Source organism: Limanda limanda, chromosome 14 (genome assembly GCF_963576545.1).
Source record: "Limanda limanda chromosome 14, fLimLim1.1, whole genome shotgun sequence".
Lineage (NCBI taxonomy): Eukaryota > Metazoa > Chordata > Actinopteri > Pleuronectiformes > Pleuronectidae > Limanda > Limanda limanda.
In genome coordinates, this window is record NC_083649.1 from 22,014,985 (window position 1) to 22,086,715 (window position 71,731).

Consider the following 71,731-nt stretch of genomic DNA (forward strand, 5'->3'; position numbering starts at 1 on the left):
GCCCAGTCCACGACCGTGCGGTGCCTCCTTCTCCTTCTCAGCACTTCTGAACCCCACCTCCGTGCGCCTTTGCCGGCCTGCTCCGACGAACCTGACAGCTCTGGCTTTGCTCTCCTCCTTTTTCGGAACCCTCCGGTGCGGTTGTGTGCCAAAATTAAATCAGAGTAACGAGGCTATTTTAAAAATGTAAGGAGTAGAAAGTACAGATATTTGCGTGAAAATGTAAGGAGTAGAAGTAAAAAGTTGTCTGAAAAATAAATACTCCAGTAAAGTATAGATACCCAAAATTTATACTTAAGTAAGGTAACGAAGTATTTGTACTTCGTTACTTGACACCTCTGAACATACGTCACATACTACGTTATCCTGATTGGTTGTAAGTCTATCCAATTGAGCGAAGAGGCTTTTTTTTTCCTGGTTCGGTTGAAACACGCCCCATAATCACAGCCCAATGAAGCAGTATCACACTCATATTCTGACTAGAATTATGAGTATGACAACGTCAGGCTAGATAGCTCTATGAAGTCCATCATCAGATGTTCAAAAGGTCGTACAGGCGGTGGGTGTGCTGCCTGGCTGGTTACAGCCACTGGCCTGCAAACATTGTGTGTGCCGCAGATTACGCATGCCTGACAGTATTTTTGAGCAAAGGTAGAGAAACCTTTTGTAAAGCAATGTCCTGTGATCATAGGTAACATTCCCATTTTAGATGTATGATCTTTACCGTGATTTAACTTAGCATAATGGGGAAAGAAATTTTTTGGCAAACAGGGTTTGTTGTCAGGGCCACACCACACACCAGTTAGGAACATAGTACCAGAGGTCTTCCATAGGGAGATCTCAGGAGAAGTAACAGTTGACAGTACTACAGAGAGAGAGGAGGACATATCAAAAGTGATACATACTGTATTTGTATGAAAAAGAGGAATTGACATGTCAGATGTGAGTGTGACAGCCTGTTGTTTGAAAGAGGAAGTTTCTATTTTGCCAAAGGGCGTCAAAATCACGAGTTACACCGAATGCATATCTGGAGTCAGTGTAGACTGTGAGTGTTTTACCAGTAGCCAATTGCATACTTCCGTGCTGTCTGGGCTGAGAGGTGATGAGGAAGAGAACTCAAGACGGGAACATCGTTATCTGAACAAACAGAAAAACCAACACAGTAAGTACCAGAGACAAGGTCACGTCTAGAGGACCCATCTACATACAGAGTCAAGTCAGAGTTAGAAAGAGGTTCGTCAGAAAGGTAAGGTCGTGGTGAACACTGGACTTGAAGTTCAGCAACACAGTTGTGCTCTTCCCTGTTGTCAAAAAAAAACTAAAAAACATTGAATAAGTCGACAACCGAACAATGTTGGACACATTCAGAGAATCATCGGGAAAAGGAAAAAGCAGAGATTCATAAACGAGACAACAGAAAATCATATTCAAACCTTATGGGATGTTTGTCAAATTTACCTGTGCACAGGAGAGGTTTTGTGAAATTTTGCTTTAGTGTTGCTGTTGAGCTTTGAGAGAAAATATAGCGACTCATTTCAGGAGATGTGGGTAAATTGGACATCCTAACCACAGAATAAGCTGCACCAGAGTCGACCATGAAATTAAGTTTGTGATTGTTAACACACAGTTCGAGTTGAGGCATTTTCTTAAAAGCATCACTATTGTACTTAACATAAGAACAACAAAGTTGTGTGTGGTCTGGAGTGTGTGTGCGTGCTGTTAGTATTGACGCTTCTTCATTGCAGGAGCGTGTATGTATGTGTGTGTGATCTATGATCCTCGGCGGGTATTCGGATCGTCTCCTCCCCGTCTGCCCCCTCCTCACTTTCTGTATTTCAGTCAGCAGTGAAAGTTCTTGTCTCCCTGTCCTCTCGCCGTTGGGGGCAGTTCTTTGCCCAGTGTTCTTTTTGTCTGCAGATGAAACACTCATCTCTGGCAAGCGGGGGTCGTCGAGAGAAGCCTCTCCCGCGGCCACGTCTGTGACCGCGCCCCTCTCTTCCTGTTTCAGTGAAGTTGTTGGCTCGTAGTGAGGAAGCAGGCAATTCAGGAATGTCTGTTTCAGATGTGTTTCATAACCACCCGGTTGGTCAATCAGTTGCGGTGCAGCTGTGCTGGTCAAACAAGACAGTCTGACGAGTCAGATAGTCAGCGACTGACTCTTCGTTTGTTGGTAGAGTCTGGTCTTGTCACTGCATCATATTGAGGAGGGTTTTGTCGTTGAGGAGGAGTAAAGCAGGTGTTGAGGAGAGGACCGCCACAACCTGTAAATGGAGGATACATAGATCCATGTGATTTCTTTTCACCTTTCTCAGTTCCTTCAATCTTCTTCTCAATTTCTTCTTTAATTTTTTTACATTTTTTTTTCTATTTAAACGTTTGTTTTCTGTCCCTACGTTCTAATTCTTTTTCCCACATTTCAAGATATTTCTTATTATCTTCTGTCCTTCCACATTGTGACCTTTTTATGGGTTATTCTCTTAGGAGTTTAATTTTGTCTACACTGAATGACCCATTATGAGGAAAAACAAAGTCTCTTGACCATATTGGAAGAAATGTCACACTTTCCCGTCCCCACTCTTGCAATCATAGGTTCCACATTTTGAACCCTCTGGGTCCGGAAGTCCCTGACTTCCCTTGTTACCCATCCTATCAATAAAGTGTATGAAATCGTGCACATCTACAATTTCCCTTGAACACTCAATTTAAGACGCGGACGTCTCCACGAATCCTTTTCCGTTTTCTCCGGCAAAACGGGAACAATGCCTTCAACTAGGATGATTGCCATGAGGATGGGTCAGATAAACATCACTAACAACAATAATCAGGAGACAATGACTAATATACCCATTTCAAATAAAACCATGAACGTGTTATTTCCTATGTCTGTTTTATTTTCTATTTGAGAAATCCTCTAAGCAGCCATGGAAAATCGGTATTTCAACATCTCAGCAGATATAAGACGACCAAAGAGAGGTCTTTGGATCCTGTGAAGTTGGTCGTGGAAATTTATCATGCGATTTAAAATAATGAGGTCTGTCAATGTCAGACATGAGCCTGCTTTGCCTTGCAAAGGTCCTCAAATCTTGGGGCAATGTTTGACAAACATATCCTCAGGTCATCCTCGATCTGTGCGTGGTTGAGATATTTAGTTTTGAACGCAATCAGTCTTGAAAAGCCTGCCTCGAACAAATAAGTCGACGCGAAAAGGAGGATCATTTTTAAGGCTATGTCGCAAAGCTGAGGGTATTCCGGCATCAATGCTACCCAGAATGAAGAAAGAGGGGAGGTGGTTAACAGATGCTTTAGTCTACTGTCACTCTTCATCTCAATAAGCTGCTCTTGCAAGTCTATTGACAGCTCGTCTGCTGAGCAGAGAAATGGATCCCGAACCCAGGCGAATGAACGGTAGTCCTCTTTGAAATAGGACCCAAACTAATTCTTCAGCGCTAAAAGGTGATCAGCAGCTGATTGGAGGAGAGAGGAGAAATCAGTGCCACGTGCATCGGCAATGATGTCTGCAAGGCTGGGAAACATGTCGCAGTTTCGTGAACTGATGCGACCATGCCAGAGAGCATTTTTTTGCGTGAAGGCATTCACTCTATCAGCGAGGAGCAGAACTTTAGATTTGCGGCCTTGCAAAGACCGGTTAAGGCCATTCAGCCGGTCAAAAATATCCACCAAATAGGAGAGAGAGGCAAGCCACATGGCATCATCAAGGGGCTTTGCCAGATCTGTTTGACTTTCAGTCAAAAACAACTTTACCTCCTCTCGCAGCTCATACAGCCGTTGTAACACCCGCCCCCTGGAGAGCCAGCGAACTTCAGTGTGCAGCAACAGCTGTTCGTGCCCTGACCCCATCTCCTGGCAGAGGACCCCAAACAAACGGGAGTTTGGAAGTGGACAAGCTTTATTATGGTTAATTATTGACCCTTAACTGACCCTTTCATCTAAAGCGACTCACAATAAGTGCATCAACCACGAGGCAACAAACCCGGAACAACAAGAATTAAGAAAGTGCAATTTCTTTAAGAAATCCAAACTACAAAGTTCTATAAGTAACTGACATATAAGTGCTACTAAACTGTTAGTTTAAACTTTTATTCTAAGTGTATTCTGAAGAGGTGTGTCTTCAGTCTGGAGGAAGATGTGATGTTGTTGAGTGACAGCTGTCCCTCGCAGTGAGGTAGCAGCTGATTGGCCGATGCAGAGCGGAGCGGACGGGCTGGGGTGTAAGGTTTGACTATGTCCTGGATGTTGACTGTACCTGATCCGGTCACAGCACGGTACCAAGTCCTAGTGTTTTGAAACGGATGCAACTACTGGTCCAGGTACTGATATTGTGCAGCATGAATCTACAGGAATGTGTTGTTGCAGCAATGTTGGCAGTGAGGGAGAGATGACTGTTGAGTGTCACACCCAGGCTCACTGAACTAGTGAGCGACGTTAGAATAAACTAATTGTTGCGGTGGACATCTCTGCAGCGGTCTATCCGTTTGCAGTCACCAGATTGGTTAACTAATTATCACGGGAGGAAAAATCAGAGCACCTTCTTCTTTCTTGGTCTGGGAACACGAGACCGTTTATTAAGCGCATGCGCAACAGGTTACAAGTGCACGCAGGCACAACATGCTCCGTGACATCATTACCTGTGCTATATAACATGGCATTGCTCACTCAACACTCCCACTCAAAGACATGTGTATAGCTCTCTCTATAGTGGTAAATAAAAACCAAAAATACATAACTCCAAAATAAAACATTTTGTATACTGACAGTGTTCTAAAAACTTCAAAACTTTTTCATCTGCCAGTTCACATTTACATTCCAAACAAATACCCCTTGAAACTTTCAAACTTAGCCTTTGTCACTGGCTTGGTAAAGACATCAGCAACCATGTTTGCAGTAGGACAGTATTCTATAGATATCTTCCCTTCTGCGTGTGCAGACCGTACAAAGTGATACTATATATCTATGTGTTTGCTTCTCTGTCTGCATACTGGGTTCTTAGATAAAGCTATCGCCCCCTGGTTGTCCTCATATATCTTTACTGGTACATGCTGGCTACTATCTATTCCTCTAAGTAGTTGTACAAGGTACATGCTCTCTTGAGTAGTAGCTGCTAGTGCCATATACTCAGCTTCACAGGTGGATAATGCCACTGTTGGCTGCTTCCTACTCTTCCACGATATAACTGGACCATTCTCAGTTAAGCTGAAACAGTATCCACTTGTGCTCCTCCTATCATCCCTGTCGGCTGCCCAATCAGCATCACTATATCCCTCCAGCTGTAGTGGGCTTTCCTCACATTTCTGGTAGTGTAGTTCTTGGTCTATAGTACCCTTTAAATACCTCAGTAGGTGTTTTGCTGTAGCCCAATGCTGTTGCTTTGGTTCTGCTAGGTATTGAGATAGTTTGCTAACAACCCAGCTCAGGTCAGGTCTGGTACATGTCATAATGTATATCAAGCTACCTATTATCTCTCTATATCCTGTTGAATCAATAACCTCACCCTCACTGTCAAAGTTTAACTTTTGCTCACATGGGGTGGATCTGGGTTTGCATTCAGACATTCCAAATTTGGTTAATATCTTCTCTATGTGTCTCTTTTGAGTCATTTTGATCTCTCCCTCACTCTGTCTGAAATCGATACCCAGGAAGTGTTTAAGTGGACCCATATCTTTCATCTTAAACCTTCTCTTCAACATTTCTTTTACATCACTGAGTAAGGTGTTGTTACTCGCTGCTATGATTAAGTCATCTACCCATACTAACAGAATCACTTTCTCATTCTCAGATTTTCTGCTGTAGACACAATGATCAGCATCATTTTGCACAAAACCATTCCCTGTAAGATGATCATGGAGTAACTTGTTCCAGTTACGTCCGGACTGTTTTAAACCATACAATGACTTGTTGAGTTTACACACTAAGTGTTCCCCTGTGTTTGACTTGATTTCAAAACCTTCCGGTTGCTCCATAAATACCTCACAGTCCATTGGAGCATGGAGGTAAGCAGTTTTCACATCCATTTGATGTAGGGTGAGATCCTCCTGTACAGCCACCTGCATTAATGCTCGCACAGAGGTCATGTTGGCTGTCGGTGAAAAAGTCTCTTTATAGTCGATCCCTTCCACTTGACCATACCCCTTTGCGACATATCTGGCTTTACAAGTCTCAGATCCATCTGGGCTCTCTTTCACTGCATATACCCAGCGACCTCCCACTGCTTGTTTGCCTCTTGGCAGTAGGGTCAGAGTGAAAGTGTCATTCTCTGTCAAAGAGTTCATCTCCTCTTTCATCGCGTCAGCCCACATTTTTTACTTCTTAGAGTCCATTGCCTCTTTAAGTGTTTTAGGTACATCATAAGCCACTCTGTAGAAATAATCTACATTTTCACATTCGTCATTTTTACAATCAGCTTTACACTGGTACCCCTTTAAGTAGTCTGGAGCCTTTCTCTGTCTCGTAGGATATCTCCTTTCTCCCTCTTCTTTCTGAGTACTATCTGTCTGGGTCGGACCTGCCTCATCAGTCTCCTCAACATTGGACTCTTTACTTTCCTTAGGCTGTCCCTGACCCTGGTTGACTATCTGCTGTGGTGTATCTTCATGACTCTCAGTGTCATTCCCCATGTCACAATCTGTCTGAGTCTGGCTCTCTGCGCTACCTTTGGTGATGAATTTCACCAGCCTATGTTTTAGGACTTTTCCTGTCTCAGGATAGTACACGTTATATGCTGGACTATATTTGTCATAGCCTACAAGGATCGCCTTTTCGCATCTAGAGTCCAGCTTTTTCTTATCCTGCTTATATACGTAGCATTCAGAGCCAAATATTTTCATGTTGGATAGGTTAGGTGTTTTTCCTGTGAAAACACAGTAAGGTGTCTGCTCTAGCCGCTTACTGAAGCACCTGTTGCGGATTTGAGCTGCTGTCTGTACAGCATATGTCCACAATTTCTTTGGGAGGTTACTCTCCAATAGCATGCATCGAGACATCTCAAATAATGTTCTCCAACCTCTTTCGGCAGTTCCATTCTGATGGGGTGAGTAGGGTGCACTCTTCTCATGCCTTATCCCTTTACTCCTAAGTAAACACTGGAACTCCTGCCCGGTAAACTCTGTGCCGTTATCAGATCTTATGCACTTTATTTTTCCATATGGAGCTACATCTGCTATGAATTTTTCTGTAGCTTTTGTCGTGTCACTCTTTGCTTTAATAAAATATGGAAAAATCATCCCACTGTAATCATCAGTAAATGCTATCGCATATCTGTATCCGTCTTTATCTGCTGGATCTATAGGACCGCATAGGTCTGTGTGTACTAGCTCTAATACGGTTGTAGCTTTAGCGTCTGCCTGTCTGTTTCTGCTTTGTGTAAACTTTCCCTGTGTGCATATTTCACAGTTTTGATTGGACTTGTCATGTTTCCCTTTAATAGACATCCCTTCAACCACCTTTTCTAATTTTGCAACATCCTCAAAATTGCAATGACCTAGTATCCTATGCCACGTTTGAATGTCATGACAACCATACACTTCATCAACATTTTCATTCTCCACTGTGCTAAGGTAATACAACTTACCATACACATCCATTTTAAACTTAGTACCTTCCCTGTGGACCAGCCAGTCATTACCGTCCTTGAAGCGGACCTCAGCTCCGTTGGCTGTTGCTGCTTTGACTGAAAAGATGTTTTGTGGAAACGAGGGGATGTAGAGTGCTTGCTTTAGCCTCGTTTTCACTTGTCGTCCCTCGCTGTCCAGCAAGTAAACTTCGGCGTCTCCCCTCATCCTCGCCATCCCGCTCACCTTGGATCCGTCAGCAAGCTCGATCATGTGGTCCTCGGGTCTGAAGCTCTTGTCAACTGTTATGAACTTCGTGGCGTCGTTGATCATGTGTGTTGTCGCTCCGCAGTCGACCATGAGACCCTTCTTGTTTCCTCTTTGTGTGGGACAGTCACTCATCCTGAAGAAACAGAAAGATGTGGGCTCTGCCTCCGTCTCTCCATCAGCTTTCTTCACATGGTCACGGCCTCGTCCCCGGCCGCGTCCCCTTCCTCGCTGTGGCGCGTCCCATCTTCGTTCCTCTCTTCTCACCTGGTATTCGTCAGGACATATCCTGGCCATGTGTCCCTTTTTGCCGCACGTGTAACACTCGACATCAGCCAGGTCCATTTTCTTTCCTCTTCCTCGTCCTCGTGACCTCGTTGCTCCGCTCATCCTCATCACGTTGTCTTCTTCAACATTCACGTCACTCTTCCCATATTTTTCAGTACTCTTGTAACTCCGCAGTTTTGTTTTAAACTCGCCGAACGTTACAGTGTCATTTGTCTGGGTGATGTGCACGACGAATGGCTTGTATGATTCAGGTAGCCCCTTTACCACCATAGCTATCTGAAGCCCGTCACTTATTTGCTCGTCTGCTCTTCTCAATGACGTGAATATTGTCTCTGCTCGAATAATATAGTCCGTGACAGTTTCATTGCTGGCCTTCTGGAGCGAGGAAAGTTCACAATATAAACTCACCACACGGGGTTTATCCTTTCCCGCATAGTGCTAGCGGAGAATATTCAGTGCTTTTCTCCCGTCACGTCTCGCGTCCCTCATCACCAGCGATAAGCTCTTGTTGTCCAGACATTGCACCAGCTCTGCATATGCCTCACCGTTCTTCGTCTCATCTTCGGCGAGAGCATCGTCGTCATCCTCATCTATCCGCGGGTCCTCCAGGATAACTTCTCTGAGGTGACGCAACTCCATGTGCGCGAGGAACCTCGTCTCCCAGAGTTCATAACTTTTCTCATCACCGTCGAATAAAAGTCTGAACCACCTCTGGCCTGTTTGACTGGGCCCATAACCTGTTGCGGTGGACATCTCTGCAGCGGTCTATCCGTTTGCAGTCACCAGATTGGTTAACTAATTATCACGGGAGGAAAAATCAGAGCACCTTCTTCTTTCTTGGTCTGGGAACACGAGACCGTTTATTAAGCGCATGCGCAACAGGTTACAAGTGCACGCAGGCACAACATGCTCCGTGACATCATTACCTGTGCTATATAACATGGCATTGCTCACTCAACACTAATATGTGGTGGGTTGTTTACATATGAGACTATATATTGTGAACTCACCTGTGAGTTTGACTCACAGGTGAGTTCACACAGGTGAGGTGAGACAGGTGAGTTCACTCATTGGTTGACTGTGTTTTTGTTTTATTTTCAGCAGAAATCTGTTCATCATGGAAGTTTCCTGGAAGCTGGTGAAAGGAGATGTCAGGCCGCAGCTGATGCATCAAGGAGACCAGAAGGTGAAACAATATACAAACACCAACAGAGCAACATGAGCAACTCACTACGTTTACATGATGGCATAAACCCGATTTCGGCTGAAGCCCGGTTTCTCTATCCATGGGGGGTTAACTGCTCTATCTCAGGGTACATGGCACTGAGAAATCCGACTCTTGTCCGAAAGCATTTCATACCCCGCTACGATAGGTGGCGCTGTTTTCATTACAGCTAGTGGTGACTACCAACAAAAAACAACAACAGCCTTCAACTCAGCATGCGAGAAAGATGACGAACGGAGAGCAAGGTGAAGCTACGTCCCTCTACATGATGTTGTGCATGTTTACTCTAGGAGTACTGCGAATGCAAACGGCGCATTTGATTAGAATGGTCCGGGTCACGGCCAGGGAGGGGGGGCAGGATCTCAAGCATGCGCAAAGACGTCATCTCCAGTTGTTGTCTAGCTTCCAGAGTTACATGCGCGCGTTGTCCGATATACAGCCAAATCCGATCTACTTATCTGGGGGTGGTTATCCGACTTCAGTCGGACACAAGAAATCTAGATTTGTGGAGTTACATGACATGGATCTTCGAATGAAACCCGACAACGCCAGAAATCGAGTTTCAATCGGACACATGTAACCGCAGTGACTGTCTCCACCAGGGCCAGCCCTGGCAATGTTGGAGCCCAAAGCGAGATTTCAGATTGGCTCCCCCCAACATACACACATAAACTGTCATGCACCAGCAGGGTGATTCTTACCTCTATATTGTTCTTTCTTGTCCTTTTCTACTTCGAGGCGCTTTCTGAATTGTGCACCTGATAATTACATTTTTTTTAAAATGTATCTTTGACTCTTACACAGCAGCGTGTAAGTCAGGGGCACACCTGAGGTGGAGGTGCCAATTCTCGTGGGAGCAGCCGCCTGGCTGTTCACACAGGAAGCGCATTTCTCTGCGCTGGTTCAGGGGTAAATGATGATGGTTTTCACAGGTGCCTGCCCCAAGCAAGCCTGTAGCCGCCAACCCCCGGGGTGCGTCCCCCGTGTGACGTTAATGTATTGTTTTACATCTCATGTGTCACGTCATGATAAATCAGTCTCTTGTGCCACCCTCTCTGCATTTTGCGCCCTAGGCAACCGCCTATGTTGCCTGTACCAGGTGCCGCCCCTGGTCTCCTCCAAGTCTGAAGATGTCTCCCACAGCCTCCCAGTATATCTCCCTCACCCTGCGTCACCCATTCCAACAGCACATCCATGAATGTCCCTCTCTCTGTTTCATGGAGGTGTTTGCATCCTATTGGACAGTTCAGTCTAAAGTGTGTGTTCATGAATCACATTGTGTCCTCACGTCTGGTGAAATACACAAAGAGTTGGTGTCTCTCTCTGGAGCCTCTGAGTTAGAGTGACCGTGAAGAAACTACAATGTCCTGTTGGTCCTTTATCTATAACCTGACCTGGGTTCTGCTTACGGAGAGAAGGAGGATCTTTGGAGCTAGACAGGCTCTATTCTCCTGTACAGATAGAATATACACTACACATAATAAAATTCCTCAACACTGATGATGAAGGTGAGTGAACAGATTATTTCTCCTCAATTCTAATGTTTCAAAGGTGGCTCTGAATAGACAAGTTTTAATCTGAGCCACTTGGCTTTGGGGACAAACTATGTGGATCTTTATCTTGATAAGCTCCACCTCTGTTGACTGTGACCACGCCCCCATGACTCAAGAGGTCAAAGTATTGAAACATCTGTTCTGTTCCAGCTGTTTCAAGTCGTCCTCCTCCTCCTCTTGGCTCCAGCGTTGATCAGCTGCCATGTCGCCCAATATCCGACTGACTGCAGCTACACCAATGAAGTCGGAGATCACCACCAGAGCGGCCCCTACTCAATCTACCCTGCAGGAGAGAACCTCAAAGTCGAAGTACGTTCACTTGCGTTTCATTATTGGACAGAAACATGTTAACCCCTCATACATAGAATCATTAAAGCAACATGTCACCGATACTGATCAACAGCACCCCCTGCAGCCACATGAGGGGATTGATGCTGTCTCGAATTCTTCATATTTCAAAGTTTCCCGCTGAATATTGGAGATAAACTCTGGTTTTGAATGATTTCAGAGTCTTTTTAGCTGATCTCAGTTCAGCTTCACTCTTCAACTGGAGCTGATTGTGACAGTTGAAGCTGTGAATCTCAGTTAGTTCTTCTCACAGGAGATGGAACCCACTCACCAGAGTTACAGAGAACAGACGTTCAGGGAGTGGAGGAGGAAACTTTCTCACGTTCACACTCACACATCAGACTCACTTTCATCAAGCTGCTGGTTTCTGGAGGAAACTTTTAAAAGAAGTAGATTTGATTCTTGCCATGATCACTACTATCAGATGAATATCTGGGCTTCTATTGGTCAGTGTCACCTAATGTGTTGAAAGTGAAAAAGACCTGAATGAAACATTTGAGTTGATCACATGTATTGATGTGTTGCAGGTGTACTGTCAGATGAGTCCAGACCAACGAGCCTGGACAGTGAGTATTTTTATTGACTTTCAATAAGCGTCAAATCAGTGAGACTCATATTCCACTGTTTACCTGCTCAGGTGATTCAGACCAGGATGGATGGAACCGTCAACTTCTACCGGCCCTGGATTCAGTACAAGGTCGGCTTTGGTTCGGTGAAGGGAGAACACTGGCTCGGTGAGAAGTGGAACCACAGGAACAGCTGAGAACCTTACTGTTAATACACAACCCTTTTCAACTGTGTGTGTTTGTCTGTGTGTGTGGTAACAGGTCTGGACAACCTCCACTATCTTACCTCAGGACCCACGAAGTTTGAGTTACAGGTGGACATGGAGGACTTTGAGGGAAATAAAGCGTCCGCTCATTACGGGTTGTTCTCCGTCGACTCTGAGTGTAACGGATACAACTTGACTGTGTCTGGATTCACAGATAAAGGAGCAGGTAAGTGTGTGTGTGTGTGTGTGTGTGAAACATTTTGCATGAATCTTCTTTCATTCTTGAAAATAAAAATGTTTTTCAGTTCTTGTTCTTTTGTTGAGTCAAAAGAAAACTATTTAAAATCTTTTCCATGGACACTCCTCCTGAGAGACGGCATTGAACCGACAGAGACAGATAGAGACAGACAGAGGCAGACAGAGACATGTTTCCTTCAGACAAATCCCTCGTTTATTACAGATATTTTCAGTCTATAACACTGTGTGTTCTCTGTGTCCTCTCTGTGTCTCTGTAGGAGACTCCATGAGCTACCACAATGGCATGATGTTCTCCACCTTTGACAAAGACCAGGACATGTGGCCTGAGAACTGTGCCGCACACTTCATGGGAGGTTTCTGGTACGACAAATGTCACCTAGCAAACCCTAATGGGGTTTATCGCTGGGGGAAGGAGAAGACTCCCTTTGCTGTTGGAGTTTCATGGCACACTTGGAAAACCACCTATGACTACTCTGTGAAGTCCATCGTCATGAAGGTCCGTCCTGTGTATTGAGTAACTTTCCAGGAGCAGCAGCAGACCAGATGTTGATCTGTCTCAACATCTGTCGCTTTCATCAGTTAAAGTCAAATAATCACACGTTTGAACCCTGATGTCAATCATCGCCTGCTGCATTTCCTCAATAAACGAGTTGCAAAATATCTGATGTGACCTGATGTCTTTGTCTCATGTATCTTTTCATTTATTTCATGTGTTGTCATATGTCTCATGTCGCTCCTCCATTTGTTGCTCTTGCACTTTCTTCCGTCTGCTAACTCCACTGAGTGGGTCTCTGGCTGGAACGAGTTGTCGAAGCTCTGGAACTTGTTGATGTAATTCACGATGTGGGAAGTCGACCCCGCATCCACCATGATGTCTATCATTTTCACATTACCTGTTGGTCTATCACTCTGAACATATTTGGCCATGAAGAGGTGGTCTTGGTCGCCACCTTGCTCCTCTGCAACTTTTCTGACACCATCTTGTCCCCCCTTTTTCTTTCAAAGTGATTCTGCATGCAAATTGTTCTTACAGTAATTGCACCACACTTTTCTGTAACACTTTCTCGCATTGTGTCCCTTTATTCCACACTTGAAGAAAGTAATGTTGGCATCTTCTTTTCTGTTACTATGTGGCTTGCTGTGGCCTCCGCCCTGTCTTGTATAAGTTTTCATCACATTATCTGTAGTTGGTTCTGTCATTTTCATTTTCTCTGATTCCTCATAGACTCGTAGTCTTCTTTTGAAGTCTGCAAACATAACGCTATCTTCATTTTGCGTCACATGGACGGCTAGCGGCTTGAACGAGTCTGGTAGCCTGCTTAGCGTCATGGCCGCGATCAGTCCATCACTCATGGTCTCTCCTGCCTCTCTTAATGCTGTAATGATGTTCTCTGCTCTTATTAAATAGTCAGTAACAGTCTCGCTGTCTGCCATACGAAGCTTGGCTAATGATGTGTACATATTTATAATCAGTGGTTTGCGATTCCCTGAATAAGTTCTTTAAGTATACGCAGGGCTTTCCTGCCATCATCAGTAGCCTTGTGTCTGATTGGCGATAGGCTTTTATCGTCTATTAGCCTTACCAGCTCGGCGTAGCAGTCGGCATTCTTCCGTCTCTCTTCATCGCTCACTTAGTCTGGTTCTCGTACGATAGTCTCCTTTAACTTCAGAATGTGTAAGCAGCCTAGGAACCGCGTTTCCCAAAGGTCAAATTTCTCCTCAGACCCATCAAATAAAAGCTGGGGTGCTGGAACTCCTGTTGCTCGGTTAGCCATCTTATCATCCCGTCAATTTCTTCTAGCTTCTTCTTCTGCTAGCTATCGCGTTAAATGTCTCATTAAACTTATTCACGCTCGCTTATCTTCAACCCTGGGCCCATAACTTGTTAAGTTATCTGACTTGCGTAGGTATAACTTGGCATTAAAGTATAAGTGGAGCGTCTGTTTTATAAGTATTTAGTCCTTACATGTGCATTGGCTATATCCATCCATCTCTGAACAGCATACAAGTGAACTGACGACATACAAGTCACACACACAGGTATGAGAAACTGTAACGGCTCTAATATAACAGCCAATGCTATTACCGTAATACATTGATAAGAGCGTTATCCATAAGGATAGTTTAACAGTAGTTTTTATCTTTTTCAAGTTTAGATGACACTCAACTCAATTTGAAGTTGATCTGATGAAAGCCCTGGTACAAGTACCTCAAAGTACAAATGTGGAATATGGCAAAATGGCCACTACATGCAAAATGGCGGGCTTCCTGTTACGTTTTTCATAATGCCCCTTGAGACTTTTTTGGTTGTCTGGTCACGATACACCGATTGATATGATTTTTGTGAAGATCTGTCAATGTGAACGCGTTCCAGGGGGCGCAGGGGCACTGTTCAGCCATTTTGCCATGCCCATTTAAAATTACTCCAGAATACGTAAATTTTAACCACTTTCTAATTTTCTGCAAAGTTTGGTAAGAATTTGAGCATGTTACAGCCCTCAAAAAGCCAATTAATTTGCCTGAATAAAAAAAATTATCCTTAAAATGTCAATAGGGCCTCCCACGGTTCGGTGCTCGGGCCCTAATAATGACAGCTTCTCACTTCTGAAGACGAAAAGACACAGGATTTTATCCAAGTACTGAAAATAACCTTTGTATAGAGGTATTCACCTTTTCATTTTTGGTCTGTTAGCTAGCAGCGTTACACAAAAATTGCTGGACGTTTTTTTCACTAAACCATGTGGAAGGATGCGATACGGGTCAGGAGACAACCATTTACATTTTGGTGCAGATATGGATCTGGGGGTGGATGCAGGATTCTTTTCTTTCTTCAACATTGTGTGAAAATTGTTTTTTTCAGCATTTTCCTTTATTTATCACAATACGGATTTTTTTACGGATCTTGATGACAAAATCTGGCAGGTTTGAAGGACTGATATTTGAATGTTTCAATTTTGGTGCAAATCCATATAAAAATTTGGATCTAGAGAGTGTTTTTTATTTTTTATTAAGGGGATGCTTCATAAGGGCCGTCTAATATTAATAATATATAATAATAATAATATTATTATTACTAGTAGTAGTAGTAATAGTGGAATTTTTAGCCTTTAGATAGACTATGTATTAACAGTTAATTCAATATTGTTGTTAAACCTTTCGAATCAAAGCATTTATTCGTATCAAAGTTGTGTGACTGTTCAAATACTAATGGATCAGAGTAGACAACATGATCTGAGCCCCGTGTGATTGTGTGCCTGTAGTGTGTGTGCGTTTGTAGTGTGTGTTCGCGTGTAGTGTGGGCTGGACTGGAGCATTGTGCTGTCGGTGCTTCACACAGTGCAGACTGGGTCAGTCCCCTCGCTGACACACTGACATATATAAACTGTAGATAAAGACCAGATCTAAGTGGACATGCGGAAACTACACGAGACAGGACGTGAAAGACATAAAAGCTAAAGACATCTCCATAAACCTACCTACCGGCAGATGTGTGGACAGGCGCCCTCCCTCTTGTGGTTGGCGCAGGACTCTCCTGTGCAGCCCGGTGGTACGAAACCGAGTCCGAGGTCTCAAGGCCTTGACGGTGAACGTTCTTCTCAGAGGACGTTGTCATAATACGCGAGGTGCGATTATTGTTGTTGAATTGTTGTATTACGTTGACGTCCATGTTCTTAAACGACAGAGACAGCAGCAGGCGAGAGCGTCAGTTTGATTGTTTTGTTAGCCTAGCCTAGCCTTAGCTGTGACCAGTGGGTACAAGCATAGGGTACAAGTGTGTTAGCTGAGTTGCTCCCGGCTAGCGAGCAGCTAGAGCTAATAAGTGGTTTAGTTTGAATGAGCGGATCTCTTACAATATTACTCGCACTTTAAAATATATATATGTTAATATTGCAAAGTCTCAAACAAGGCTATTTTTGACGTGGGGACAACGAATTTCACACTAGGTAAAGTTGACGGTATTAAATAGGTAAAGTATTAGCGCTGACAGAAGCTAACGCCTCTGTTGGCGATACCATATCAAACTGCTATCATTAGCTTGTGAGCCGTGTTACTTGATATTGACTTAATAATATAGTTGGAAATATCTACGATAAACACGTATAACCGAATCAATGACAGTCACAGTAAGGGCCAAGGAAAGTCGTAGTAACTTGAGAAATGAAGTGCATGTGTGCTACTACATGTAGCTTGTGCTAGCTGAGGTCTCCTCGCCGGGCACGGAACGGTTCAGAAAAGTTTCTGTACTGAGTTTCTGTCACGTCCCTTCCCTCAAGACCCAAAGACGGTGCAGCTTATGTGCTTCAGTTTAAAATCTTGTGTTTTGCTGGTTCCCTCCAGGTGCAGCTGCAGAGAGATGGCAGACAGTGCAGGGCTGCAGTCTGTCAGCGCCTTTGCGTTTGAAGCCATGCAGAAGGTGGATGTCGTGCGCCTGGCTGCCCTCAGCGATCCCGAGCTCCGGCTGCTGCTGCCCTGCCTCGTCAGGATGGCTCTGTGTGCTCCGGCCGATCAGAGCCAGACCTGGGCTCAGGACAAGAAGCTCATCCTTCGCCTGCTCTCAGGAGTTGAGGCTGTCAATTCCATTGTTGCTCTTTTGTCTGTTGACTTTCACGCCTTGGAGCAGGATGCACGGAAGGAGCAGCAGCTCAGGTATAATAGACACACACATTGTAACATGATTGATTCCATAGTCTGATGTTGGGAACCGGGGATTAATTTATGTCTCTTCTGCCAGGCACAAGGCTGGCGGCTCTAACGCAGAGAGCATCCTGGTGTCACAGCTCCAGCATGGCCTGACCCTGGAGTTTGAACACAGTGATCCCCTGAGGAGGCTGCGTCTGACCCTCAGTGAACTGTTGGCCATCATGAATAAGGTACAGTCAGAGGTCCATAGGAAATTCAGGAAACCATTTGACATTGATAATATCTTTTAACTTGGCTTCGTATTTTAAGTAAATAACAAAAATTAGAAACTCAATGACAAGAAACGACTAACAGTTTGTTAGCAGTATGTTTAAAAGGTGGTATTGAGTATGCCACCCTGGATTAGCCAGATAAGTATCATCATTTATAGGTGAAACTATCTTTGATCAGGGGGTTGATGACACCCCCAACGCGGGACAAATGCAAAAATAGAAAAAACTCCATTTGAAAATGCGGTCTCACACACATAGAAGACACAAACAAAGATTGCAAGAGAGTTTGTGGTGATAAGAGTGAACACATCTGTGCAGAGAACCTCCTGTTGCATTGTGCAAACTGGTCATGTCTGAAAACCTTTATATGCAAACCTTTACCTCCTATTCTCATCCAATCTCAGTGAGCACGGATGCACATGAATCATTTGCTTCACTTATAGCTCATATTTAAACTTTGACCAATGATATTTGCTTCACATTCGTGTTTGTGTGACCAGTCCCTTAATCTAAGCTGTCGTCATTTGTGTAATGTATAGATGTAAAAGAGACATCTGATTGATTCTTAGTATAGAGAGACAGTGATCTGAATAAGTCATAAATGAGTAAGTTCAAATTAATGAATAATTCAAATACCTTACATAAATGGTTTCCCCCTGAAAGATTGTTCATCAAAGCCTAAATTGGCATTAGAAATGAGTCTCATATTTATGCTATCTGTTCTCTTGCTTACTTTTAACTTCACTGAACAGGGTGAGTTGAATACTTGATCCACAAAATCCATTTTCCCTTTTTGTTTTCCAGGTGACGGACTCAAATGGAGAATTTTTCCTAAAGTCTTCTGAACTCTTTGAAAGCCTGGTTTACTTGGAAGAGGTCGCAGATGTCCTCTGTATCTTACAAGCAGGTGCTCAACTTCTTTCATTATTTGAATCATATTTTTTCCAGATAGTTAAGGTTTTACATCTCAAGAAATTGATAAGACGGGTCAGAATTTTTTTTTAATTTTTGAATGCTTTTTCTCAGATGTTCACATTTGGTAGTTTGAGCCATGTGACTTAAACTTTTGTTTAGCATGTTCCCTGCCTTACTTTTTCTCATGCTCAGTTGCATTGAATAATTAATCTTGACATGTGATCAGTCATCAGCAGCGTGATATTATTAAACTTATTGGTGAGAGTCATATTAAAAGAATAGTTCACCCAAAAATGAGTTTCAGGAGTAAAGGAAAGCGATAGGAAAGCAGGGTATCACAGTGATGTTGAGATGAAAATGCAAAATTAGCAGTACATTAAATAATTATCTAATAGTTAATACTGTGCTTATTTCCTCTGTTTATTAGAGCTGCCGTCCTTGCTACCAATTGTGGATGTAGCAGAAGCTTTGCTGCACGTACGCAATGGTGATTGGTTTCTGTGTCTGTTGGTTGCCAATGTCCCTGACAGCTTCAATGAAGGTAATTCACCTGTGTCACAACACTGCACATAATCTCTTCTGATAATATGAGAGTAAGTTGCTTGTGAATTGCCTGTACTTGCTTCATATAGTTTAGAGTGGGCTTGCTGTGGCAGAAATAGACCTTTTATTAAGAAATAACTCCACAAGGTCTCCTTGATAGTTTCATTATAATAATGGGCAGATTGTAATTGAGTTGCCATTGCCTGGTTTTATTCAGAGTTGAGCTATATCCTTCCCATAATTCTAGCCATGCTACAGGCTTGAGTGTGTGTGTGTATTTGTCTTTGATTGATGATGAACATTATTGTCCTGCTCTGGCTCATAGAGAGCGCAGTGTGTCCTTTGAGAGACTCATTAAATGCTGGCTCTCTCCAATGGCTGTTTGTCACACAGAGGGTCAGAGCGAAGTTGATGGCTTTTTTGTGTGTGCTTCATGGCCCTCAATGTCAAGGAATAATGTTGCCTCTGTTACTGGACAAGAACTAGCCCAAATGAATCGAAAACGAAATGATCTGAGGGTCAAGTGTGGAAAAGGACTCTGTCTAGAAGCATCAAGGTCTGTCGCATGCTGACTAGACCTAACTCCATTGGCTCTTTGAAATAATGCAGAAGTGATTGAGATGGCAGCTAATGTTATGTCAGTGCATGTCATAGTCTCAACCATAAATTGTTTGCCTTTTAAACCATCAGCTATGGGGAAGCACAATGAAAATGAGATAAAGCCATGGAAATTATGTCCTCTGGTGGCTGTTAAATCGTATTTACTGGCAAATAAATTAGTTGTGATTCTATGTATTAATGACAGAACATGCCTTATTCCCCCCGGTTCTACAAGACGAACATTAGTAGGCTTTGTTGAAGTAGTAAATAAAAAAGTTCACTCAATTTAACGTACATACAATTTGGTATGATCAATCAATTTTCATCTCCTGCAGAGAACAACAAAACAAATTGAAAAAATAAACTGTTTCCAAAAAAGTTATATTTTGGAGATTATTTTGAATGGTGCTTCTTAACTTAAAAGTGCATGTGTGTATGTGCAGTTTGCAGAGGATTGATCAAGAATGGAGAACGTCAGGATGAGGAGAGTCTTGGAGGTCGACGCAGGACTGAAGCACTGCGGCAGTTATGTCAGATGAACCCCTCACAAGCCCTCAACATCAGAGCCATGGTGGTCAGTTACATTATTATCATAAGATGAGAAGAAAATGATTCCTTTTCAATTTCTGGAATTTGCAATTTGGAAACTGCACTTTGGAATCAATAAGCAGAGCTCTATAATGACGCAACAGCACAAAACACTCCATTAGGGGTCTTTTCATGTTATAATGAGAAGTATGAAAAATATTTTTGGTTTATTATACTGTACAACTGCATGTTGTGCTGAAATCAGAGCTTATTAGAGAATAATCTGCAGTAGTTGTTGACAGCTGTTATTTCTTATGGATCAGCTGTTACTTTGAAGTTGACTTTACTATTAGAAATGGTGTTTTGAACCAAAGGTTTGTTGAAATAACTAAAACAACATATATAACTTCACTTAAAATTATGAATACACGCACGCCAACATTTATGAATTTACAGAGTGAATCATTTGTAAAGATGCTGTTAATTTTGTTTTTTAACTTGTACATACTCAAATTAATGACATTGCCACTATGCTGTACTGTATGTCTGTTACTTCTATGTGTCCTCAGATGGAGGAGTGCCACCTGCCTGGCCTGGGTGTGGCCCTGACTCTTGACTATAAACCAGACACACCAGATGAAGCTGTAAGTCCTCTGGTCTCTTATGTGAGCGGACTGCTGCTGGGTACCAACAGCAAAGTCCGTACCTGGTTCAGCATGTTTATTCGCAATGGACAACAGGTGAGGGGTCAGAACATGCTTTCCTGTAATTAAAAGTAGTCATCTCATGAATTGAATTGCCAAAAATATAAGCTAATGATTGAAATGTAAACAAAGATATGAAGGTATTCGGTTATCTTCTCATCTGCTGGCTTTTATGGATTAACAAATAATTTGTCACCATGAGCCGATCACGGAGAAGGGTATCATTCATTTATGTTTCCCTTATAAAAACGTTTTACATTTTCTTTCATAGACAATAAAACTCTGAACTGTGTGTAAAAGCCTCTGCAGAATTAGGGAAATGTATTGTACCTAGTTTTATTTAATTATTTTGTGCACTGTAATTGGCATCAAAGTGTTTTAGTAGATTAGTCTGTAAATTGATGCACAGAAAATGAAACAACCTTGTTAATCAATAAACTGTTTAAATACAAAAAGCTAAACATTTGCTGTTCTCAGCAGTGGAATGTAAACATCTAGATTGAAGCACAGCAGTTAATTTAAGTCTTACTTTTTCTTACTCTCTGTATTGACAGCGAAAGAGAGAAAGCAGCTCGGTGCTGTGGCAGATGCGCAGACAGCTGCTGCTGGAGCTGGTCGCCATCCTGCCCCGGTCCCGCAGCACCCACATGCCCAATGACGGGGACATGGAAGGGGAGGGCAGCTCAGGGTACTCTGGCCTGAGAGAGGAGCATGTGGTGAAGGCCAGTGCTCTGCTCCGACTCTACTGTGCCCTCATGGGTATCGCAGGCCTCAGGTAGTTGGAAGTTTGCAGTTTTCCTCCAGATATTTTAATACTTTCGCTATAAGGATCTTAAAGTTTGATAGCATGGGTGTTTAATTGTTCTTGCATAACTCAATGATTTTAGTACAAAACAAAATATGCTCCACAGTCAATTAATTTGTTTAAAGTTTTGGTTACCTGAAAAAGCTCATGTCTTAAAGAAAATAGTAAACTTACTGTGGCCCTTCTCAGACCGACAGATGAAGAGGCAGAGCAGCTACTACAGCTCATGACCAGTCGGCCTCCAGCAACTCCTGCTGGCGTTCGCTTTGTTTCCCTGTCCTTCTGCAAGCTGCTCGCCTTCCCGACTCTGGTCAGGTACACAGAGTCTTGTCTTTTCATATGTTGGAATCACAAATCCGTTTCAGCTAACAGTTGGTTTTGCATTTAGATTTTCTGCCAATGCATGTTGCCTGACTAAAGTATTTTAGCACTAAATAAGGTCCTTTTGTTATATGGAGTGTGAACCCTGTCTTCTATGTGTGTGCGTTCGTCCAGCACTCCAGAGCAGGAGCAGCTGATGGTCATGTGGCTCAGCTGGATGATCAAAGAGGAGGAATACTTTGAGAGGTAAGAACTATTTGTGATCTTGAGGCATTATTTTATAGTTACACTGTGGTTCTTAGTTTTTATCTATGTTTGAAGAGGCTTTATGTTATTGTGACTCATTGAGAGTTTTAACATTTTCAGTTGTCAGATTTATGTGTTTTAAAAAAATTCTTTTATCTTTGTCCTCAGCAAATATCTGATTATCATAGGATTCTGATAAAGAACAACATCTTCTCTATTGTTGCACTTTAATCTCAGTGCTCCCCCTCCCTAATCAGTAGTCTGTAGTCAGTGGAATTAATAATGAGCTAAATATGGTATTTAAATATGGTAAATCCAATATCAGTATTCAGATTCAGTTTGTCGCTTGTCTGTTCTCACTTCGGATGTATTTGATGTCTCTTGTGTAAATGTTTGGTGTCCATGGGAACAGCCAGTGATAAACTGTAACTGCAGCAGTGCATGTGCTTGTGTGTTCATGGGTCTAGTCCATAAAAAATAATTCATCAGTCTTAAATGGCTTTAGGGCAGACTAAACTGATACAGGCTGATTGTAAAACATGTGTACGTGAGCATATGTGTAGGTTGATACTAGTGGCATAATAAGTTGATTAAAATTCTGTCCTATAAGTTGCTGGATTAATGACAAGTCTTTTCTCTCTCGCCTCGCTTGTGTGTGTGTGTCTGTCTTCCTTCTTACAGTGCTGCAGGCGTATCTGCTTCTTTTGGAGAGATGCTATTACTGGTTGCCATGTATTTCCATAGCAACCAGCTCAGCTCCATTATTGAATTGGTGTGCTCTACTTTGGGGATGAAGGTAAGTTGGGAGGTGGGAGGGAGGCACTGATCAATACATCAGTCTGGCTGACCAGCTCCTGGCTGCACTCTTCCAATGCAGCAGTGGCACATATGAGGACTATATCACTGAAACACTCGCAAACCACACATATCTACCAAGACACTCTATACCCTGTGGCCAATTTTCTGTTTTATTACTTATTAGGTGCACAATTGTTTCCCGTCTGTGTGTTAAGTAGTTTCCCTGTCTCAGTGTATTTTCCGCTAAGATGTGAAATGTAATTGGATTTAGAGCCTGTTTGTTTCCACCCTTAGGGCAATCATCTCAATTCAGTGTTGTGATGTTGTGCCTGCCATGTAGAATTTCTCTTATGAAATATGAAAGGAGGGAATTACAAAATACCAGCACTGTTGCCTGCAGGTTGTTTTCACTCAGATTGAACCTTTTCTTTCTTTTTCTTTTGTGCAAACTGTCCACAGATTGCCATCAAGCCAAGCTCTCTGAGCAAGATGAAGACGATCTTCACACAGGAAATCTTTACAGAACAGGTACACATATAAATATATATACATTTATACATTTCCGCCTGCTGTTATGACCTAGTTCTTTCTACATGGTATATCATGTTTACTTTCACGCCTTTTTTGAATGAATGGCAGCCTAATTTAATAATGTTTAAACCTCTATTAGGAGATTGAACGGGTTGCTTGAGAAATTTCATTCAAACTAAATTGTGTGCATTTTCATTATGATGTGATGTAAGGCGTTAATGAATCTGAAGTTGTTCTTTGCCGAATGTTCCACCGTTGCTGTAATGAAAACATTAACATTGTTTCTGGTGTGCAGGTCGTCACAGCCCATGCGGTTCGGGTTGCTGTGACCAATAACTTGAGTGCAAACATCACAGGATTCCTTCCAATTCACTGCATCTACCAGCTGCTTCGGAGCCGAGCCTTCACCAAGCACAAAGTGTCCATCAAGGTATGATGTTAACACTGGATGGCTCATAAATATGCCTGCATGATTAAGTTCAACAAATGTTCCCAAAATTATTTAATCTAATGGTTTATCTTTCAGGATTGGATTTATCGGCAGCTCTGTGAGACCAACACCCCCATCCACACTCAACTGATCCCTCTAATTGATGCCTATATCAACTCCATCCTCACTCCAGCATCCAAGGCCAACCCAGAGGCCACCAACCAGCCTATCACTGAGCAGGAGATCCTCAGTGTCTTCCAGAGCGCTGCTGGGGTGAGTGACAATTAGAGAACATTTATTTGATCAATTAAAGTGTGCAATAGCGCCTCCTTCAGTTTTATTTAATGTTTCCTCTCTGAGGATGCACTTTAATTATAGCTGTCCCTGAAAATACAGTCTTTTTTCCTCTGTCTGAAGTACAAAACCTATAAAGCTAATAATTTTTGCGGGTTAAAAAGATATGTTTTTTGTAATTATTTACATCAAGCATCCCAGGTTTTTATTTTGCTGACAAACCATTGGAAATGATCCATCCCCGCATTCATTGATGATTAAGAGCCCTATTTTGCTGCCTGTCTTCTGGACATTTTTCCAAAAATCAAGCTCGGATTTCTTCTCCATGTTCAAAACAAATGTTTGACTTTGAAAACGTGACCGCTGTACTGCCCCAGTCTGTAGAAGTTATTTTTGTTTCTGTCTGTCTCTGATGGTTAGCAAGGGGAGGGTGGTCGAGGGGGACGACAGCGCTATTCCATCACAACCCAACTGCTTATCCTCTACTACATCCTGTCATATGAGGAGAATCTGTTGGCTAGCACCAAACAACTAGGTATGTACATGACTTCCCTCTGTGCTGTTTGCTCACTTCCTTTCTATTTCTTCTTTTTCGTTTTGCCAATCTAAAGTGTGCATATTGTCATCCCCTTCTCTGAAGACAGCATTGTATGTGAGATGAGGGGAATTTGTCAGGTAGAGAGAGGAGAAAAGCAGCCTTTATCCTCTGTTAAGTTGTAGGAAACACTCTCACTCTGAATGTGCAGTCATTCATCCTTCTCTCTCTCGACACTGACTGTTGGTTGCTTCATACAGAATAAATGGTGGGCTGAAAAAGAGCCAAGTACATTTGGAGCTAAGCTAACTAGGACAGCTGTAGGTTAGATTGAGCATTAGCAGTTAGCATAGTCAGTGTTTATTCTCTCCCAGGACAAGCTCTCCTCTTGCCCTTCATTAGGCCAGATTTATGTGCGAGTTTATGCCCATCTCTTTAATTGCCGTGTTTACCCAAGTGCTCCCGCAGCCTTCAAAGAAGGAGTAATGATGCCCATCAGCAGTGGTAATGAACCCACGTCAATGAAAAATCACCTCAGCTCCTCTAACACATCGGCACAGTGGCTCTGGTGTCCTTACACAGCCAAATAAAACACTTATGCTCTGTCTTGTCCTCTCTTGCTTTATGTTCTCACCCTATCTATTTACTGTCCTACGCTTTCTTTGCTTCACTCACCCTTTTTCTCCTTTTTAAAGCCCTGATGCAGAGGAAACCAAAGTCGTACTCAGCAGCCTTGATGGATCATATCCCTATTAAGTACTTGGTTACCCAGGCCCAGGGACTGCAGCAGGAGCTTGGAGGTGAGATTTCGACTTATTGTTTTGCTGGGTATAATTTTTTTTTACTGTAGGCTACTCTTATTTTTAATATTTTTACTTAAGTAGAAGTATAATTACTTGAGTTAAAATGTATGTAGAGAAAATTGCAAAGTGAGTCACATTTTTAACTCAAGTTAATGAAATGATAGATGGAAAAGTAATACTTAAAATACACAACTACTGTTACAGGCTTGGGCACACAAGTTACCAACCAGGATTAGAGATATTACTATGCATAGCTACCCCAGAAAATCTACTTCCCTCAACTACAATGCTGAACATAATCCCAACCATAATTTTTTCTAGGCATCGATAAAGATATCAGTAAGCAGTTGTCCCATGTTGGAAATGAGAGACTATTCTATTGGGGGAAAAGAAAAAAAAAACACACTCGAGCAAAAAAAACAACATAACTCTTGTGGGCAATAAACGTTCAAGCAGCCTTGGTTTTCTCTTTCTCTTTTCCCAGGCCTGCACTCTGCCCTGCTGCGGCTGCTGGCCACCAACTTCCCCCACCTGTGTCTAGTGGAGGACTGGGTGTGTGAGGAGGAGGTGACTGGTACCCTTCCTCTGCTGAGGAGAATGATGCTCCCCAGCAACACCTGCAGATATACTCAGAGCCAGCTCCACCAAGGTAAGCAGGGTGGAATGAGGGATGAAAGAAATGGGATTAGGGCTTGCAGTTAGGGAAGTGATACTAATATTGTATAATCCGTTGACAGGTGCCAGCCTTTATCCAACTGAAATCTTATCTCAGTGGTTAATCACTTTAGAGGCTTTAGAGGGATTATGCTGTTCTTAACAAAAGGCAAAGGTGTAACAGATCATCAGTTTCATGCAGGTTAATAAACTGTATACTGTATGTACCTTTACAGAGGGGTATTTTCTGCACAGAGCAATCCAACAGACTGAGGCAACAGATTTGTTGACGTTTAGAACTTTTTGTATCCAGTAAAGTAGATGAGCTGCTTAGTACTCTAACATGTAGTAAAATATATTTTCTGTCATTTGTTTGTTTTCTCATAGAGAAAAGTGCTGCACTGTATGAATGTGTTAGTGTGAATGGGTGATGGTAAAACTCACTGTAAACAATTTGAGTGGTCATCAAGACTAGGAAGGCATTCCCCATTTACCATATCACATTAACCACTCTAAGGAGATGTGCCTTTGAGACTGCCTCTCTTTGGCGAGACGTCTGATGAAAGGTAGTTATCAATGCTAGTCATAGCTGTTTTTAGCCAAAACAATTATCCTTACCTCACAGACCATGAATGGTTTTCAAAAACAGTGATTCCTCCCTTGTATTAAACTTGGCAGTGATGCTTAAGACAGAAAAGACTAATTGGGCTGAAGGCCAAAGTGAAAAACAGACAAATTTCATCCCTTAAAAATTTAAGTGTGTTTGCCAGATCTTGCCGGTGTCTTGCCCTACAGATTTGTCTGATTCCAGAAGTTTCAATTAATTTGAGTGTGTACACTTTGTTCACATCACTGAAGGGAACACAACAATGCACCGCAGCTCAAGACTTTCAAAACTAATTCAATAGTTTTCCACCCTCAGCCTTCCAGAAGTTGCCGTCCAGCAGTCCCAGGTTGATGCGGATCCTGGAGCATTTAACGTTGCTTTCCCCTGGAGACCTGATCCCTTACGCAGAAGCACTCACAGCCAGCATGGCTCTGCTGCTGGAGCCTGCCGTGCCTCGTCGCATATTGCAGACCCTCAACAATCTCTGGATGGGCCTCAACACTGTGATGCCCCGCAGGTACACGATCACATGTTTTAAGGACAGAAAAGTTTAGATTCTTATACCTAGTACAGATAAATCATATTTCTGGATGCGGATGTGCCTTAGTGCTATTTGTATGCCTTAAATTCATGGCAACACTTGAATACTGTGGAGAATAAAAATACCTAACTAACTGGGCTCAGTGGAAGAAAATGTCAATAAATTTAAAAAAATCTGAATTCCTGGCCACAAGAAAAGATCTGTAACTGCTTGTCTTTTCAGTTAAAGGTTAATGATCGTACTTGGCCTGGTGTCGTCTTTCCCAAGGCTCTTTAAAGTTGCTGTTAGACTCTGTAAATGGATTAAAGGAGAACATGTGGAAAACGAGTTGTGACCCTTGACTCCAGGCCGTTTGTTCAGTGAATACACTGTGAATAGATCAGAGGTATTGAACCAAGCAACTCTGTCGGCCTGTGTTAACACTCGGGGACAGAGGAGGGTGACCCTCACTCTGCCCTGGGCCCTCAGGAGCACAGTTATCAGAGCTCTGAGCAGACATTCTATTGATCCAAAAGGGGTCTCTAACAAGAAGAGCTCAGGGCAAGAAAACTGAAAGAGACGCTCCACGAGGGAGATGTAAGGGATTGCTACCCCCTCCCTCTTCTCTTCCTCACTTCCTGTTGTTGTATTGAATGTTGCAGGGGGCTAAATCAGGGGCTTTGGTGAATCAAGAAGCAGGGCAGCCGAGTCAGATTTCACACAGATCAACTGATTGATGTAGCTGTGCGAGCTGTTGGAAGACTCGGAACTCTAGTTTGTAGTTAAATATTACAAGACCGTACAGGTAGCCGGTGCTAATGGGAATCAATTTGCAGTTGGTTGCTTATTAACAGAAATACTACCAACAAGGTTCAACAATGGTGAAAAGTAAGAGCATGGATTTCTTTCCAAATGATGAGGTGGAACTTACAGCCATTTTGGACCTGGTATTAGCATCCACCCTGAGTGAACTGATCACAAGTGGTCACTTCCAAGTTCTTGCACCCAAATTTAACAATGAATCAAACTTATTTTTTTCTCTACTCAGTGCTTGTTTAAAGCTGCAAGAGATTCATTCAGCCCCTCCTGACTCCTTCCTCTTGCTTGCTCATACTGACACACATCCACATCGGACATGTCTGTAAACTTAATCTGGGTAAAACAACATCACTTAGTTTTTGTGAACAGAAATGATGTGTTTATTTGCACATCACATAGAGTGGAGAAGTGAGATCCGTACAAAGATCCAGACACATTTAGGAAGCATTTGGATCTATAGGTGTGAACAGAAGAGCTTAACAGTGATCACTTGTGATCGATTCTCCCAGTACGAATGTTAATACCAGGTCTGAACAGTTTTAGAACGAGTATTAATCAGGAAGTGAATGTGGGTGACTGCGTCATCTTTTCCTAGTGAATCAATATCTTCCAATCCAGACTGAAATGCAGCCCCAGAGATGTAAACTAACACACAGCAGCAACCCTGTTTTAGGTTTTATGGATATCGCCTGAGGGTGAAATGCTCTTTCAAGCTGTTTAGTGAATAATCAAATCACTGTAGTAATTTAACCCCTCCAGAAGTATGTAACATTGTATTTTAGTGGCATATAAATATCTTTATTCCAACAAACAAATTATACAGTACTGTCCAAAAGTTTTAGATTTAACAGTTTCAAATCGTCTGACAAATGTTGAGGAGTTTTGAATTTCATAAAGAAATTCTTTGAGTTATATACAATGTTGCAAGTCAGGTACTGTATTTCTTCCACTTTGTAATACTTCATGCATTATAAATAGATATTAAAACTATGAGAATGTGTTTGTGTTTCAGGTTGTGGGTGATGACAGTAAACGCACTCCAAGCCTCAGCGAAGCTGCTTAGGCAGCAAACATACACTCAAAACGATCTGATGGTGGATCCTCTTATTGTGCTGCGCTGTGATCAGAGGGTGTACAGGTGATCACGGAGATTAGTCAACACTCAATATTTGTGTTTGTACCTAATTGTGTAATTTTCTCTGCAAGGTTTTGTAGATGTGACTTTACTTACCAAATTAGACTAGTTTACAACAATCTGGCGTTTTAGTATGTAAATAAACAAACAGGTCTGAGTGTTTGTATTCCCTCTTTTGTCCCAGGTGTCCTCCCGTGATGGACGTAGTTCTTCACATGCTGAATGGCTACCTGCTAGCCTCTAAAGCCTACCTACAGTGCCACCTGAAAGAGACAGCTGACTTTGAACGGCAGAGCCAGACAGTCACAAGCCTGGGGGTCCCTGGACAGCCAGATACACCTGAGGTCACCAGGGAGGAACTGAAGAACGCACTTCTTGCTGCACAGGTATTTAAACTCCAAACTGACACAATACCACACAATTATTTCTCCTTACATTCTCAGATCTCACTTTTGGAGGAATGTACTTGTTTTCCTCCAGGGGATATTGTTAAAGCATGAATGTAGAAGTAATATGGCATTAAATTACACAAAAATACTTGGGAGGTGGACTTTCACACCCAGCTATTGTAACCACCTGTTTCTGTTAAACTCCAGGATAGCGCAGCAGTCCAGCTTCTCCTTGAGGTGTGTCTGCCAACTTCCGAGGAGCAGCAGCTGGGGGCCAACACAGAGAGCCTGCTGAAGAGCATCAAGGGTTCCATGCCAGGGAAATTGAAAGAGGGAAGCCCGGGGCCGAGGGCCAGCAGAGGCATGGAGGAAGCTGAGCCAGAGGGAGGCCTGCTCAGTGACTTGAGGGAGGTGCAATGTCTCATCTGTTGTCTGCTACATCAGATGTTCATCGCTGACCCCAACATTGCCAAGTTGGTTCACTTTCAGGTAATAAGATAGGAAAAGCAGGTAAATTTGCAGCCAGAAACACAGAGGAGAGACTACATCCACACTAATAAATTTGAGTTTTAAATGGCACCACTTTTGTCACTTTAATGCTTCCCTTTCACACTACTTGAGAGTTTATGAGCCCCTTAAAACTGAGACTCTTTTTAGATGCTGAATGCCCCGTTTGGGTTTAAAACTCTGAGGTTCGGGCAGAAACTGAGACCTTTGGAAATTAAGACCCAATCCCCCACCTTGTCGTCAGTGTACAAGAAAAGAAACCCGTGGACTTAGAAAAGAGCAGCATCAGCCTCAGAAAATGAAATACAGGTGATGCTGACCTTGTCTCTGCCAGCTGCACTTGTGGAGTTGAATTCTGCTTTTTATATTGCTGCCTGTGTACAGACGAGATATTATGTAGGTGATCTGTAACAATCCCCTTGGCCATGCACTTGCCTTGTTATCAGGCATGTCTGTATGAACTGCTCTTGTGTTGACAGATATTGTTTTTAGTTTTAAGATGAATAGTGTGGATGCAGCTATAATATTTTAGTTAGTAATTGTATTATAAGGGCTGAATAATACAAAAATCTCACATGTTATTTTTAAATATTGTGATTGATATACGAGTCCCAATTTCCACTGAAAAGAATATTCATATATTTGTTTTACTGGTCTCTGTTATTTCCATTAATGTTCAGCCATAGTTCCGGTGAAACAGCCTTTGTTTGAGTCTACCAGATTGTTGAAAATACATTAATTTTTCAAGAAGGTGATGTTGACCCCATTAGCTATCACATTCAGCCGTGGCTTTATAGTTAAGTGACTGCAGCACTCCCAGAATGAGCAGACAACCATATGGTGGACTTCACCGAACCAGTCCATCCTCTTTGATGTTAAACCCACCCTTGTCCACACTGCTGATTAAAAGCTGCTGTGTGCATCCATGCGCACATGCTTTTGAATGTAAATGACAAGTTCATTAAATTTACTGTGTATTCTCAACTCCTCTCTTATCACTTTAGGTTCATGATGAGTTTTACATTTCCTGTGCTCTCCCTCTGTGTCTCTCTCACTCTTCCTCTCAGGGTTACCCTCAAGCTCTGTTGCCTTTAACTGTGGCAGGCATCCCCTCCATCCATATCTGTTTGGACTTCATCCCAGAGCTGCTGGCCCAGCCCCAACTGGAAAAGCAGGTGAGGCTTCCCAACCTTTACCAACATCTCCCTTCTTTTTTACCGGCTTTAAATCTTTGAGTTACCCTGGCCTTGTGCCAGACCCTCTCTCACACAGTTGTATTTTCAATGAAATAACTCTATAGAGCTCTTCAGCCTAGCACCTGAAATAAACAACTCATTCATTTTCTCAGTAAAGATTTTGAGTATCAGCTAATCTCATATTGTAGCCATCCAAGTTAGACTTCCCACAAATTTCACGACTGGGAAATAACGTTCTGTGAATTTCTAGGAGAAGTACCATAAAACCAATCAAGTGTAACAGCAGGGTCTCTAAATGGGGGTACTCTATGTTTACCACAACTGCAAAAATAATTATCGGCTACAAATAATTCACCATTGAATCACGTTTACCAGGGAGCAACCAGAATTTCACTTTCTAACATGCTGCTGATTGTTTCCCCACAGATCTTTGCAATCCAATTGCTGTCATACTTGTGTACCCAGTACGCTCTCCCCAAGTCCCTCAGTGTGGCCAGGTTGGCCGTCAGTGTGATGGGGACCCTCCTCACAGGTCAGTGAACAGCTCTTCTCTTCTCCTAAGCTGTTTTCAGACATGTACTCCAGGGGGACTCTGGAGAATTGGGTCCGGACTTTCTCCAGAGGTTTCCTTTCCCACATGAAAAACGCAGTGGGATGTTTTCCGCTAATATGCGTTCACAACAGCAACAAATCCTTTGGAGGATTCAGGTGACGGGTGGTGCAGCAGGCAGAGACAGAGAGTAACCTATTAATTCCATTGGGCAGATCAATTGATTTCATTTGAGTCATATCGATACGATACAGACGCTTGGCTGTTTTTGCATTCACACATGCACGTCCCTCAGAGAAACTCTTCAGGATCCCTGGAGTTCTGTGCATGTCTGAAAGAAGCTAAAGAGTCACAAGTTTGGTTGTAGCTTTTTTGATCTACTCTTGCATCATCACCATTGAACTGGCTCCCAGCTGACTCACTGTTTACAGTGCATCCTGTATAAATTGGCTCATGTCATCCAGTATGTCTTCATATTTCTTCACAACATTTGGCTGCCACCGTCTGGCCTTTTGCTGTCAGTGCAGCATTATCTGACAGTTACTTAAGGTTAAAATATGTGCCAACAGATTAGCTACTGTATTCAATGTGTTCACAGCTCTTGTGCTTTACTAAGTGTGTTTTTTTTCTTTTAGTGCTGACTCATGCCAAGCGTTTCTCCTTCTTCATGCCCACACTGCCGTGCCTGGTGGCCTTCTGCCAGGCCTTCCCCCCACTCTACGATGAAGTGGCAGCTCTGCTGGTACAAGTGGGCCAAGTTTGTGCCTCTGATGTCGCCACCAAAGCCAGGGACGTTGACCCTCTCATTGCCCGTACGTGCACTACTCATTATCAGAGTTAAAAAGATTAAATCTAAAAATTGACAAATAAAATATTCTGTTATTTCCTTTGCATTGTTGTATTGTTGACCATTTCAAAAATCAACTACACCCTGTGATTGATGAAGAGATTTTTTTGCAGAGATAATGACACTACAAACTGCATAGACCAGTCTTTAGTGTGATAAAGACAGGTGATATCATTGAACAGATCAAGCTGTGTTTTAAAATTCCTATTTTTCTGACCATAGGCCTGCAGTATCTGAAAGAGAAGCCCCAGGAAGCTGTGGTTCAAGGAGGAGGCGGCTCCTCGAAGCTGACGTTACCTCAGAAGACAGCAGAGGATCTGGGTGGAACTGACCCTGACGTTCAACTGTGTTACTGTGTCGAAGCCACATTCATGGACATCATCAGCACCACCCTTCATGGACTATAGGCCACACCCACATTCTGGAGGGAGAGGAGGGACAGCACTTCAACTGACAACTCTTAACAAACACCCTGAGAGACAGTCACACTCCTGAGTTGAGGGCTGCACGGTATAAGGAGAACATACGATATCAGACAACGATGTTGAATAGCGCTACGAATTGAATTATGAATTACATTTTTAACATTTTATCTGTTTTGTATGAGCTGCATTTCTTGTATGAGAGGTACGACAGAAATCAAGTTTATTAATAAATTATATCAATCGATATCGCCCATTAAAATGTTACATCATTATTCATTTTAGGTTTAAAGACACAGAGTTTTTCTCCTTGAAACATTAAACAAAAAAACTTGGGTATGTCAAGTATGTTACCTCCTCTCTGTGTTTGAACAATGCATTCGCAAAATAGTTGATATATATTGCATTACTTTTGTTATATTGATGTAAATGAAATGTATCTTTTGATATTTATTGCTATTGTTGGACTGCCCAGCTCTAAAGTGTTATTTTGAGTCATTTCATACATGGACCGTGAAGTTATTATTTCGCAGGTTCTACCATCAGTAATTTACTGCTCCTCTGTGTCCAGCATTCGCGCTGCGCACTGCGGAAACTATCACGCATGTTGATGTCGCGAAGAAGATACATTTCTATATATCGTGCAGCCCCACTGAGAAGGGCTTACGTCAACACACATCCACTCCTCAACAAATGGACTCGTATCGATGTTGACTTGATCAAGGGCTTTCAGAGGTCTTCATTATTTTCACATATTGGGATGTGCACATTCTCTCCACTCTGGTCTCTTTGGTCGGTCATGTTGTGAAAAATTCATTCTTTACCAGCAGGCTCCTTCTTGACATGTTATAAATAAACAATGATTCCCAATGTATGTAGAGAATGTGTCTTATGTGCTCTGTGACTGTTTTTAGAAAGTAGAATACTGAAAATATAAAATGGATCAATTTTCTTGACCTCAGCTGGCATATTTTTCTGTGCTGCAAGCGTTATAACTTTTCTCAACTGAAATGTAGAGCTTTTTTTTATTGTATTTTTAATAAAACAATGATTTCTTTAATGAGGTGTGTTTGTAACAAATGGAAAACTAAGTTCCTTATTGCAACAGTTAGATCAAACCATGAATATAAAATAAAAAGGTGTTAAAGTATTAAAGTATGCTTACAAATAGTCCACAGCTGGTTAAATGTAAATGGTTATCTTTAAATATAAACTGGTAGCTGTCCCCAACCTTTTAAATACCTAAAATGTGAATATGTTGACGGAAGAAGTTTCACTACAGCACAGTATGGTGCTGGGACCCTCAATTTTCTAACTTGAAACCTCCCAAAAAATGTTGGGCCTGGTCATGGACAGTTTCAAAGATGACTGTCTGGTTAATATCATTCTGATCCTTGGGGAATTTCATATTCATAAAGTACACGAGAAGGAAACTGTCTTTCACAATGAATTTCTGTCTTATAAACCAAGCACCTTAAAGCTCTCACCCTTTTCAATTGAACTAAATTTTATTTATTCATGTTAATTGTGCCTTACAATTTTTAAGATTCATAATGCATTTTAATAAATTCACATGAGGCTGGCAGTGGTCAGCACTGTTGGAAACATGGATGGTTATGTGTCTTTATATGATAGACTGGAAACCTCTCACCAAATTTTATTCAATTAATTGGTATTCCATTGTTTTAGGGTGTGTTAGGAACTCCTGTTGTTTTTAATCATCAACACACAGACTGAAGCCTAGACAGATGCAAATCTCTTTCTGATGCTCAATGACATTGGTAAATGTGCAGGTAGCTCCAAACTCTCTGTACCTGGATAATGTCTGTCACTGCTGAAGGACTCAGTAAGTGATGTCTGTCTTGTCACAGGTTGCAGCAGTACCTTACAGTCCTGGCTGGTCTGAGCACTGACAAAGATCAACGCTGATTGTAAGTGACTGTTACTGTAACTGTGGTCAGCTGTCATCAATGAGTAAAAATGTTGTCCATTTAACGTGACAATTGATTCTCAAAATTTTTGAATTGGAAATTTTGCTATATCAGGGTCGATTCACCAACCACTTGCATGTTAGAAACTTGCTTACAGTTGTAGTCTGTAATAGCAGTAGTAGTAGGTGTTGTTGTCGTAGTAGCAGTAGTAATTATTGATGTTTTTGTTGTTGGAATAGTTGTAGTTGTAGCAGTAATTGTTGTAGTAATATTTGTAGTTGTAGCAGAAGTAGTAGTCGTAATTGTTGTTGTATAAGTATTTGTAGTAATTGGTGTTGTAATAGTTGTAGTTGTAGTATTAATTGTTGGTGTTGTAGGTGTAGCTGTAGCAGTGTGCCAGAGAGTGACGGGTTGTGGTTGACTCATGTGGCAGCCATGATAAGAGCTGGTCAAATTCTCTATATGCAAATGAAACGTGCCTGAGCACTTCCTGTCTTATCTTCTTTTATAGGCTACACTGGACCATAGCCACGTCAATGACATCTACCATCACATAAAGGTGTAGCCTATTGTAAGTGCTGCTGGGTTGTCTCAGCAACACAGTTATCTTTTCATTAGTCCTTTTGAATCAAATTGACATTGAAAAATCTTCCCTCTCTCCATCAAGGTCAAAGAAGAGTGGCTAGGAAAGAACTAGGGCTGCAACCAACAACTTTTTCGATAATCAATAAATCTCACATCATTATTTACATTAACCGATTATTAATATCAGATAAAAAGGCAAAAGGTCTAGAAAGAACATGATGTAATTAACTGAATATACATCCATGGTCTCACTTGGACTAGCAAGAGGAAACTAGGCACATTCTTCCTGACCAGTAAGCAGTGTGGTTTGAAGTAACACATGCACTGGTGTAACTAGAAGTAATCATCTTATCATATCTCAATATATGTATAAGTCCTCATTGGCATATTCTGCTGCAAGAAAGTACTCCCCCCTGTGTAAAAAACATTCACAATTCTGTGGACCCTATAACCCATTGTAATATAAGTTTGTTAATCACTTAAACAACTTTTGACTTCTTTGTCATTTTAAATACTACTGTCTCTTGAGGTCAGAGCCCACGGTCAATGATACAGAGGAACGCTATAACTGATATAGATCTATTGCATGTAAATCATATTGGGGCAGCTGTGCCATCATATCCTAATAGACATTTCCTGGTAATTCACCAGAGGGCAGTCTTGCCACACTGAAAACAACAGATCCTTCCTGTCAGACTTAACCCTTTAACTAAGTAAACTATCAAGAGTCAGCAGTGAATAACCAAAGTAGTTATCAAGGTTTTCGCACATTATGCTGAAATATAAATAACATCACTCTTACAGAAGTTGAAGGGTAAAATATACCATGATTTACAGTGTTTATGGACAAAAAGATGTGAGTGGAAATTCATATTTTATTTTACATCCACATTTTTGGTGTCTCCTGGTATTTTACATGTTATCTCACTACACAGTATCAGCAACCACAATAACCCTTTATATCTGAAGGAATTGCTAGGGAATTCATTACTTACACCGAAAGATGCACATTTAATTCTTTCTAAAAATTTAATTTCATATGAAATGTGACAATGCACAGAATATTTGTTTTGCAGAGGTTGTAGTCGCTTGCATCCCTGAAGTCAATTCATCCCTCTGTTGTGTAGTGGAGGCATTTATCGAACATTCTCCAGCAGGTTGTTGAGTTGCTGTGAGAGATGCCTGGAGCAAGAGAGGGTGAAATCACAGAGCAGTTGTGTTTTCACTGCCGTAGCTTTTAATACCTCAGCACCCAGAATAAAACTTGCTGTAAACTGCCGGGTGCTGTGGAGGTTACCGAGAGAACTTACAGAGAGATTCTCTTACTTTCTGTTCAGTCTGAAGACACTACAAGGGAATCCAAAATAATCATTTCTACAGTTTAATCCATGGAAACTAAACATGTTGATCGCATTATGGCTTTAACAATAAATTCCTTCATTGGCCCAAAAATGCCCAAACCCAATGTTATTCATTTAGTAATTTAGGCTCTGGTGCTGTAAAGTCAAAAGTTAAAAAATATTTATGTATTTAAATATCAAACCAGCAGCTGTGAATACAAGTTGTGAATACAAGACAAAACATATTCGCTCTATTCACCCGTACCATGTGATATGTAGATCCATGAATAGAAAGTTGGCAGTATATAGACACTGTGCTACTACTAGTCCTGCAGTAAATCATATCTTCAAGAAGGTTATAATGTGCAGTTTTTACTTGAGTTGTGTTGTGGATTCAACTGTATAAACATTGTAGATGTAGTGTGTGTTGCTGTGGAACTGTAATTATTTCTACAGAAAGATGTTTAGCCAACTTCATTGATATAATGAGGTGAACAGTACAGTCGAAAGTACTGTCTGTGCAACACAATATAACAAAAAGTCCCACAAACTACAGCTTTTAAAGTGATGATAGTTTTGAATCAGCACCTGTAAAAACTGTTTCAGCCCAAACTGAACATTTGAACTCTTAGTATCTATTGTAGGAGGAGACAATATTTAAGATGGGTGTACCTTATAAAGTGCCAGCCCAGTGTACTTCAGACTGGGATGGGTCGGTTCAGAGAATTCTGCCAATTTGACACAAAACTCATCCTCGAGTTAATGCTGACAAAGAGCTTCCTCTTATCTATTAACTCGATTGATAAGAAGATGATGATTTGCTTTCAAGCTCCTGATTGCCATGTTAAAGTAAGACATGATGTCAGCACTACCTCGATTACGATTAATGAACAGTTATTTTATTCCCCAGCCCACCCCCCCATCCCCGGATGGTGATCACAACACTGACTATCACATTTATTTAGTTGTTAATCAATGGTGGCAGAGCATGAATCTGGATCGTTCCGGGCACTTTAACCCAGATGTCCTGGCTGTGTGCGTCACTTTCCATCTTGTATTGTGTGTGGCAGGTGAACTGCGTGCATGCAAAAATGTTACACCTTTTTTTCATTATGTGTTAATATGTATCTCATCAACTCTAGAGCGATTGAAACAAAGACAAAGTGAACTTCAAGTACTGTATGGTTCCTAATGACTTCAGATTAATGTTGGTGTTTATTGGTAATGTGTAAAGTGAGTGCAGGTCAGTGGGGGTGTGAGGAGGGAGGACATGTGGCTGGGTAGCACAGCACAGTACAAGGATACTGGGCATGTGCTATGTGTCTGCCCCTGATCCTGAAAATTAACCTATAGCAGAAACGCAGACAGTTTGTGAATGCAAGCAAAGGGAAAAGTTCTTCACCCAATTTACCGACATCACCGAGATATAGTTGGTGAGAGGTAATAAATGTCTGTTTTATACATATACTTTCGGTTAATTGCCCAGCCCTAGTCAGCACTTTGGGGAAGACTCTTTTGTACCATCACTCAAATGGATTCAGACCCTGTTGGTACCCGGCATTATCACTAATCCTGGTGGACTGATTGAAAGTTTAGAGCTTTAAACACAAATTTAAGTACAAATTTGTGTAGCAGTTTGTAAATCAATGTGTCCTGGGGGGCAGTGTGGGACTGCCTACTCAACTGACCTCTCTGCTGCAGTCAAGTTGGACACATTCATCAAGCTGGCTTTGTCAATGATGGCTGAACTTTTTGAGAAAAGCCCATAGAGATATAGAAACATTCTTGGTTTGCCTGGAACATGCCCCAGTCTGTTCTGTTTGTGATTTTATTAAATTGTGCACATGTTTATTTGTGTTTAGCATGTGAGGTGAGATCTGATCACAAATGGTTTATGAGAACACATGTGGAGACACTTTCTAATGTCACATTGTGATTGGATCACCCAAAACACATGTCTGTATCCCCCTCCTTCTCACATTAACAGGTTAATCTCTTGGAGGAAACGCAAAAGACAAATATGCCAAATTCATCCAAAATGGATAATAGTACATTGTAAAGAGAAGAAAGAAGGAAGGGTTATTTAAAATTCTGTTTATACATGATGTTAATTGGAATTCGGTGCAATGGAGTGCACAGTGTGTTTACTTCAAGCTCTTTGTGCTCTCTTATTTGTGTTGTGTCTTTTCCTTTCTCAGTCCTTGCACATTATCCAAGGATGTGTAAACAAAAACCTTATAGAAAACAGCTTCACAACACTACGTCTACCTCTTTAGAAATCTTCCCCAGAACGCTGGAGGGAAGTACTTAAACGGTGTTGTTAATGCAGTTAGCCGACTATACCCTACCTCCAGTCTTTTCACTTCACGTCACAGATCTTTTTGCTTCTGTTTACTTGCGAGTAATAAAGAGCGAGCCCTTAAGAGGCGGCAGAGAATCCCACTTCAGCTTGCTGCAAGAGTCGTTGAGGTGAGCAGAGCATTCTTTCCCTGTTGGCCTTGGCGGCTCTTTGAGAGAAAGGCACTTTTGGAACAATGCAGTAAAACACCCACGTAGTGCTGTGACTACTGCTAAGCCGTCCTCAAGGAAGGACAGCGTATATGTGTGTGTCTAGGGCAGTGTGTCTTTTCAAAGTGGGGCGTTTGTGTGGAAGACACATGTAATATAATATAATTCCACAGATATTTTTTTGTTTTGTTGTTAGCGTAGAGTTTTTATAACATACACAGTGGGGTATGTTTATGCGATAGACCACTTTTCAATTCAAGTGAATGTGAGAGTGAGTTAGTTCAAATTGATGAACTGATGTCTACGTTCCCCAGGTGATCAATACTTTGGTGGGAGGAGGTGCTTGTCTTACACAACTGTGCGTGGCAGTGCTCTGTGTGTCTATGTGAAGTAATGCAGGATTGAGAGTTATAGTTCAATTAAAACCTTATCCTAATTATGTACTTAAGGGCATTTAATCCATTACCATTGGTTGAAATGGGGACTGGCCTTACAGTGCTCACTCACTCGAGGTCATTGATTAGTGACCTTTTAATTAGCCGCTACATCCCCGACTCTCTGCCTGCACAGAAGACGTGGATTTTCCTTTTTTATCTACTTTTCCTTGATGTGATGTGTTTTGCATGATCAAAGAACAAGTTTTTTTTTCAGATCTTCCCTCCACCTTGTCTTCTTTGGCTGGAAGAAGCTGAGGGAATTGATTACACGGAGCAGGAGCACTTTGTCAGGCCTGAATGTATTTTTCACAATGTGTTGCACGGAACAAAGGGAGACTATTAAAGCCTCCGTTACACCCGCTAAAACTTTTGATTTCCCTCTCGGTTGAGCAGGAAGTGTCAGGAAGATGGCGATTGAAAACTAATTGGCAGTGTGTCAATGGCGTATTTACATTTTGTTCTTATAAAGATGCAATTAATTACAAGAGATGAAGAAATCTGCAGAGATATGGGATGTGTTGCGTTGGTTGCCCTCCTCCCTGCAGAGTATCTGCTGCTCTGATGGAATGTAGACAGGCTTGCCAATTAGCCAGAGACTATAAAAGACCCGAAGCTCTGATGTTTCAGCAGGTAAAAAAGGCCCAAATTTAAATTGCCAGGCAGGAGATGTAATAGACAGTAGCGTGTGGTTAGCATACTCTTGTGCTTCAAGCTACACTAGGAAGATGTAACAAAATCTTTCTCTTTCAAGAGTTTTGTAACTCCAGGAAACTATTGCAAATTAGGTGCCAGGAAGCCATAAACTGCAAGTGCAGTGTGCAAGACGTTAAGGGCTCCTATTGCTTTAGGTTTCATTGCCAAATGAGCTCTGCTTCGATGTATGAGTAATAGGACTCAACCAGAAAAACATTTCTGTAGTTACCCTTGCATGAAGTTCGCCTGGCATTCATCAACATCGTCATCATCAAGGGAGCAGTTACTACGACATCCCACAGTCTTCCCTGTCTAGACCATTTGACTATTTGTTTGATCTGAATTTGCGAAACGCAGAATACATTGAAACAGGAAAAGAAATGATGCAATCGATAATTGTTGTTTGGTAAAAATGTCCTTATTGATCGAGGAGGAGGCTTAGAGATCTAGATGTCAATCCCAAAAACCTTTATTTTTCCAACATCTCTTTTGAAGACTTCAGATAAATGTGGTTCCATTTTTTTCTTTGGGATGCCCCGAGCAAACCAGTTCCAAGCCTCTGGCCAAACCACACTTTGGGAGAGGAACGCAATGACAGTGAGAGACCTATGTCACAATAAAGCCAGGGTTAGGCTTTCTATTTCCTTTTAAAGCTGAAAAAAAGTGATTCTGGCAGAAATGCCCTGAGGCAATTCATTGAGTACTTTTCTTTTTCTTGCCTCTTTCCCCCCAAGCGACCGCAAACACAGCGACAGCACCCAGGAGTTGCTGTGGAGCTTCTTTAAAAGGAACATATGCTTTTGTACTGGAAATACTTTAGTCATAGGGGTAAGGAAAAGGAGGAAGGGGGGCAATGGAAGTTTAGCAATAACATCTCAAATGCCCCACATTTCCAATCTGGCAGTAAGTACGGAAAAGTTTGAGAAGAAAGAGAAAGATTGATGTAAGGACATAAAAAGGAATAATGCTAGATACCTCGGGAGCTTGCTCGCTTCGCGCTTTCCTGTGAAGACCAAAGAAGGCCTTTTAAAAAGCTTGTATAATTGATTCCACCCAGAGGTAACCCAAGGCAATCACCTACCTCACCAAACAAGAACACTAAAGCCTTGTGTAAAGAGCGCCTGTTTTTGCGCCACGCTATTGCTTTCCAGTCCCTGCCATCTTTTTTATTTGAGCTTTCATCTGTGAGTGTGAATAACTGTGAGGAGAGGCAAAGCTGAATAAACATTGTCTGAATAAGTGATTGATGGATCAATTTGGGTCCCTCGGTTCCCAGCGCTGGTGGCGGCATTCGCATTGATTATGTTACCTGTGGTTGCTAGCCAAAACACAGTCCTTGAAATGACTGTCTGTTGGAAAACATCCAGCGTTGCCTCAGCCAAACAGATGGCTCCCCATGCTGCAGTCATATCCATATTAATGGCATGATTACAATTCATTACAATCGAGAGATCTTGTCATTAACGTTGTGATTTAAAAAGCAATTATGGAGTTTGATTATCCTCTGCTGCTGCTATAAGGTGTGTGTGTGTGTGTGTCTGTGTGTGTGTGTGTGTGTGTGTGTGTGTGTGTGTGTTGCTTCCCGATGGACCTATAGAGACGGCAGATTGATTCCTCTGCTAAGGACTGTGTTTAGCCATCTGACTGACATCTAATGAGCTGGAATAGCTTCTGCATAACAATGGAGGGGAGCACACTCCAAGGGTGACAGTGGGAAATATGAAGATGATGATAGGAGCATTAGTGTTGGTTTGAATAGATGTGCAGGTTTGAGTGTGCATATGCTGGGCAGACTTAAGTTTCAGTTTAGCAGGTTCTGTCCCAGGAGATAGATGGATCTCCAGAGGAAAACATAAAAGGCATCACCATCAGGATGAATCCAGCGCAGAGTTTGTTTAACTGTCTTCTCCCATAGGAAAATATGAAATCACTTTTTTAAAGTTAATAGGAAATTATACTCAGACTGACTCATGCATAATCATGATAATAATAATATGAATGGCTTGCGCTTATATAGCGCCTTTCACAGGACCGACGGAGGCTTAGACACAAGGACGCTTCCTGTCTTTGTGACTGCCTGCACCAGTCCTCATGTGTTCCACCTGTGTCCAATTGCCCCTGCCTGCCCTGTGTGTGTAAATAAGTCTCTGTGCTTCCCTTTGTCCTGGTCGGTTCGTTGTCTGAACTCCCTGTCTTAATGTTTGTCTTAATGCCTGTCTTTATCCCTGTCGTTATCCCCTGTCTTAATGTCTGTCTTAATGCCTGCCGTAATCTCCGGTCCTGTCTTTATGCTTCATCTCCTGTGCTCGCGTCCCCTGCTCCTTCTGGTCTTCTCGTAAGTCTTCCAGTGTTTTCCCCTGTGTGCCTTTTGTTTTTTCAGTTTCTGACTTTTTGAGAATCTCCTTTGTTTGTTGTTTTTTCTGTTGGCCATTGAAAGGACACCTTTCGTTTAAACTCTGCATCCCGGGTCCACTTGCCTTACCTGAAAGTAACAAAAAGGAAAGAACCAACATTAGACACTGTAGTGCTGAGAGGGATATAGCAGGTTACCAACTTTATATACGGATGTAAAACATAATTAACCCGGTATTTTTTCTTAAAAATTCTTGTTTGCTATTTGTTAATTAAGAACATCCATCTCACTTATTTTTTCTCTCTGACATGCAATGAAATTAGATGGTTGACATAACAAACATTATACCTGTCAGTGGTTTTTTAGTAGTAAGTAGTTTTAAGAATTTAAGAATAATAACTCAATAACTTCACCTGTATGAAAAAGAGACACCTCAGAAAAACAAGGAACTCAGGCTGGTTCACTTCAGTCCTGGAAAATATACAAAACTTTAATCCTGGTACACAAGGCAGATCAGTTGAAAGTAAAATCAAGAAATCACACTACATCATCGCAAGAGGACTTAAAAGTTTGTAGGAGAGTTTCTATGATTAAAAAAAGCAATGTTCAATTCAGTTCAGTCAGACTGAATCTGAATCTGTGCATTGTACAAGGTAATTGTACTGGACAAATAAGGGTTACAGGGAAAAAATTAGCACAAGCGGAGTTAAGTGAATGTAAGACACTGTGTTGCTCTTTTAAAATACCTGCTTGTAAAGGGCAACAGCGCTGATGGAGAGAAACAGACAGGTAGCAGTGTAAAAATTTGATCCCATCTTCTATCTCTTCTCTGTTATTACCTTAGGTGTGAAATCCTTCCCTGCTCACGCTGGAGAACCAAGCGGGCGTGCTCAGCTGTGAAATTGCATCTTTTCCGCTCTCTGCCCCCTCCCACCAGCTCCCTTCCTAGTCCTCCAAGAAGATTGTAAAAATGCTATTTTCCTTGCCTTTAAAAATGTGGTGCTTCCTGCTGTGACGTGAAACTGAATAATAGGGTGGCTTTCTTGCAGCTAATAATGAAAGTCTCAGAAACCCCTTGACATGGCAGCAGTACAATGGTTTGTCATGAGTTGAGACGGCTGGCTTCTCACATTGCAAGGAGACCGGGCTAATGACGTCATGTTAGAATACTCAGAAGACTGGAATCCCACACAGAGCTGAAAAGCTCCATCTGGGGGCAATTGAACTGAGATGTAATGAAAGCACAGCAAAAAGGTATTATCTGTTAACATTACAAGGTATGTTGAGCACATTCATAAGTGCACAATGCAATGATGAGCTGGTGCTGCCCGGCAGCTTGGGGCCTGCGTGTCTAATCGTACACAGCTTCTCTGTGGTTTCTCCCATGACATGACAGTGATGTCCTTTTTCTCGATTTCTTTCCCTGTAAGAACAGATCGCTTTTTAACAACTCTTAGTGCTAAGAGCAGAGGAGTTTGCTCTGGGTGCTATGGCTCATAGTCTTGGCCAGAAAGATGTGACTATGCTGGGATACGTAAACCAGGAGGTTCCTCCTCAGATAGCAGAGACCTCATTTGTTTTGACTCATTGAGAATAGAATGATTCAATCAATCAATTAAATTGTATTTGTATAGCCCATATTCACAAATCACAATTTGTCTCATAGGGCTTTAACATGGTGTGACATCCTATGTCCTTAACCCTCAACAAGAGTAAGGTAAAACTACTAAAAACCTTTTTAACAGGGTGAAAATACATAGAAACCTCAGGTCAAAGGGGGAAGGTCAAACCTTGGTGAGTAAATATATTTTGTTGTAGTTTCTAATGTTTCCTGCTGTAAAATAATGTGCATTCCGTAATAATGCGCAACAGCCGCCAAAACTTAATCCAGGCAACTTTTGCTTGGTTTTTAGTCAAATCTGAATCGGCGGGCAATCTGGCTAGCTAGCTAGTAACGTCCGCCTTTTCCTTGCTGCAGAGTGACAGTGACTATAACTCACTAAAGGTTTAAGTGAGCTATAGTGGTGACTTGCCCAGGTCTTAGTATCTCATAATTATCAGATACTAAGTCATAATAATGAGAAACAGGATTTTTATTTTCTTCATCACATTCAAATGGGCTTCCATAGGTTTGACCCGACAACTGATGAACTTCCTTCTTTGAAACTGCAGGTCATGTAAGAATTCTACTTTATATTCTTGTTTGTAACTCTCTATTGTGTTGTTCAGCATTGTACTTAAAAAGTGTCTTGTATTTGGGTTGTTAAGGCCTCCGCCACTGAGGGTGCAGAGAGGGACATTGTACTCGCAATCATGGGGACATACACTGTCCGAAGAGATGGAGATGTGGTTTATTCAGAAACTAATTTGAATTGGTATAAGCTCAATGCAAAGATTGTTTGCATGAGCAGGAAACACAGCCAACAAAGTTCTGAGACCTCAGTGATTATTTTCCCATGGTCTGACATTTTTAAAGACTGGATTTCCATGATCTGGGAGATTTATGTTCACACATGGAAATTCTGTCCGGATAACATCCCCTTTCCATCTATATGAATTTGAATTTGAACTCTGCTCTACACAACTTGTGTACTGCTGCCTTGTCACCTTCATGACTCTCAACTCAGGCCAAATGGACATAAACACGATTTTAGTGTAGTTTTCTTTGGTTGTGAGTGATCTCTTAATGCTTCCAGTCACTCTGTTACAGATTAGAAGCTGCATTTAAATTACTGCTTTAATGAGTTCTAATGAGTTAAAACCGGATTCCTTTGGTCTTTAAATGAAAAACAGAACAATACGTTTATTGTCTTGTTGGTTTTGGGACTGGGGGATTGCTAGGCATTTCTTTTTCACCACCTACAGAGCTGGGCATCAGAGTCAAACTGGTGAATGGCTATTTCTGAAAAATTGTGATCAATGTTGCTAGATGCATGGACCCAAGGGGAGACATTTCTTTGTAAATTGGCTTCTTTATGGCTGGATGGAGAACACTGTGATTTTCTTGGCCTCTTAATGCTGCAAGTTACTCTGCTACAGAGCTGTTAAGATTAACATTTGTTTCCAATGCACTTCAAAGTGTTTAGCATAAAATGTCTTTAAGTGAAAGTTAATATATTATAAGTATGACACTATTTGTAATTGTATTGATGTTAAATTCAGGATTACTGTCAGGATTGTGATGTGTTGCCTGATCAGTTTGTTTCTTGATATTTGTTGTATTTAAAACAAACAAAAAAGTTTTCAATGTTGGTTGGTTTTTACAACGCCAGTTTCTGCTATATTACCTTATTCATTTCCAATTATATAATTCTGTGTTGGACTAACTAAAATCAATTTCACATCATCTATGTCGATATTTTATTTTAGCTGCCTTTAAAAATGATAAGTTGGTGTTATGTAAATCAACCTTACTAATCAACTAGTTAAAGTAATAATGTTATTTTAGCTTTATGTGAGAGAAATTTGTTGGACTAATGAGAAGAAATTATATTGCAGGGCAAACATTTCAAAAGAGGCACATGGAAAAAGGATCATATGCCGACATAACTTAAAGCTACAATTTGCTGTTGAAGGGGACTTCCTCTCTTTACGAGGCATGTTTGCACTGCAGAATGAAATATCATGAGGAATTATGATACACTGAAAACACAAACACAAACAGTGACTTTTTTTTAAACTTTCCATAGCATTCTGATGTCAAAAACATTATTTATTGGACCGAAACTTTCTCTCCAGTGAGATATAGTGTTTATTGTTATTGTGCTGTTGTAAATATTACTGTTGCTGCTGTTGAATTAATATTTTGTCATACTACAAATCTAATCCTGTTCTGATTCATAATTCATTCTATTTTTTGATGTTAATTAAATAAATAAAAAAGTATTGATATTTGGGAGGATGAGGAAATCAAAGTTTCATCCATTCACTATAAGACTTAGAATCTTTACACACACACACACACACACACACGTAAGCCCTCCGCAAACCTGGGAAAATCCCTGTAACTTTCTTTAAATAGGTGGACAGAAGTACAAAAGTAAGATGTAGAGAAGCAAAAATGGCCATCATTGGTGTTTTCATCAGGCAGCAGCATAGTGGATGGCAGATGTCGCCTAACATTACTTACAAGCTGCACAGTGAACACTGCGATATAAACCACAACCATCCTTGTTCATTGTTCACTGCGTTCATGTACAAATACACTAAATAACGTGCACTCTGCTGCAGCAACCGACATGCAGGACGAAGTTCTAATTACGCTGTCTCTGGTGGCGCGCTGGGCGTCTGCAGTGTCAGGATGAGCTCAGGTGAAAACTCATCACGTGAGTGACGGCAGCCAGGTCATTTTATTTATAACTAAATTATTATTAGATGTTCTTCACGAAGGGCCATGGGCATGAATTAGGGGCAGTTGAATTATTTTTAGATGTCGAATTATTCTTCCAGGCATTGCTGCTGTAGAGCTGCTGTTTTTGGTTGAGATCAGGAAACACAACATGCTGGGGCTGAGTTGGTGCTCGGGCCTAGAAGGACCTGAGACATCCATGTTGTTAAGATGAACACTGGATACCAGAAGGCAGGCTTCAATATCCAGTGGAGTAACAGCCTGATGATATGCAATTGGGTAATGAGTTAATTCAATTAAATTTGTTTAAATTATTCACTCACAAGCTGCACAGGGGTGGAGGCAGAGACCAGTCTTTGTCAGATACGATCAGAACTATCTGCATAGGCAAATGCCTCTAGAGATAAATGAGAAAAATCGTGTTTACAAACTTTGCCTTTTTTGCATATAGAAGAGGAGGAGCTGTTGTTACATTTCCCTAAAGCTGCACTAGAACTGGTTAAGTTAGGTGTTAGTGGTGAACACTGGCACAGACAGTCCACAGAGCAGCATCAGGATGGAAGGGATCTTCATTGGTGTCTTGTGTCTCTCAGGTCAGTGAATTTCACTGTTTGTAAGATGTCTAACAGGAAATCTGAATATAGAGATTAATTTGAGTCCTCATACATAAGAAAAATAACTGGTTTCATCCTCAGGGTGCCTCACCTTCTCCACATGCCTCCTCCATCAGTACCACTTTGTGTCTGATGCAATGACTTGGACTGAAGCTCAGAGCTACTGCAGAGAGAAGTACACAGACCTGGCCACTATTGAAAACACTGAAGAAATGAAGAAACTTAAGGACACAGTTTCCGCCGCTGGTCACAGCTCTAAGGTTTGGATTGGCCTGTACAGTCCTAATGACTGGAAGTGGTCAGATGGGTTCAACCAGAGTGGAGCTGAATATAGGAGGTGGGGTAGTGGTCAACCAAACAATGGGGCTGAGCTCTGTGTGGTCCTGTTAAAGGATGGAACATGGCATGATTATGAATGCCATGTACAGCGTCCATTTGTCTGCTACAATGGTAATGTTGTGCTTTATATTGATCTTTACTATACAACATAATGTATAAGATATGATTTTGAAAACCATTGTGTGATCTCAACAATCCCCCTCTTTTTCTCAAACTTAACTGCTGGAACATTAGAGGATTCTGACTTCGAGCTAGTGACTACCTTAAAGACTTGGTCTGAGGCTCAGAGGCACTGCAGAGAAAACTTCAAAGATCTGGTCACTGTGACGAACAACGCTGACAACAAGACACAGAATTTGATACATCTCTCTTCGGCATGGATCGGTTTGTACAGAGATCCTCAGATTTACTGGTCCGACGGGAGTAAGTACTCATTCAGCTCCTGGTATCAGGGTTCACACCCACTTGGCTCGAAGAAAATCGTATGTGGTGTTGCAGATTTGGAGAACGGAGGAAAATGGAGGTTATTTTCCTGTGAAGAAAGAAAACCATTTGTCTGCTACAGCATCCCAAGTGAGAAACTTTTTCGTATTTCTGTCCTGCTTGTTTTTGTATTTGTGAGTTTTCTGACGGGCCTGATCAAACTGCCTTGTAGGCAACATGCAGTCCAGAGAGCAGAGGTTCCTCACTCTGGGTTTTAAATCAAAGATCTGAGTAGTTCTATCCCCACAGGAATAACTAGGTTTCACTAAACTGTAATCACATTAAACGTGTGTTTTGTTTCTCTCCTCGTTCTTTGTCTAAGCGCCAGTAAAGACGTTGCTGAAGGTGAGGATGAAGATACAGGGCTCCTCTGTGAAATTGAATGAACCTGGTGTGAAAGAACAGATTCTGAAACAGGCAAGTCTCCAAAATCCACCTTGAAACATTTACTCATTCATAGACCCTTTGACCATTTGAGACTAGGATACATAAATCTGGATTTTGGCATGATTGCTATGTGATGATCACAAAATACAAACTTCCAGCAGACAAATATCTTGGTAGCTGAGCAGTTACACCTCTTGCCACGAAAGAGCAGTGTCCATGTAAATATCATCTTTCAAATAAAGACCAAAAATGACTCAAAATAAAATTTCGCTTTGGGACCTGTTGCTGTTTATGTGTCCAGAGCTGCAGGATTCAGACAAACAACAATTCTAATTCTAAATACCCTCCTTTTAATTATTATTATTATTATTATTATTATTAGTGCTGTCACTTGTAACATCTTTCCATTAATAATTATCATTCTTGTTTGTCGCTCTCTTTTCCCTCTCCACCTCTCCTCCTATCTCTCTCTTCCATCCCCTCTTTTCACCCTCCTCTTCTCCCACTATCTCTCTCCCTTCTTTTCCCCCCCTCTCCTTCTTGCCCACATTGAGTCTGGTTCTAGAGGTTTCTTCCAGCTGATGAGGGAGTTTCTCTCTCCACAGTTGCCAAAGTGCTGCTTGTTGTGGGAACTGTTGGTTTTCTATATACATTTTAAAGTCTTGCCCTTCGCTGTAAAGTTCCTTGAGATGATGTATATTATGATATAAATGATATATAAATAGAATTAAATTGACTAAAAACACATAACTCTTTGTATTAGAGAGCAAAGGAATATGTTAAAAATATTTCGAATAGCTGCCATTTCTGTTTTTTCAGCTCCAGGACAGAATGAAGGAGAAAGGACTGAGTGGCGTCACCTTGAAGTGGAAAGAACAGGCTGATGGGAAAGTTTTCCACAAGGAGGAAAAAGGTTCTGACAAGAAAATTAAGTCTGAGCTTTAAAAATTTGACTTTAACTTTTATTGCATGTGCTAATGTTTCATGTCTGCACGTATACACACCTATATCACTGTACGCAGTTAAACCATACCAATGAATGATTTTGTAGAAAAACTAGCCTTTGTGCTCAGGTCTACTACTTGTAAAATAATAAACACTACTTCATTGAACTCTGACCATCTCCAGTGAATTATTACCATTGAGACTCCAGTAATAGCAAAGTATACGTGTTGGAAAAGAAGTCTAGACTTAGCATCTGGCCAAGTATTAGACTTTTTGTCTCCAATAATGCATCCTGTAGAAGAGTCTGACCCTCATCATAAAACTGTTATCTACATTTTATAAACAAATCCTTTGTTTTCTCACTCACAGGTTTGCAAAGGGGAAAGAAATAACCACTGTTTTTTTTTATTGTTTCTGAATAATGTCTAAGGTATTAGACTCATTCATCACATAAATCCCATATATTGACACTGATTAAGTTCAGTGCTGTAGGAGACAGTCTCTAAAAGCTTTCTATTTGACTCAGCTGATCCCTAGACTCTAGCAGACCCTTGCTGGTAACTATATGTTTGGAAACCTTTCAACAGGCAACATGAGCTCCATACCCTTTATAAAAAGAATGGTATTTCTCTTGCTGCTACCCTCAGCGGAGTGATGCTGTCTGTAGGAACGCCTGCAGAATAATTTAACAGGACTGTAGGGAGAGCCAGAGAAAAGACAAAGCCCTTCAATATGATCTCCGAGGACCCTGCAGCAATCCACTGTTCTCCTCCTGCCATCACCATTACTGACACTATTGATTATGGCCCTGGAGTGATGATAGCATTCGGCTCTCCCCCTCCAGCAGAAGCCACAATCACGCTGCCATGTTGCCCAAATGATAGACTGTCTCGGAAATGAAAGAGGAGGTGAGGGCTGGACAAAGGGAGATAAGGGTGATTGAGAGAGATAGGAGAGGGGGGCGTTGGGAATGGATGCCGGTGGGGGGGCATTAATGTGGCTTGGTTAGTTTCTCATAGCGTCTGAGGAATGTGATGTTCCTGTCGACCGCATTAAAACACAGGAGAACGGTGTCAGAGCTGCGTCAGAGGCAGCGAGGCCTCGTTGGAAACATGAAAATGGCATAATTGCCTCTTTGCCTGTTTGAATTGCTAACAAGGGAGCCTGACATTTTCAAATGGTCGTCATTATGAAGAGCTCAGGACACCCAGGCTCTTGTGTTAACAGTTGCTTTGAATGAGACAACAGGCAGCCTGCTGGTGCATATGGACAAAGTAAAACTAATATAATTTGGAATGTCTACATAAACATAAATGGACTTCAGCTCTGGTAGGAGACACACACACACACTGCACGTCACACGCCAGGTGGCTCCTTGATTTAATTAGCACACTGGAGTTTAAATTAGCTGTGATGGTAAATCAGATGGGGCTTTTCATCATTGCACTGAGCTGATAGGCCCAGTAGGTCTGTATCCCCCCCGAGGGAGGACAGTGGATTACATGCTGCCTTGAGTGAAGGATTATTGAGAGATTATAAGAAGACGTTACTACTTCAAGACACTTCTGTTGGGACCAAGGGCACTTCCTTGCTCCAAGCTCAATGCAAATGTATTGGCTATGGTAGTGGTTCTCAAAGGGGGGGCGCGAACACTCTCCAGGGTTGGTGCGATGTCACAGGCAGAGAAAAACAAAAAAACGACCGCCGACCTGTCACTGGTTAGTGAAAGCTCCCTCAGTGGCGAAATGCAAGGGGCTGGACTGACACAAACAAATCAAATAGGGGAGAGCGGGGTAATGTGAGACATTTTTTACATTATCTCCCCTCTAGGCGAGCTGAAACGATATATCAGACAAATGTACACATTTCCCATTAATTCAGGATGTTTCCTAGCAATGGAAATGATCAAAATGACTTCAGGACAAAGGGCAGTGAAAATATAATTGTTTTTAAAAAAGTGGTCTTGTGTCTCACTTTACCCCAGCTTAGGGGTAAAGTGAGACAGACCAGAGAAATCAAGGGGGTAAGGTGATCCACTTACTTTTTCCACTTTAAAACTACCATAACAACACATGTTGTAATAGTTAAAATCCTGACAGCTAGATTGACAACCACACATTCCAAAACATCGGACTAGTAACAGAATCATGGAGATTGGTCAATTAATCATATCTATGATTATTATGATTCATGTGATCCAGGGGCGTTGTTAGGCCTGTTTTAGGGGGGCTGAAGCACTGTCTCCATGCAGTGTCTGGAGGCATCGTATGTAGTTGGTCATAGAATTGCTAAGCTTGGCAAACCCCATACAATTGCTGAAACACTGATTTTGCCGGCCGCGCAAGACATGTGTAGAATAATGATAGGAGAGAGTGCAGCTGCTAAACTCAGTGCAATACCTATATCAAATGACACTGTGTCACGCTGAATATCAGAAATGTCTAGTGATATCAAAGAGCAACTAATACACTACATTCAAATCAGTCCTTACAATGCACTGCAGCTGGACAATCCACTGACATCGCTGGACAGGGTATGTGCGGGAAAAGGAAATTGAGGAGGACATCCTGTTTTGCCGGCCTCTACAGACCCATACAACAGGGGAGGCAATTTTTAATGTCCTTGACTCGTTCATTCAAGACAGTGGTTTGGGCTGGGGAAGTGTATTGGCCTCTGCACAGATGGAGCTCGGTCGATGACAGGGCGTGAGCGTGGCCTCATATCTCGCGTCCAGCAAGTTGCTGGAAGTTGCAATATTATTAATTATAATAATAATAATATAACGATGGTGATAAAAATTCTGATTATTATAATAAGAAAGCATGCAGGCTCACATAGCTGCTAATATTAATAGCCTACTAATAGGCCTACTACTACTGATCATAATAATAATTATAATAATAAATAGTAAAATAGTAATAATAATAATTGTCTGTATGGGCCTAACAATATCAATAGCCTAACCTTGACATGTCAGGCCTATCAATAACAATATGCTATCTATCTATCTATACATGGTGGTGTAGTTGAGGGTGGCGGGCGGCGGGGGGTGGGGCAACTACCCCTAACCAGCTTTGGGGGGGCCCAGCTTGCAAAAGTTTGCAAACCCCTGATCTAAACTATATGAATTGTTGTTTTTTTTACCTTAAAATGGGCCCTTTAAATTTTAAATACTTTTATTTACATCAGGAGCGGGTACTCTACGGAGGCCGCCATGTATTTTACAGAAGTCCAAACAGGAAACTAAACATCTTTTGAGACAATATATAGCCACACCCTGAGAACTCTGCACTCAAGTGACGCCTTTACTGTCATAGCCATGTAGGCTGTAACCAGTTCACTGGCTTTTTGTACGACACATTTAAGCTAGAGATAAAATATTTTGTATTTTGACCTTTTTACACATGTCCCTGAATGCACCGTGAAGCTGCAGCAGGACATTTCAGGACTCAGGGGATTCAGTGGGAGTCAGTGAAGGATTTAAAAGCATTTTGTTGCAACTTTTCATTTGTGGTTTGACAGGAGAGTTTGGGAGCAATGTGAACAATCACACACTGATATGATTACAGTAATTATATTGAAAAGACATGATGCAAGGAGGACAACCGGTTAAGTGAGCTTGTGATCTTGGATCTGCATTCCATTCGCCTCATGTTCCTGTGGGTAGATTTACCTGAGCAGTTTCCTGCTGCTTTTTTTGCAGACACACATCTCGAATACAAAAATGAATGACTTCGACGAGGCCACGTCGTTTCTGGGCAACTACGGGCCTTTCCAAATTCTTATAATTGTTCTGCTCGGATTAAGTGCGATTCCTTGCGGATACATGGGCGTGATCGTGGTTTTTGTTTCAGATACACCCGAACACCACTGTAAAGAGTGGAGCAACTCCACGATCGAGCCGCCCTTCCACGAGCACAGCAGCTGGATCGGACCTGACAGCTGTTCGCGGTTCAAAGTGCATGCCAACTGGACAGGGCCAGTGGAGCTGGGCAATGCCACGGAGGAGTGTGTGGACGGTTGGGTCTACAGCACTGAGGGATACACTGCCACCATAGTGTCTGAGGTATCTGTACATATCCTCTGAGTGGAAGGCTCTTCTCAGGGACCGTTGAGACAATTCCAAGGGTCCAGCACAGACAGGGGCCCCCGAGTGAACACTATCAGTGTTGTTATTATTATTATTTGTTTGTTTATCTACCGTAATGTTATCTTTTAACAAGGTATTTGCTTTTAAAATGCCTTGCCTTTGTGAGCTTTCTGGTGTGACTAATGTATTTCCTTGTTTAAAACTAGTCCTACATAATGCAGAATACAAATCCTGCCTTCAGTCACTTTAAGTACTTAGGTCCTCGGGGTTAGGATCCTCCCTCCGGCAGTATTCAACCAGGCTCCAGCCTTTTCTTTATTTTCCTCTTGTGGATTCTTCATTCGTAAAACCTATACCTCCCTCTAGGTTTCCGTAAAAGACCTCAGCAAATTAATTTCAAACCCTCTGCATTTTCTTTACAATTAATACCGGAGAACTTCAACACTCTGAGTGTGTGTTTGCAGAATGGGTTTAATTATGAATCACATGATTGAAATTTAGATTTTTAGCCTTTGGTTTATAAATTTGAATGTAATCAGCTCTGAGCAATTGAGAAGGATAATGAAGTTGACTTGTGTTGCTCTATTGCGTTTACTTTATCGATGTATTATAATAATTTTATTTTATATTTATTTTTTGGTAGTTTTGACTATGTTGGTTTTTGGATTAGATTAGAATATGAATGTGAATATATAAATATGTATTTTGTGGTTTCTATGAAATTTGTCTTGCAGTAGCCTGAATTAAACCTGTCCTCTCCTGTTGATTTGAAGTGGGACCTGGTGTGTGATAATGCATGGAAGGTCCCTTTTGCCACGTCCGTATTTTATGTTGGATCCCTACTTGGATCCTTTATTAGTGGCCACCTCTCAGACCGGTGAGTCCTTTTAATAACTAAAAAAACTCAAGACCACACTTCCTTGGGTCCTCAGCAATAGTGTGTCTGTGCATGTGTGGGATCATCGTCTTTTTTATTGCTGAGGAGCTTCTTTATTTTTTTTTGTTCAATATGTTTATTAGTTTTTTTTCAGGTAGTTAAGTACAAACAGACAAATACTAGGAGTAAGTAAGATATTATACCAAAATTAAAGGAAAAGAGAAGGAAAGAATAAAGAGTCAATTGTAATAAAATAAAATAAAGGCATAAAAACAGGAGGAGCTTCTTAAGGCCCTGACATGTGCATGTGGTAAATTTGGGTGCTGCACTGCCCTTGTAGTGTCATCCTGACATTTCTCTGCAAGTCAAGTAACATTCATAAAAGCAACGTTAAAAGCTCTTTCTGGAACTTCACAGTTGACACTACTTTTGCAGGTGCTCAGCAATGCACCGGCAAAGTTTGAAGTCAATCATATTGGAGGAGTTAGAAAAAAGTCAAAATACACGCAGACTGAGATTACTCCTTTAGTAGATGGATTATAGGACCATATAGGAGCAGGGCATGCCAACGTTACACATTAACAGCCAACCAAACAATCAGAAAAGGGTTTTTCTTAGAATCTGAATGATTAGACTTTCTGGCTCTTTTGTGATTACTGACCAACAGTTCCACTTTACTGACATTTGTTAGGAATTTCAAACTTTGAACTATAGGTTGTGTCTGAAAGAACTCTTAACAATAAAGATATAAGTAGTTTTAGCTATATATTAGGCATTCATACAAATGATTTTAATAATAACCTTTCCTTCCTAGGGTTTAATCTACAAATTAAGAATTAATGTTTCACTAGTTCTCATTTCTATTAAAGCGTTATTCCCTCAGATTCATTAAACTCACATAGAGTTCCAAGAGCTGTCTGATAAGTCTCGAGGTTGGAGTCACAACGATGATCAGTCTCACAGCTGTCCTGATAGGAGAGTCCAAGAGAGTTTTTTATGGCTCATATGCAGCAGCCGAGATGGCTGGAGCAAGACATTTTCTACTCAAGGCTAAATTACGAGACAACATCAGACTGTCAGGGTAGATAGAGTTGCCCTAGCAACCGGCAGAGTAGCATAGAAGCATGACGGAGGGCGGCTCCCTGTCACTTCCTGGATTCGGTGACAAGAGGCGTGGGACTGCGGCTGGACCAATAAGGGAGATCCAAAGTGATTTGCGGTGACTCCCCTCCAAATATTCATAACCAATCACATCAAATCTACTGTTATAATTATACACGACCCCTGCTGTTCGGGGCCATTATTATCTTCCTACTGCTAACTTAATTAGCATAGGCTGTGATAATTGTCCATAGCTATGAATAACTCTTCATTGTATCTTTAAATAAAACATTTGATTGAACCAAAATCTTGGATCGGCTTCTCTCATATTATAGGATAAACCAACACGCTTAACACATTACACCAGGTATATTCATGCTGCCCTGTGGTTTGTCTGCATTGTGTTACAGGTTTGGCAGAAAGCCTGTGTTTTTCTTCACCTTGGTCTTCACCCCAGTCACTGCCTTGATCCAGGCCTCCTCTGTCAGCTGGGTCATGTTCTGTATCCTCAACTGTCTGAAGGGATTTGGCACGAATTCCAATTTCCTCACGTCGCTCATACTTGGTACATGCACTTCCACTGGTCTCAGAATCGTCCTTTGACAAAAGTGGAGCTTTGAGCAGTGTGGCAGTGGTTTGTTTTTGCTCTACCATTAGACAAGTAGTATAAAGTAATTTGCTGAGGCTGTTCAAAGTTGAGTTTCACATACAAACACAACTGGCTACAGACAGCTTTAACTTTTTTCCACGCTCCCATTAAAATACCAACCAATGAAGTAGGATGTTTTTTTGTGGCTTGTCCCTGTTGTTTTCTCTCATCAATGACATGCTCTTGATCCTACTCTTGGTCAGGGGCCGAGATGCTGAGTGACTCTGCCAGGGTGAGCTACACTTTTCTGGGTCACAGTCTGGGCTATGGCCTTGGTTATGCTTTGTTGCCGCTCTTTGCCTACTTCATACGAGGCTGGAGGATGCTGCTGGTCGCTTCCGCCATTCCCGGACTCCTGCTTGTTCCGACATGGTGGTAAGTCTCAGGGAATGTTGGCGAATGAATGTATTAACCCATGGAAAGAGCTCTGAGTGGATCCTCCAAGATAATGAAGAGAAGCAAAATCACAGACAGACACTAAAGGGTCGCAGTAGCAACTCAAGTGACAACAAAGAGATACAGAACAACACTAAAAACACAACAAAACTAAAAGAGATGACTTCTGATTTTATTTTTGGATTTCGGGAGTGTGCTTTAGAGTCTGTAGACCGGCTGAGCTTGCAAATAAGCTGTAGCAAATATACTATTTGGAGAGAGGAGTAAAGCTGCCTCCCATTCCTGCGTCTTCCTGTCGCTGTTTCCACACACTGATTTCAGTCTTTGTCAGTGTGAATGCTGTATACTCACATTCACATGGTCTGATTCCATACTGTATGAAAAAATCATATATAAAAGTCACAAATTGTATTGCATGTTCAATGATCTCCTGTTGTGTCTCCATTCAGGCTGATTCCTGAGTCTCCACGTTGGCTTTTGCAGAAAGGTCGGGTGGAGGAGGCTGAGCTCGTCATACGTAATGCTGCAAAAAGGAACCGAGTCCCTGTCCCTGAGGTCTTATTCAAGGCTGAAGAGTGCTCAGAACAAATGGTGCTGATTTCCCTCCACAAATGTGAAAGTCATTGTGTTTTTAGTTTAAAGTACAATCTGAACCTGTAAACAGGCTGTACTTTTTCTGTACTCAAGTAGACATTTCACTGTGTGCTACATGATTGTTCTGTTTCCTTTTATGTACTGTACGTCTGCGTCAGCAGCCTGAAGACGAAGCCCAGCAGACATTCACATATATGGACCTGATACGCACCCGTAACATGAGGAATATTACAATTCTAGGTGTTTTCATATGGTAATATAAAGCTTTTCTTCATTTCAAATCTCTGTACTACACATGTATGATACACACGTTTTAAAAAATATATTGTGACTAATGCCAGTGGACAGTGTTTGCATCATTATTTACGTAAGACACAGTGCTTGTAATTAGATTTTTTTGAAATAACGAAGATATTGGTATTTGCACTGCTGTACTGCTGTGGTAATCAGTTTTTACAGATGTGAAAATAATTTAAAATTCCAAAGTCAAATTATTTAAGCTGTAGCTTCTGAAAAAAAACTTGCATGAATGATATCAGTATGACAACACTGGCTTTTTTCTGTTTAATGTTGTTGTTGTTACTAAAACACTGCATACATATTCCATTCTGATTATGTATTCCTGCAGGATGTCTGTGGCCATGGTATTTCATGGCCTTGCTCTCAATACTAGTAACTTGGATGGAAATATCTACCTCAACTGCTTCATCTATGCAGCCATTGACATTGGGATGTACATAGCCACTTGGCTGCTGGTGAACAGGGTTCCGAGACCCATTCTCCTCTCCTCCTCAATGACGTTTTGTGGCATCATGCTTCTGTTCATCAAGCTGGTTCCTGATGGTCTGTACTGTATACACACTTAGTACAACACTGATTCAATCTGGACTCTTTTCTTAATGTTTTCTTTCTCATTTTATCCTCAGACATGCATATCATGTTGCAGGTGTTGGGCTTACTGGGGCGGATAGGCGTGTCTGCTGCTTACAGCTTTATCTTCTTGTTCTTCCCTGAGCTGATCCCAACTGTCGTCAGGACCATGGGACTAGGGGTCGACTCCACGGGTGCACGATTAGGCACCATCCTTTCTCCGTATGTGATTTACTTAGGTAAGTGTTTCTGAGTTCAAACCAAAGTACTTTGAGAGAGAGAGGTTGGGATACACATGAGTGAACATACTGTATACCTAATACTTGTAAAACACATTCAGAGGAAAGTCCAATTAAACTGTAAATACCCAAAATATAGATAAATAATAATGTAATAAATGCAGGCCATTTATATACAAATACATAGATGGAGTAACAGCAACTGCAAGTTAACTTAATCTAAAAATGTCCTTCTTGCCAAATCATGAATAAAGATTTTATGTGTGACACTACAGAATTTATAGACACACATACAGTATATAGTCTCACAAAGAACATTATGAATTTGGTTTCCTCCTACCTTTACTGCATTTTCATTTTAATATTGTATTTACCACATTTAAGAGACAGATGGGGCAGAGGGTTATCTTCTCTTTCATGGTCAAGAAATCCAAAAAGGTCCAAACCATAAGTTTTATTAAAATGTTACTTTGGCCTGACATATTTTCCATAGTTGTTTCCTGTTGTGCATTGTCATTTGGCTTTCTGTGTGAAATTTGCTATCCAGAGGTTTAATAAAATGTTTTGCATCAGAGCAGTGTATCTTTCTGTTCATCCCCAAAAGGATCAGATTCATGCGTATCTTTAATATGTCGCAGATATTTGGACTGGAAAAAACTCAGATTCAACTCATCCCATTAGTGATGGCTCTGTGCTAATGCACCAGTTAATGTTAATGTTTGACATGTTTCAAATATCAGCAGTGACAAAGGGCTATGGATGCAACCCATTGAAATAAACAGATCAATGACAAAGAGCGCCTGTTGTTCTGATTGCAGAAGTTTACAGCAAGATCCTGCCATACTTGATTTTTGGCACAATCAGCATCATGGCTGCTGTTTTTAGCATGTTGCTGCCGGATACCAGAAACCGCCAACTTCCGGACCTCATCAGCCAGGTCCAACCCATCAGAAGGTATGTGTGAAATATGACCAACACATACAATGAAATTCTGTCACCTAAATTAGACTTTGTAGACCTCTTGCATGAGGAGCAGGTCGGCAGCAGCCTTTTCAGTCCCAGAGATGTTGACCACAAAGGGTGCAGAAATGTTTCAGATTAAACTGAATGATAGCGTGCTCACCAGATCTTGTTTCTGATCCGTCTGCCTCTGTTTCTCTTGTTTTATTAAAGCTGCCACTGCTGCTGTCCAAAGGAAACAGCTACAGCCCGGTCGAATACGACTGAAGGAGCAAGACTTGAGTGATGACAGAAAAACCCGCTCTATAACCCATAACCCGCTCTATATCGTCCAACCCATCCTGCTTTGTTGTTCCATCTGTTTTCTTTTAAATGCACCAGTCTTCTCACTCCCAACTTCTATTATTTAAACTGTGAGGCCATCACTGGGATCAGGAGCACAGGACACCACTCACCCACTCAACTGACGCTGTAGTGTAATATCATCAGGTCACAGGTTCAAGGCGATAAGATGTAACAGGTCAGAACCTTGTACTTGCTTCTGTAGCAGCACTGAATAGGACGGCATATCATTGTTTCATGTTTGTTAGATATCTGTGGTTGTTATTGTGGTTAACATTATTAATTATGTGTAATGTCTGCTGGGTATTGCTGTAGCGTGTGGGGACGTGATACTGAATTTCCCATAAATGAACCAACAACAACCTGTAAAAATAGTGTTTCTTAGGTGATGGTGAAATATTCTCTTTCCAAACACCACAGAATAATCTGAATCATTAGATTATTTTTCCATATTACTAAGATTTGTAACTGTTATGTACAATACATATACTTAAGAAACCCTTCATTCAAGTATTTGTGGCTCTGTGGCAGCACCACACACTGCACCCTCCAACATGATCGTAAAGTTGGATCGTCACTTCTCTCACACCATCTCAACATAAACTGAGCATTATACCAATTTCATGAAGATGGATTTATTACAGGACTGCTGTTTTAAAAAAGTAAGAAAACACATATTGTTTATTATTTACCTTTAGTAGTGAACAGTGTTGTTGGTAATCATTAGATTATTTTGATAATCAACCAATTATTATTATATTATTATGATGATAAAAGTAATAATATAATAATAATTGGTCGATTATCATTAATTTTAATAATAATAATATAATGATGGTGATAACAATGATGATTATTATAATAGGAAAGCATCATAATAATAATAATAAATAGTAAAATAGTAATAATAATTGTCTGTATGGGCCTAACAATAACAATAGCCTAACCGTCTTTATGGGCCTAACAATAACAATAGCCTAACCTCGACATGTCAGGCCTATCAATAACAATATGCTACCTACCTACCTACCTACCTACCCACCCACCCACCCACAGGTGGTTGGACAGATTAGCGATATTGCTTCTGCCAGTAAATGTTGGGTGACCTATCCCTTTAACTGAGTTGATTTTGATAGCAAAAGGTCAAGGTGGCCTCACAAAAAACATTTATCTGGAATGTGATATCTCAAGACTACTTTGAGGGAATTTCTTTAATTTTTTCTCAGTTGTCACTTCGATTCAAAGATTAACTGATTAGATTTCAGTGGTCAAAGGTTATTCTGACCTCATATGAGTCTGAAGGAATAAATTATGTAGACCGTAACCACACTGGTTGGCTGAGGCTTTCAAGGTGCGGTATTTCCCTATTCCTTTGGAAAAATACCAAATTTGAAGCTCAGTCACAATGTTACAATTAAATATTCACATTAAGTGCAAATCTGAACAGGTGTATGTGCTATACACCTTCTGCAGAGACAGTAAGGCCCATCAAAGGATGACATGAAAGGCTGACCCAGAAAGCTCGATTCAGCTCTCCTGACATATGCTGCTGTAGCCACCGAGAAGGCCAAGCAGATGGAGGATGGCCTGGAAAGGTAGGATCATCGGTGTGTGTGATGGTGGGCGGGAAGCAAAGTCAGAGCTCGATCCTGAGGACTTCAGTTTGACTTAAACCTCCCTCTCTCTGTTTTATATGTGCATTTTTATTCACACCTGTCACACTGAGCTGGCTGAGCTGCTGTGGGTTTCCAGATGTCCTGCTTTGCATGTGTGAGACACACTAATGAGGACCGCTACTTTTATGTGAGTTACAGTGGTTGAATGAAGAAATTAAGTGTTTGTTATGCTCTGCTACCAGTCACAGATTAATAAAATAATATGAGCAAAAGTAAAGGATGAATAGATAAATTAACTCTGTGAGTGGGTAAAATACCAGGAATTGTATTTTTGACATGTGATGAGAAAAGCATGTTTTAAGTAGAGTGTGATAGATAGGTATTTTGCACCACAGCATTTTGTATTAAAGTTGTGAACAAGGAGTGGTGGTGGGATTGTTGTTCTGCCTTTATGCAGGTTGAACAACAATGAAGAATGATGAACAACAAACAAAATTAATCAACATTTCAGTCAATCTTATCACAATAGTTTGGTTCATATCAGTCAATATCGATCACGATATAAATAAAATCTATATTAGTAATTTCTGCTTCAGACGGTTATTAGGATTAGTGGTAGTAATTGCCTTTGTGGGAACAGGCTTTTGACACAAATACAGTGCACGCTCAAGTTTGCGTTAACATTTCGCTTTTTCTCTTGCTCCCACTCCTGACGTAATAATGTGCAAGGCTGCAGTATCCCAAACATAAGCACGTGTGCGGTTGCCGGCTGCTACTCCTACAACCTAACCTGATGTGGCTGAAACTCTATTCCCGCCACTTGATTGGTGCAGCGCTGTGCTGTTCAGTTGTTTGTGTTGTCTGTCAAAAAATGGATGGAATTAGTTCTATCAACATTGTATCGAAGATACAATAGAAAATCGAAGCCAGAATTTCAGTCTTAAAATGTCCTTGGCTTTGTTCCGACCGCAGCCCTTTGTCAATATGTTCAGAAACAAATGACATGCAATGGTAGTAAATTACTGACCTAAGTCTACAAGAACTAGTCTCAGGTCACATAACCACAGATAAATGTTAACATACTATTGTTCTTTTCATTCATCACACAACCTACGCTGAATTTTTATGTTGAGGATACTCACAAATTTCCATTGCCCTGATTTAAGTCCATTTCAAAGTTCAAAGATGTTGGCAAACTTTGTATGAAACTTGTCGAAAACCTGCATGAATCTAAAATGAGAGTCGGTCAGGTTGTAAAAAGTGATGTGATTTCTCTGAAAATACACATTAATATGAATGATGGTTGGTCAGTGTCATTAAATGTCCATCTGACAGGAGAGGGTGGGAGGAAATGGAAGATGTGAGGAGATTAGATGGAGTGAAAAATGGGCCATTATGAGAAATACTTTTATCATGTAAAGTAGCAGACTGACAAAGATGGATTTCCCATAGTTCCTTGCTGTCCAATATATCACCAGGAGCGGGTTTTGTCCTTCGCTGTAAACCCTAATAAGTACAGTTTACCTTAGAGTTTCTACAAAAAGTTAAAGAACGCCCTCAACTGACATTGTACTAAATACAGTACTATGCATTCAGTTATATGAAATAGTTGAATTACATTTCTTGATTTTTATATTTTTCTAGGTTTAGCTTGTATATGAAAAAATCTATCAAACAAATGTGTAAATGTGTGTTTATGATTCCAAAATCTCAGCTGAATCTTAAACTCTGCCCAAAGATATTTTCCATTTAATTTATGCATTCAAAAAAAATCTACATTTGGACCGATTTTTTTTCCTTCAAAGCTGTTTTTATGCAAGCAAATACTATTTTGATTAACCATTGTTGAAGGCTCAAGTGTGGCTCAGTGATTACGCGAACACTTGTGCAATCCGACTTTTTTCTTGTGGCAGGATATCAATGTGTGCTTTTGATATGTTTATTAACCACACAAATGAACATTTTTGTCAGTTAAACCCTATGATTTTGTTACGAAGTGTTTTACTTTATTTAGCAAGTTTTTCTCCTCAAATTACATTTTTAATCAAATCACTTACTGCGACTTTATCTTGATTTTGAAATGGTATTAGAACTGATTTCTTAGAGAGCAACAACCACCCTTTGAGTTATCTTTCTATTTTGGTTATATATACTCTTTAACATCTCAACTAAAACCAGACACAGCGACTACTTGCTTCCATTCAGCAGAATATGAATATGCTCCAGGCATATAGAGATTAAGTCGTAGATGCCAACAGCTGAACACACTGAGGCAGAAAACTTTCAGACGACCAGACAAGGCTGCGATAATCACATCTGTGGCTCTTTCCATTTACATAGCTATCCATCTTTGATAGCAGACCTGCAGCTTTGTTCTGACCAGAAGGAGTGGAAAAGCTTCTCTATCAAACACAACTGTTGCACTCTAAACACAACCAATTAGGATGATGGATGGCTTGCGCCTTGGCAAGCATCCCACGAGAGACATGAACATACAACTTGAATAGCAACACAAACAAAGGAAAACAAAGAACGACATCACGGAGCAAAGTGGAGTATTTTTCATCCTGGGAATTTTGGTGCTTTGATTCCCTCCCCCTGGTCGATTGTTCTTCATCACGTCTGACACACTGTTCTATTTGAGGAGATTTGTAGCGCAGGTTTTGATGCATAATGGATTGGGGCTGACTCGGAGCAGTGCCTTGTGGGAAGATGGAGGAGAGGGGAGCAGGGCGTGCCGCTGTTGCTGATTGCCTCTTATTGAGCCCTGGCACCCTTGGGATCATCGTTATGAAGCCCTCAGCAAGCAGGAGCACTGTACTGTGTCATGCCTCATGTTATGACCTACATGATTTACATACAGTATATCAACACTTGCTGTGTCCACATAAGAGCTCCTTCCTTGAGTTACAGTTCAACACACCGCCATTGCCTGCATTGGTTCCACACTCTGCGTGGGACAGTGGAATTCTCATCGAGGAAATTAATCAAGTTGTAAACAATGTGAAGATGAGCTCCAGGAAACAAATCTCAGTCTCGGCACAAGTGTTCTGCCAGTATGTTAAGGGAAGTCTTTACTGAGAAGTTCTTAGAACCCAGAGGACAGAATAACAGAACAACAGATATTTGTTGTAGTGTTCTATACCATACTACATATTCAAGAGGTCAGATGTTGCCTCAATGTTATGCAGGATGTGCAACTTTATAGGCATTGAAATTAATCATAAATGTGTCATTCATATTCATGTGTAATGTGTGTATACATTCAGTATACATATTCAAATATGACGCTTAGATATTGGTCTAAACTCCCAGCATTACTTTGGTTTTCCCTCCAGCTATTTGCTCTCTCATTTATTCATCTCACTGCTGTCCAACTCCATTTTCCTACGGAGTCTTTGTCAGACTCGCTGTAGCCTACACAAACAGGTTTTTGAGCCCTGTCTCTGTTAAAAGACGGGAGCTATGTTCAGTGATGACAACAATTGATTTCCAATTTCCTCCACAATGACTGCGTCATTTCCAGCAACTCAGGCAATTTGGTCTACATTACTGAGGCTGCCGGGAGCTGTAGATCAGGGTGACAGCTGTCCTCACCTGAGGCCCTGCTGTCTGAGAGGGAGAAGCAGGGAGAGACATTTACTCAGTCTACTCATTTGTGTTGTCTGTATCAGAAATTGGTCGTGTCCTTAAGAGAATTCAAGATCTGCTTTTTCATCAGCAGAAACAAATCAACACTTACTCTGAAAACTGAATATAAGTTCAGTATATCTGACAGTGCAATATTTTTCGGTTTACATGAGGTTTTTATTCAGCCTCATCGTTCAGTGCAGATAAATGCTAAATACTGTAGAAGACTACTGCATATAGGAGATACACATAGTATAACCATCCATGTCAGTATTATAGATCTCTCCAAGATGTTCAAGAAGATCGGATTTAATTGGTTGGATTCTAAATTATATTAATTGCTTATATTGATCTGAGGTTATGAGATGTTTTCCATACACCGTGAAGAGATTTCGCTTGCCCCAACCATCATTAGAATAATATTTAGTATTTCAGTCAATCAAACTCAGTCTTAATCAATAGGTCACCTTATCAGAATGTCTTTGACAATGGACCTCGATTCATAAGGTTAAAAAGTGCTCATGCTTAATTTTGTAACCTTCATTCCACCTGCACCTGTAGCAGTGATCTCAAATCTTAGCTTACTCACCTTTTCCTCATTGTGCTCATGTTGATACGTTTTTTTGTCTAATGCTGCATAAGAAACTGGTGTTAAGAACCCAAATGTGTTTTTGTATCTCTTTTCAAATCCACCCATCCCAAACAGAAAGGAAAAGTAGTTTCAGTCAAATTTACAGTGACTATCACATATTACCACTTCAATTAGATCAGCTAGAATCAGGGTTTTTGACAATTGACTTCTACTTGTTTTAGAGCAGCAGCATCACTTTTCACTGCTCTTCTAGCAGGTTTATACAGTTTTAATATAAAAAAGGTTGAAACACACAGCATGATGTAGTGTTTTTCGGTCATGCTGTGTTGTGGGCCTTTCAGAAGACAATGGAGGTCTCTCTTTGCTTTTGGAGGTTGTGGTTTGTATGTGTTGATTCAGTGTTTCTGAGAGTGCTTCATGCTGAGCTGCAGCAGAGTGATGGGTGATGTGAGGTGGAGCGGTCAACCTCTCATCACGCGGTCTCCACCAGCCTCCCCCGCTTCTGCTGGCAAATCTGCAAATGTCAAACTGCTGCAACAAAAGGGTCTGTCAGTACACAGAAAACACTAACATCTGCAGTATTTTTTTCTCCTTTTATTTTTGTATCATTGAAGTGTTGAGTGGGTGGGGGGTGCTTGTTCATGTCTACAGAAACCCAAAGGTTACAAGTTTTCTGCTCAAAACCATTTCCTGAAATCCATTACAGCAAACAGACGGATCATGGATTCACAGAGGCCGGGACTGTTGATCCAATAGAGAGCCATCATTCAATTTGCACCACACAATAAGTGTTAAACTGGGTCTCTATAAGGTGACAGTGGCCCCTATTAGAGGTGGTGTGAGGATGGAGCTTTGTCATAGTGCTGGTGCAGAGGGATAAGTGGGAGGCCATTTGTCAGCTGTAATGCATTGCTCACAGCAGTTTTAATCAAAGAGCACTTTGTCCTTTTGACAAATGGTCGGGTGGAGGGGTGTTCTGCATTGAAGCGCTTTGTGGCCATGTTAGGTGGGATGGAATTGGGCTTCAGTTACATTATATACACGATATTACAACTGTGACAGTTTATTAATCGTATTAATTTCACGAGGACATGAGAAAATGCTGCAGTGCATCAAATCCTGCCGCTTGACAAAGAAGCTAACGAGGTCGTACTGATTTGTGACCATGCATTGTGTGACAGTTATGCTGCACAATGAAGCCTTAAAATCTTTTATTTCATGTACATACACACAGATCTGCATGTTTTGAGCATAGCTGTGGAATTGTTCTACATTTCTCTGCAGGTTTTGTTCTCCTCAAGGAATCATTGCAGTAGATCAGTGCTTTTAGTTTTGGTACATTTCAGGACTTCACATTGCATTATAATGAGATGAGGGAGATTTAGTTCACCCCCAGGTGGATCGCGAAGAGAATGTAATATAATTAAACCATTCCCAAGATGGCGGTAGCAGTTTATAGGAAAAATCATTAGCTCTTATTCAACTGGCAGTGGGTCATTTTAGTGGAGATTAAAGTGATGCTTTAAAAACAGAAGATATTATTGGCAATACAGAATGACACAGGATATCAAGTTCACAGTTTTGATTCTGTCATGTTATGATAAGGGTTAACAATAATGTGATATGAGAAAATAAGAAGTCCACTTATTAAGTGTTCTTATCAGCCCATTCTTCCTTTTCTGTTAAAGAAACAATGTTCTACACAATTTCCCACAAATCCATGTAATGTTCCAAATAGCTGAAAATCTCTAATACTCTTGACTGATGAGTTCCTAATCCAGAGCATGTGGTGAATCAATGTAGAAACCAGTGTCTGGATAAATGAGACGTGCCGCTTAAATTGACAGGGTACCTTCTGGTGCCCAGCCTGTGATACAACTAAGAGAGCTGAGGGGGAGGGGGGGAGGAGGGGAGGGAGGGGGGATCAATAGTTGAATTTATCTTCCACATCACAGAAATTTATAAACGTTGTTAAACTCATTTCACTGAAGACGGCGAATGTGCGCTTTCCAGACACATAAAATGAGTCATCGTTTAAACCATCTTTTAGCACTGTGTCTCCACTCGCCGTTAAATGCTGCCAGGCCATCATTAAGCTACGTCTCATTTCATGTCCAATGTTCCTGTCAATGCCACTGATTCATAGCTGCAGATGTCTCCTAGGCTCTCAACTGATGGTGAAGCACCAAAGGGTCACATCAATGTGAAGTTAGGCCACATTGACCTTAACTTCCTTCACTCCCCCCCACAGACAGACGGCGCACACGAACCGTAACCGCACAGAACACTTTAGTACTCTGGATTTTATCTGCACAGAAATCTCATGGAGCCGCTTGCTGTAAATGAAGACCTATATTTAGGGAACGATCTTATTTTCTCTGTGTTCTTAAACAGTCATATCATTGTTCATTGTTTATTTTTTAAGGGTCCTCCTCCTTCTATCATTTACCTGCATCTCTGCGGAGTGAAGCCTTGGCCACAGGGTGGTGATGTTTGCCTGTGAATCATCTCTGTGATTACATATGATCACAGTCGACTAAGGTACACTGTTAACTTCATAGAAAACCTTTCCGACGAGCAAAGATGATTTTATCATGTCCATAAAACTTTTATAAGGGGCCAAGGGCACGAGTTTGTTGATGACCCTTGTGACTTCTCTTGACTGCCCTATACATTGTGAATTTGGCTCACACTTGAATGTGGCTCACACTTCTTGTGAACTCTACCAGTCACTAGGAGAAGGATAACCATGGATCTTTAGGCAAAAAACACGGTGTAAATGATACTGTTTTGAGTGTTTGAATGTTGAATGTACGGACACGCGGATGACACCACAGGAGCAGTATGGAGGCTTTTATCTTTTGTTTTTTCACATTTGACAAATGACTCACCATTGACTTCAATTGTATTTGATTTGGCTGAAACACTGTTTACCCCTGAAACTTCAAAAGTGTTTTGTAGAACTACTTCACCCACCCCTCCATCGGCATAGGGCTGAGTAGATAATGAGGGAATTTAAATGTATTCCCTCATTATCAGCACAGTTTATCCCATTCCCTGTGGTTGGACATATTAGCAATATTACTTCTGCCAGTAAAGTAATGTGCATTCTTTTTGTTAGTGTTTCAATTGGGGTTGGATCAGTACAGGACACTATCGTCTATCAGGGATTGGCTGAGAAAAATTTCTTTTTCAAATAGAATGGTCAGCCTTTTCGAGAATTCATTCAACTCTAAGAATAATAAACCTAAGTAGAATGGATACCTCTGCCAAGGCCCAACATTCCTCATGGAACAACTTTTTAATTCACTAGAACTTGGAAAATGTTGAAAATTGAATGGATTCTACCCTGAAGCATACTGCATCCCTCCACCAGGTTTCCTGGTTGTACCTCTGGGTTGTTTTTGGTGTAATCCTGCTTTGACTAACAAACAAATGGACAGGGGTAAAAAATAGAATATTCTTGACTGAGATAATAAAATCTACTGAGGTGTAGTTTTCATTTCACAGCTTTGTCTTAATCAAGACTCCACAAACATATAGTTTTACTACAGTTTTTATACTGGATCTTTTAACAACAGTCATACAGAAAAAATGATGGACCCTGCACCAATCAAGAGACACTTTGCCGCCCTTGACTCTGAATTGTTGATGATTCACTGACTGTGGTCAGTGTGTAAGTACTCTTCATCTCTCTTTATTGTCCCAGAGTTGCCATCAACCCATGTGCCAAACCACGCTCTAAAAGCTTCAATTGAGCATGACAGCCCTGCTTCAGACAGATTCCAGCCCCAACACTCTGGGGGATATGGCTTAATTGGCCGTATTCTTGTGTGCCAATAAATCCCTCTACTCATAGCTCTTAAGTACAGTGATGCATTTGAGTTTACTTGTGAAAAAAGGGTTTCGTAAAGCTCTACCGAAAAAAGAATGGGCCTCCTCATTCCATCACATGAATGTCCTACACATTCATGTGATGGAAAGGTTTTATTCTTGTCTCTGAGGAACTGCTGTGGCTTTTTTGGTGGTGGAAGTGGGTAATTTTGTTGTCCTTTCTTAAGAAAAGTTTATTTTACTTGAAGTCAGTTTTCATTTCATTTTTGAACCATTATCATTACAATATTTGTACTTGGACTTTAGCAAGAAGAAAACTGGAACACATTTCCTTACCTATGACGAAGGCGCCATGTCCTGAAGTTATCCATTACATAACTCTGAGTGAAAAGACTGTGTGCCGTGCAAAACATGGCTTATAATAAATGGATATGAATTTGATATGAATCTCTTGGTGTAGCCATTAATCACCAGACTGAGTTACTCTAACAAGTATGTTCTTTGGGTTTGTCCATTGCACCGAAACAAGCTCTATGAGAGACATACTATGAATGGACTTTAGAACATAAAGCAACATTAAGGCTTCAAACAAATGATCCTTTCTCTCCAGAGCGGCAGAGAACTTTTTAGTTGTTTCATTCAGCTTAGGTGCTGTGTAAGAATGCTCATGCGCTGCACCTCACTCAAAGAGAAGAAGGGCAAACCCTGCACACAGTTCAATATTTACCATGTTTCACATTTAAAAGCCAAAGAAAGTTTCTCAATTAAATGACAGCATCAGAGGTCTGAGTGTGTCCGAACGTTTTTTACCGTGTTTGCGCTCTGCTCCCTTTTATTCTTAAACCTGCACTTAATGTTTTAATTGGGCTCAGTCAATGCTAATATTTTAAGAATTTGTGAATCTGAATCCAAATTAGCAGGGTAGTAGATTTACTTTGACCCCCCTCCTTGTACACAATGATGTAAAAGGATGTAAAGATTGAGGAGACAAAAAATCTAACAGGCAATCCTTTTGTTTATTTATGGTAACTCCTCGGTTGACTCAAAGGGATTCGGTAATGATTTGTTGATGTTCTAAAATGTTACACTGTGCAGCAGCGTGTTACGCAGCAAGGCGGAGAAACAAGGCAGAAATGGAGGACAGGATGTTTTGAGGTTTCAACATCCTAATTGGAATCTACTGTCGAGCCTCGGCTTATTAACATAGCTTTCCTTCCGTTCAAGGAAAACACTGCTTCCTCTCTCTCCTGGGCTCTTTAATCTCGTCGTCTCTGCCTTGCTGCATCGGGAAGGTGTTGCGTAGGAAGATGTAGCACCTGAGCGAGACATATAGCGCAGGGCAAGGATGTTGACACAGTCAGGTATCAAAGGAAGACATGAGGATAAGGCAGGAAACACGCTTTATAAGGTGAAGCATCACATTATTTCTGTATAGCTGAAGTCGGAAGTCTCTCAGCGTAAGAATCACAACAGTGCACCGCTTCAGTTTGTGTTGGGCCTGAATAGGTGATAACCAGTGGGATATATTTATATGTACATACTCACTTGTGTGTGTTTGTGTGTAATTGAAATATGTATGTCCGTGGCGTTTTATCACGATTGATAATTACAATGCATGGGGGCTGGGGTCTCAAGAGGCATAGTGGGTTGTCCACTGACCAAAAGGTCGCCGGTCTGATCCCATTCTCCACCATTCTGCACTGAATTGTCCTTGGGCAATGTGCTGAACCTGCCTGATGGCTGTGATGTCAGTGTGAGTGAGTGAATGGTTGAATGGTCAAACTGCACTGGTCACCAAGATTAGAAAAGCACTATACGGACCATTTACCATTCTAATTTGCCCTGTGTATTGCTTATTGTATTGTAACAGTAGAACAGGTTTAGTCTTTGGCGTCCAGGCGCCGACCTATCTCCCCCGGATATGATTACATTGATATGATGGGAGTGATGGGCAAATACTTGTAACCACGCATCAGAGCTTACAGGGGGATGCTGGGGTGGTGGAGGGGCTGAAGCAAAGGGAGTGGTGGGAAATTTCCTCTGCTTAAATAGACCACCTTATAAGGTGGGTGTGTATTATAGCGTGAGGT

At 41.3% G+C, this 71,731-nt stretch overlaps 3 protein-coding genes across 6 annotated transcripts; all 3 read left to right on the plus strand.

Annotated features, from left to right (window-relative positions):
- The first annotated feature begins 1,022 nt into the window (after window positions 1-1,022).
- LOC133019306 (microfibril-associated glycoprotein 4-like) lies at window positions 1,023-12,936 on the plus strand. Of its 4 annotated transcripts, none has more exons than XM_061085730.1 (7): window positions 1,023-1,162; window positions 9,222-9,306; window positions 11,049-11,207; window positions 11,774-11,812; window positions 11,884-11,980; window positions 12,074-12,244; window positions 12,534-12,936. In XM_061085730.1, exons 2-7 carry the CDS (start codon window positions 9,238-9,240, stop codon window positions 12,788-12,790), a joined length of 792 nt encoding a protein of 263 aa, XP_060941713.1. In that variant the 5' UTR covers window positions 1,023-1,162; window positions 9,222-9,237; the 3' UTR covers window positions 12,791-12,936. The 4 variants fall into 4 exon arrangements, with proteins under 4 accessions (XP_060941713.1, XP_060941714.1, XP_060941717.1 ...); XM_061085731.1 differs by having other exon boundaries at window positions 9,225-9,306; XM_061085734.1 differs by lacking the exon at window positions 1,023-1,162 and adding an exon at window positions 1,169-1,246.
- A 2,678-nt stretch (window positions 12,937-15,614) lies between these two features.
- On the plus strand, window positions 15,615-33,762 carry ints2 (integrator complex subunit 2). The gene is made up of 25 exons (XM_061086480.1): window positions 15,615-15,899; window positions 16,615-16,923; window positions 17,009-17,147; window positions 17,994-18,096; window positions 18,532-18,645; window positions 19,691-19,821; window positions 20,345-20,515; window positions 21,034-21,254; window positions 21,474-21,599; window positions 21,780-21,851; window positions 22,533-22,647; window positions 23,109-23,177; window positions 23,476-23,610; window positions 23,707-23,883; window positions 24,325-24,439; window positions 25,135-25,239; window positions 25,727-25,891; window positions 26,819-27,020; window positions 28,855-28,980; window positions 29,162-29,363; window positions 29,574-29,855; window positions 30,941-31,048; window positions 31,496-31,601; window positions 32,255-32,431; window positions 32,689-33,762. The coding sequence occupies exons 2-25, from the start codon at window positions 16,631-16,633 to the stop codon at window positions 32,871-32,873; spliced, it is 3,639 nt and encodes a 1,212-aa protein (XP_060942463.1). The 5' UTR covers window positions 15,615-15,899; window positions 16,615-16,630; the 3' UTR covers window positions 32,874-33,762.
- Window positions 33,763-53,551: 19,789 nt separating this feature from the next.
- On the plus strand, window positions 53,552-69,565 carry LOC133019014 (organic cation/carnitine transporter 2-like). The gene is made up of 10 exons (XM_061085350.1): window positions 53,552-53,917; window positions 54,715-54,818; window positions 56,330-56,484; window positions 56,772-56,943; window positions 57,414-57,555; window positions 57,720-57,811; window positions 58,187-58,401; window positions 58,485-58,667; window positions 59,486-59,621; window positions 69,517-69,565. The coding sequence occupies exons 1-10, from the start codon at window positions 53,576-53,578 to the stop codon at window positions 69,563-69,565; spliced, it is 1,590 nt and encodes a 529-aa protein (XP_060941333.1). The 5' UTR covers window positions 53,552-53,575.
- The last annotated feature ends 2,166 nt before the right edge of the window (window positions 69,566-71,731 follow it).

Excerpts from the sequence above, each read along its gene's own strand:
- LOC133019306 (XM_061085730.1), top strand. The coding sequence starts at position 9,238 with ATGGAAGTTTCCTGGAAGCTGGTGAAAGGAGATGTCAGGCCGCAGCTG. Across the intron at positions 11,813-11,883 it reads CAGACCAACGAGCCTGGACA|GTGATTCAGACCAGGATGGA; the intron begins GTGAGTATTTTT and ends TTACCTGCTCAG. Across the intron at positions 11,981-12,073 it reads GAAGGGAGAACACTGGCTCG|GTCTGGACAACCTCCACTAT; the intron begins GTGAGAAGTGGA and ends GTGTGGTAACAG.
- ints2 (XM_061086480.1), top strand. The coding sequence starts at position 16,631 with ATGGCAGACAGTGCAGGGCTGCAGTCTGTCAGCGCCTTTGCGTTTGAA. Across the intron at positions 16,924-17,008 it reads CGGAAGGAGCAGCAGCTCAG|GCACAAGGCTGGCGGCTCTA; the intron begins GTATAATAGACA and ends CTCTTCTGCCAG. Across the intron at positions 20,516-21,033 it reads TTATTCGCAATGGACAACAG|CGAAAGAGAGAAAGCAGCTC; the intron begins GTGAGGGGTCAG and ends CTGTATTGACAG.
- LOC133019014 (XM_061085350.1), top strand. The coding sequence starts at position 53,576 with ATGAATGACTTCGACGAGGCCACGTCGTTTCTGGGCAACTACGGGCCT. Across the intron at positions 53,918-54,714 it reads CTGCCACCATAGTGTCTGAG|TGGGACCTGGTGTGTGATAA; the intron begins GTATCTGTACAT and ends GTTGATTTGAAG. Across the intron at positions 56,944-57,413 it reads CTGCTTGTTCCGACATGGTG|GCTGATTCCTGAGTCTCCAC; the intron begins GTAAGTCTCAGG and ends GTCTCCATTCAG.